Below are 72,089 nucleotides of genomic sequence, written 5' to 3' on the forward strand. Positions count from 1 at the left end.
AGTTACAGTTAAACCCAACTTTAAAAGAAATAGAGCAACTGACAAAACTAATAATTACATCATTCACATTTGAGCACTTACCTCCCATATTAGAACTTACCCTGTTCAGTTCCAGACTTCTCTCCCACCAAATTTAACAACTTATTAATATGTTCAGAAGTAATTGGTAAACCAGCAAACACATTTGACTTATTATTAGACACATTAGATTTACCACTTTGACCTAATCTTTTCTTAAAGCCAGGAGGATACCCAATTAACTCAAAACATCTGTCAACAGTATGACCAAGCATATTACAGTTTGTACATTTTAGGTTTGGATTAGGACCTCTAGTTATCTTTCTTTTAGGATCAAAAGTCTGATTAGGTTTAGAAACAAATGACACATTTTGACCCTCAGAACCACCATTAGTAATCCTATGCGACTCCTCCCTAGAAACCATAGAAAGGCAACCTTGACAGATGGAAAGGTCTCTCTTGTTTGCAAATTAGTTCTCACATGTTGATAAATGTCATCAAGACCCATGAGAAACTACATAAGTTTTATTAACATTGAAAAATTGTTGTAATCTTTTGCTGCTTTACAAGAACAAGTGGGCAGTTTGAGCATAGCATCAAACTACTTCCACATTGTCGTTAACCTATTATAATAGTCAGCAACAGAACTCCCATTTTGTGAAATTACATTTATCTTTTTATAAAGATCATACACGACAGCCCCATCCACCTTGTCATAGGTTTCCTTAAGATCATCCCAAACCTCTGAGGCATATTTAGAAAAAAAACTTAACCCAAAAACAACTCCTCAGAGACTGAGTTTAATAACCAAGTTAAAACTATTGAATTGCATCTATCCCACTGATTAGCTAGAACATGATCATCAGTGGATCTCTCACATTACCATCAATGAATCCAAACTTATTCTTGGCTTCTAGTGCATGTTTCATTGCACTAGACCAAACAGAGTAATTCTCAGTCCCTTTCAGCTTGATACCAACTACAGTCAAACTACTGGAATCACTGGGGTGCAAGTATAATGGGTCCCCAATGTCCAGTGTGCTGATCAGGGTCTGAGAAGTACTAGCATCACCCATTATCAACAGAAACAATCAAACAATATAACAACAAACAGAATATAACAACAATAGCACAAAGAATCCTAACAACGGCGAAGCTGTGTCAGGGTCAAGATTCCAGGTTCGTCACTCAAATGGTGCCTGGACAAGCCTTTACACAGACAATGAACATAACAATATATATAATACCAACACAATAAAAAAAGACGATGCAACAAATAGCAAGTAGACTCGATCAAGTGTCGGCCCGACTAGTTCGGTAACAAGAGATGCCTAGACTCAATAAGAATATGATGCAGAAACAGAACAAAAAATAAAAGAGATAAGAGATAGGAACGATCTCACCAAAGCCTCTGTAATAGATCAGATCCGTAACCTTCTAAGTTTACTAGATACTGATCAGAAAAGCCACAAACAAGATCAGGTTGGTTTGCCCTATAACTTTCAAGAGTTATAGAGACCAACACAGATCCTGAGAATAACTCCAAGTTCCAAGATCATCAAGTGAATCTCCAAACGCCGTACAAACCCTAGATTAGGGTTTCTTCTTCCAGATCTTGACACGAACACCAATATTTGTCACACCCGAACCGATGGCGGAAACATCGGGGCGCGACACTGAGCGAAACAGATTGTCCAGAAGTTTCCATAACAATTACATTTACCAAATATTTTAAGTAACACGTTCCATACCATGTCATATAAGATAATATAATTATTACAGTACAAATCTAGGCAAATTGTTCTGTTCCGACAACTCAGGTTTCATTAGTACAGACAACTATTTGTTGGTCTCTAAGACTCTTTCCTAGCCTTGATTTCCAAGCAAATAGACACCTTAAGCACCTGTCACATACGTTAAAATAAAAGTCAATACACATAGTGTAAAGGCGAGCATACAAGTTTGATAATAGCATATAGAGTTCGAAATAGTTTACGCATAACCAGCACGTACACTGAGTAAAACGAAGCATGTTAGTTATCGACATGAACCTATCGATACCAATGACTACAGGTTGACTGCCCAAGGCAGTTCGTAATACATGAACACCACTGTAATCCATGCAAATAATTGTCCTTAACAACCCCCGTGTGAACGGGTGCTGAGTCCAAACTATAGTACTATCGTTGCTAAGGCAAGTAGACAGCATTCCATGTGTAAACTAAACAAACAAGCATTCATTAAGTCATGTATAACATGCGGTAACGGTTAGTGTTTAAAAGTATTGCGTAGTGTGTTCGATGTGATTTCGCATAGGTAACGTACGTAACACCCAAAAGTGCATAAAGCAAAAAGGGATCGAGTATACTCACAGCGGTTGATGGATTGAAGGGAGCGCTTGGGAGTAAGGTTAGCCTGAATAGTTCGATAGCATAACAATAAGTGATGCGTAAAACGAAAACAAGTGTTGGTGGGTCGAACAACTGGTCGATCGGATGGTAGTCCGATCAGACAGCTGATCGTGCGAGTGACAGTTCGTTCGGACGGCGGTCCGGTCGGATGGCCGTTCGAGTGGATTGTTTCTTTCTTTAGGAAGAATGTGTTTGTGTATGATGGTTTGACTTTTGAAGTTTTTGTTGTAGCATTTGAAAACATTGAAGTTTCTCTACCTTTCAGGTTGGTCGATCAGACGGTCATTCGATCGGCCGGCAACCCGTTCGGTTAGGCACCTCAGTAAGAAAAGGTTCACAGCAGGTTGTCACTCGATCGGACGGCAGTTCGATTGGGTGACATTCCTAGTGCATTAAACATGTTGAAAATTGTTTAAGTGTTGAAGTCTAATGGTCACACGTTCGAGCGGTTAACCTGATCGGATAGTAGTTTGATCAGACAACAACTCGTTTCAACGATCAGACTTCAAATGTTGGTGAATAGTTTAAGTGTGGGACCCAAGGTGCAAGCCGTTCGGTTTGGCCAGTCGATCGGATTGGCTGTTCGATCGGACGGCAGTCCGATCGGACGGCAGTCCGATCGGACGGCACTCCGTCCTGGTCGACCTGTTCGTCTTACACTTGGTTGTTTTGATTGTTTGTCGTTTTATCGAGGCATTTTGATAATGAGTCAAGCAACAGGAACTTTGTCAATACTTGGTCCTCCTGATCGGACAGGAATCACCCAAATCCGACTAGTGAACTGTTCGAGACGGTGGTTCACGTTTAACCCGAAATTGGTAAACCTCGTGGATAGAGTCCGAATCTCGAGCCACACAACCATTAGAATGAGTAGTAGGTCGGCACAAGCTCCGTTTCTATCGGTTTTGAAGGCATTGAGTGTAAAAGAGTTGAAAGAAAGTTAGAAAACCCATCTTTCAATCCTTTTCATCGTGAATATGTTTAGATCTATGAAAGATCTTTGTTAGTTTATGTGGAAATCGGTTAGATCTAAGTTGTTCTTGGTGGATTGAGGCTAAAACATGAAGTTCTTCAAGAACACATGATGACGTCATCCTAGAACACCTTGAATCTTGGTGATTTCACGGTTAAAAGTTAAGATTTAAAAGATAGAAAGGTGTAGGAGTGCGTGTTGGTCAAGGAAGTACAAGATTTAGGACGAGATCTTACCGAAATCGAGAGAAATCTTAAGAAAAGTGAGGAGTACCCGCTGGTCGGACGTCACTTTGCCAAAAGTGGAAAGAATGAAAGTGACAGGAGGTATTTATAGAGTTCCCAAAGAGGAAGGGGCTGGTCGATCGGCCAGGCAGCTCGATCGGACAGCCTGTCCGAGCAGATGGCTGGTCGATCGGCTGGTTTCCTTATCGATCGGTCGCCTGATTCGAGTGTTCGGTGTGACGAGTTTTGCGGTTTCGATTTCGATTGCGAGCGTTTCGATGCGATAGAGTTTCCTAGTCAAATTACTTTTAATCCTAACTATTCATATCTCGCGCTATCTCTTCTCCACCAATTATCATACTATATCTACATACAAGCATCCTTATTTCGTATTCGTTTAGCGTTTGCGATTCGATTGCGATTGAGTTCGATTGCGTTTCGATTGATTACCACACAGAACATAAATAAACATGCACAAGTAACACATAAGGCACACACACACGTATAACAATCACCAAAATGCGAAGTTCGAGTTGCGAGTGCGATGTTGATTAGATTAGTTCGATTAGCGTTTAGTTGACTTTATCGCATTGTTACTTCCTATTGTTCACAGTCGTAAAGCGATTCGTAGCGATAAATATACATCGATTACTGTGATTCTTAACAATTAGTCGACATAATACAACTAACGTAAAACATAAAATAGACTAACTATAAGTCAAAGAAGTCAAAACAGGAATTGAGCAAGGAGAGACAGATTGCAATTAACAATCTTTTCTTCCTTTGACTTCAATCTTGACTTTGACTTCCGAAACCCAGGATGTTACAATATTCTTCAACAACTAAGATATCACCAGATCTGACCACAACGATAAACCACACGAAGTACACTCTTTTATACCACCTGTTCACGAACTTACACTCCAGCCCTTCTTATCTTGTAATACAGACTCCACAGACCAAAATAAACCACATAAAGTACACTTTAGTCCTTATACAATATAACCTGCACATAAAAAGAAATAAATCAGATCAATATAAAGGCCACAAGAATTAAATCTTGACATATTCAGTCCTTTTAACACTTTGGATGGCTGCTTCTAATCACTTGACCCGAATCAGCCTGTTGAATCTGAATTTGCTGCTTCGTTGTACTAGGGATGTTGGTTTTTTCCTGTTTGTATATGATGTTTAGTTTAACACCATTTAGGTATATGGTACTGCATACTTGCTGTTTTTCCTGTGTAAGTTTATCAGTGGTTTCAATGAGATAATCAACAACCAACTATGTTGATAGATATTGCGTTGTGTTCAAGAAGCATTTTGATTTATAAAAAAGAGCCTCTTTTTGGATAATTAACAGCCAGCTATGTTGTTGGAGAGGATGTTGAAGAAGAAGATGATGGTGGCTGCTCTAAAGTTGCAAGGTTATTTAAACAAAGAGCCTCTTTTTCGAGTTGCGCTTTCAGTCCCTAAGGGGCATAAAGGTCTTTTAACATAAATGGTAACGTTATAGTAACGACTGTTTGGAGCAGGGGTTTAATTGAATCAAATTGACAACGTCAGGGACCGAAGTGTTAATTTTTTTTTTAAATTAGGACTGAACCTGCGATTGAGTGTAAACCTAAAAGACTGAAAGACTGAAACTATACTTTACTCATTATTTTATGTGTTCATTTAAAAAAAAACATTTCAGTCATTTAAAGTAATACTACATTTCATTCATTGGATTACAACTTTATTATTTTATGTGTTTATTTAAAAAAAACATTTCGGTCATTTAAAGTAACTACTACATTTCATTCATTAGATTTTTGTTTATAAAAGGTAGGGATAACATATACCGATACTTGATCTGTATTTCTCCCAAAATTATGAAAAAAAGAATAAAAAGATACAAATGCCGATTATAGCAGTACGGTACCGGAAGTACCAAAATATCAAGAATACCAAACAGAAAATCATAAGAATAATATCGTTCTGTTACTGGTATGATGTATTGGTAAATAATGATCGTCCCTAATCAAAGGTGATAAGCTTTGAGAGAAATGTTAGTCAGACTCTCGGATTCAAGTTGATTGAACCTGTCTGAACCATTAAGTGCTGAACCAGTAAGATGTCTGAACCATTAAGAGTCGGTATAATGCTTAATCATTAAGAGACAAATATTTGACCAGTTAAGATAAAAGATCTTAACCATTCATAATCAGAATAATTCTTAACCATTCAGAGGCAAATGTATAAATCATTCAGACATCTTCTCGCGAGACAAACAATCTGATCCATTAAATGTTGAACCAGTAAGATGTCTGAACCATTAAAAGACTCATTAAGAGCCAAACCAACAACCCTAAGTTGTTTGATTAAAAGTTTCTAATTATACATAGGATATATTTTGCTTTCTTAAATCAAAGTGAGATGCATGGGTAGATGAGTTGTGTATTTACATTATAATGAAATTTCTTAGTTTGATCCATGCTTTAAAGAATATATGAACGATTAAAACATTTATAATATAATTGATGCAACAAGTGAGGTTGATTTAAATTTAATAGTAGAACTCAAGATATAACGTTGGTCACATAATTAACCTAAACCCTTAAAAACTATAAGTTGTTTTACATGCTAAGATTACTCCGTTAGCTTATAGAAGACTATACGTTGTGGGGTGATTCCCCATGCCACCTCACCCAAACCTAACATTATACACCTGAAGAAACACGGAACTAATTTTAAGGATTAGTTTGGTTTATGTTTCGATCATAAAGGTTAATCTTCTTAATCTTCCTGAGCTGACGCCTGGATCTCCCTGCAAAACACTAAACACCCCGTTAAGCTCGTTAAGAGGAGGGAAATAGGGGGGGTTCTCCTCTTAACCACTCTTCGGCGTGAGAATAAGTATATGCTTTGAGGGAATAAGTGTGTGATTAAAAGTGAGAGAGTAGAGAACGTTGTGGGGTGATTCCCCATGCCACCTCACCCAAACCTGACATTATACACCAAAATGTGGCTGTGAAAGAGGGGCACCACACAATGTGGGTGCCAACCCATTAAAGGTCGTGAGACGATCCAGCCATGGGGTTCACCTAAATCTACCACTCACACTTTTTAATTGTTTCTATTCTTTTATATGATTTTTTGTTAAACCACAACGTGATAAAACAGTATGTTAGGTAAAACTATCGCTTACGTGATAGTGACATCATATGATATTATGTACATTTTAGTTAAACTAGAAGAGATAGTCTAATTAATTTGGGTTAAACGTATCTGACCCAAGTATATGATCTTTAAGAGAATCAAATGTAAACAAAACATCTTTATGATCTTTATTTACCACTCATGCAATGAACACAACACTTTAGCCATGCATGCGGATTGAAGTCGTTGAATTCAACCTTTTCATTAATTTCAACCAAAGAGTTGGTCTTTTCTCGTCACATAATTCTAGATAAAAACATGCACTTGCTTTAATACATATCTAACAAAAAGTATGGTTGCATGCATTCGTGTGAAAGCAGAACATTAAAGTAAACTGCTTTTATCATGAAAATATACATGGGGCCTTATGTTTTTTACATGATCATTTACGTAGAATATTACCAGTGAGAAAAAAACATCTAACAACCATGAAGATATATTTTAATATGGAAAATGGATTCATTATTGATGTTAAAAGGAGTGTTTCACACTTTCACTAGTGGGCATACTGCCATTACCTTTTTAAAGAGTTTTAAACCATTGTGTACGGACGTAAACATTTCAAAAGTTGCATATTATACCCTTAGAAAATGGAAGCTCATTCACCATATCTCCATTATTTTTCAAGCATTTAACAATTAACCTTTTTTAAATGGTTGGGCGGAAATTCATTATAAGACGAGGGTCTAGCAATAAAAAAGCCACAACATACGTTTACATCCAAAATTAGGCCCTCACTCACGAGAGAAAAAAGTTAAGATTACACCATCTAACCCAATTTAAATTGGGGATTTTCGCCCTATTCTTTAATCAAAGGAAGCCAGTCGTTTTTATGTCATCTCCAAGCATCAAACAATTAATTATAAACATCACTTGAATTACCCTTCAGGTCTCAAGTTCGAATCTGAGTGATAGTGGTTTCTCATTGAGGGGTTTAAATTAGGGATCTATTGTGCGAGGGGGCTCTCTAGCGCGGACCTGGTTAAGACAACGTATGTTAGACCTCCCAACGTTCACGAATAATTCACACAATAAAAAAACATCTATTAGTTATAACGGCTTTAACTTGTATTATAAATAACAAACATATATAAATTATAATATCACTTGGTTTCTCTTTATAAATAGTATATATAAATAAGGAATAATGGATTTAAATAATTTCAACTATTAGCCATTGGCCGGAAACGGTCTCAACTTAAAAAATAACCTGTGGTTGTCTCACTTTTTTACATATTGTAAACCAATGAACCTTTACTAACAGAAAAGGAAAAGAGGACAAAAAGAAATTAAGGTTTTATTAGTAAAGGTCCATTGGTTCACAATATGTGAAAATGAGGGACCACGAGTTATTTTTTAAGTTGAGACTGTTGCCAGCTAATGACTAATAGTTGAGATTATAAAAATCCATTATTTCTATAAATAATATGTGGATGTTAACTAGTTATTCAGATTCATTTGCTAATATCTTGAAGCTAAATATATTCATTATTATGCTGACTCAACCTTTACGTACTTAAAAATTCTTGAATCTACCACTGTCAATTATACTAATAATCTCAGGCTTAAAACACACATAGTCATAGACCACCATATAACATATAACATAGATTTAAACACATGATGATTTCTTTGTCTAGATGTACCAAAATAAAGAAAGTGGAACCTGAGATTCTATACCTAATAATGCTGATATGAGAAAAACAAGAAAAAAACAAAACATAATCATATGAACAAAAGATTTGGTGTGTCAAGAAGATCAATATGATCAAGAGTATATGTTGATGATGACGACGTCATCAACGCCTCAACAGAAAGTGAGAGGAACAAATTAAATTGATATTTTTCGACGGGAGGATTTACAGTTTCGATTTCGAGGATCTATTGAGGGCATTAGCAAGGTTTTAAGGAAAGGGAGGGTGGGTACGCCCTACAGTGCTAGAGGAAGGAACGACAGTGGTTATAAAGCGGTTGAAAGATGTGGTAGTTAAAGAAAAAGGAATTTGAGTCGCAATTGGAAATTTTGGGGGAAGTTAAAGAACGAAAATGTAGTTCTGTTGCGATTTATTTAATTATGTCTTATTTTTTATCGCATGCATGCGGATAGCTTGCCTGCTATTCTTCATGGTGATTTCCTCATCCAAAAGCATGTGAATTAATAAGAGTAAAAAATGATTTTTTTTTATTTTTATAAAAAATGGCACTCATTCAAATTCAAGTGACCCTAAAATGGCAGATGGCGAACACACAAACACAAACACTCACTAAATTATAAATAAACAATACGAAAACAAATTTCCACACTAAAAACCTATATTCAAATCTCATTATGTAACCATAATGAAACACAAATATAACTTCTTCAACTGTAAGCAACGTGTAAACGGAGGATGTAACAAGTGTGGTTCATTGAACACGTAGAAACTTCTTACATCACTAAACACCCAAACCATAGCATCAAAACCACAGCCCCAAATTTGAAACTGTTAATCTCCACCGCACCGTTACCGTCGGCTTCCTAATCGGCAGGGCCGTCTCCGAAAATGTTAAAAGAAATTTGGGCCCTGGGCGAGACAAACGGAAGAGGGCCCTACACGCCCTAGTAAAACAAAAATTCAGTGTCGTTGTTGTGTTACTCAACAATTCGATCAAACCCTATTACGAGTACTATAATAAACCGAACAAATTCATGTCAGTTCGAATTATTTGTAAAAAAAAATATTTTAGAAGTTAAGGAAAAAAACAAAATATATTTATAATTTAATAATAATATTAAACAATAAAAGAATTTGGTTAAAAAGAAAAAGAAAATTTAAGTGAAAAAAGAAAACTTTAGTTAAAATAAAAGATAACAGGAGAAAAGAAAGGAAATATTGATATATCAATACTTCTTTTGTCATTAGATAAAGGGTTGTGGGCAACTAATTTAAGACAGTGAGTACTAAATGAGTAAAAAACGGAGACAACAAGCTTCGACCTCATGACCAACGACTTAAAAAGCATCTTGAATACCACTCAACTGCAACTGTTAGTTTGTTTTAACCATAGGGTTGTAATTATATATTTAATATTATGTATATATTATATAAAAAAAATTTACGGGCCCTATTACGTTTTTGGCCCTGAGCCGTCGCCCACCCGGCACATGCTCATGGCCGGCCCTGCTAATCGGGGCTTCCGGCGGATAAGACCTGTTACCATAGCATCATAACCACAACCCAAACACACCTCCGAAACCGAATTTACCGCCTCTCAGATCTGTAATGTTGACGAATCCGGTAAATCCGGTGGGGTTGCCAGTGGCTTGGAACATTTTGGCGTTGTCTACAGCACAAACAGTGATTGTTTGACGGTTATTGATGTCATCAGCGAGGTGTGTTAGGGTTAGGTAGTGGTTGAAGGTTAAGAAATCCGGGAACTTGTTGAGAATGCTAGTGATGTTATGAGCTTGAAGGTGGCGCTAGGGAAGAGGAAGAAGTGTGTTGAGATGAGCGCCACCGCGAACGACACAGTGGTGTGGAGCTGCATCGTGTTTTTTGGTGAGAGAGAGGAAGTGAGTTTGTGTGTGTGTTCAGTAGATGAAGGTGTAGAAGATAGTGAGTGTGTGTGTTTGGGTTATAGAAGACGAAACGACGAAATTGCCTTTCCATTTCTAAGTAAAAAGACAACAATACTCTGCTCAACTAACAATTGAAACATAATATGTAAGTTGGACTTGATTGATTCCAATGACAACCGCAGGGACTTTATTGACTAGTTTTTTTTGCAAATGAGAGTTGTATGTGCGATTGGGTGTAAACCCCAGGAACTAAAGTTGTACTTTACTCTTGTTGGGCCCTTGAAGGTTTATACATTAGTAATTAATTTGTATTGTGAGCTTGGTGGGGGGGGGGGGGGGGGGCGAACTGGGCCTAGGTTTAGGGGGAGTTGTGTACTCAACTCTCCTATAAATACATGTTTAGTTGTTCTTGTTTAGGTTATTGACTCAAAGTAATTTTGCAGAAAACTTGTATCAGACAATTACATTGTATGTAAGTTAAGCTTTTGATGTTAATCATTCTGTTTCATCTACTTTCTTGTGCTTATTATTGAATCAAGTTTGATTTTGTGATTCCGCCACCAACCAAACTAGTTGTGATATCTTTGTTTGATCTAATTTCGAGACTTACAATTGGTATCAGAGCCTGTTGAACCTGTTTCTAGGCTTAGATCGATATCACACTGATTCTGTTTTGATTTCGGAAGTGTTGGGCTGTTGTGTTTGAAGTCTGCTTTGAAGAAAAGTCAATTTCAGATACTTTGCTGCTGATTTCGAATAATCAAGAATGGATTTTGGATAAAGGTTTTGAAAATTGCTTGAAGATTGCTTGTAGCTGCCGCTGATTTCGAATAATTCTTGAAGATCTACTACTGCTTCTTCGAAGAATTCGAAAAGGATTGCTTGGAAATCTCGGAAAGTTTGTTACCTGATTTTTCGGGATTTCGGTTACCAAGTTTATCAGATTTGAGGATATCTTCAATAGTTTTCGGATATAGCAGAATCCCTGATTATTGGGAAGTTTGTTACTGTCAGTTTCGGTTTTATAGGTTTCGAATTCATCATTTCGGATACACTGTTTCGAAAGGATTTCGGATAACTGTTGTTACGAACAACATCATTATTTCGGATACACTATTTCGAAAGGGATTTCGGATAACTGTTGTTTCAAATAACATCATCATTTCGGATAGCCACTTTTTCAAACAAGATTACTTTTCTGAATAGCTGCTGAGGTTTTCGACAAGATTACTGTTTCGAGAAGACTACTGTTCCGAATTACTGATTTTCAAATTGGACTGATTTCGGATTTCAGGATTGTTAACAATTTTTAAATATATCTAAATTATTTGGTAAATTTAAAAATGATGAACACAAACGGACTGATGACTGTTATGGACCTTACAAATGCTACCCTGGCTGCCATTCAAACTCAAACCTTGGCTCTTCATCAAGAATTGGATCAAATCATCGGTACTGATACCAAGGTTCCCAGATTGTTGTACGCGGATGATTACTATGAATGGAAGTTTCAGTTTGGACAGTATTGTAAGGCAAAGGAACCGGGGGTTTGGAGGAGTGTTAGAGATGGACCTCGTATTAACCTGAAAATTTGTGGACAGATGATGATAGGAAAATACGAGACGATGATGACAAGGCTAAAGTGATTCTTTCTATGGAACTTGGTCCTAATATCTCCATCGCAGTTAAAAACTGTACAAGTTCTCAAGAAATATGGAATGAGCTCAAGAATTTGTATGAAGGAAATGCTGACATGGAGGCGAGCAGAGTGAACATGTTGAATCAACAATTTAGCTCTTTCAACCACATCTATGGTGAAACCATTACGAATAGTGGTATGAATCGTCAACTCCTAAACTCCTTGCCAAAGAATTGGGATGCTGATGTAGCTATGATTCAGCAGATGAAGAATTTGAACGATGTCACACTTACTGAACTGATTGTTACAATCAAGTTGTGTGAAATCGATAATCAGCAAAGAGAATTGAACTAAAAAAGTTCGTTGATGGCTGCCGGGTTGACCAGTTCCAATAATGCTTTAATATCGCAGAATCATCCCAACATTCTGTTTAGTCCTGTTCATGGGGTGTCCAATGCTAACCAAATATTGTTTTCAGTCCATTGGCCCAAACTCCAAAGACCAACTATGTGTATGGTATGTCACTTCTAACACCACAAGTCACTGTCAATAGTCTTGCACCTTCTTCACCAGCACAACCTCAAACTCAGTACCCCAATGTGGTTTACAGTCCTGTAACTCCTTCACCATCTCAAGGCACTACTTCCTGCAACTGCTCAAAATACAACTTTCTTGACCAAACAAAATGAAGAAAGATTGACCCTTGCTGCCTCTTTACTTAATAGTTTACATGCTTTCTTAGCTGGTGATCTCTTGCCTTCAACCCATCTGGCTACTGACATTAACCAAGTGGTAGAAGAAGATATGGAAGAACTGGATGTCGCGTGGAATCTGGCTATAGTGGCTTTTAGAGTTGAAAAATTCCAACAGATGTATGGTCGTCGCCTGATGTCAAATTTGCGTACTGGACTCAATAGAGACAAACTGAGATGTTACAGGTGTCATGAGCTGAGACACTTTGCTCGAGACTGCAAGAAGGCACCAGTAGGATACGTTTGTAGTCAGACTGCTGCAGCTCAGAATGCTGAAAGAGCAATGGTGCCTGTTACTCCTGCTCAAACTTCAACAAGCTAAGGAGACACTGGAACTGGAAAGGCATTGATGGCTCAAGAGCAACAGGGTTTCAACTAGTCAGATGTTTTGGCACATGTAGAGTTACTCAAGATCTCTGAATCTGCACCAGTGAATCACTACTTCACTCTCTAAAACGGTAAACTCTCATTTATGTTCTGATCCTTGTAGAAATAAAATTGCACAGATGAGGGCACATATTTTTAATTTAATTAATGATTACAATAGTGCTATGTCTAAGTGCATCAGCCTTCGATAGAACAATAAGTTAGTCTATGAAAAGGTTGAAGCATAAAAGAAGGACATAGCTCAGCTCTACAAGGACCTTAATCAACAAATGTTTTATCAAAGGCGCCTGGTACATATGCTGATGAATTCAAAACATCTGGTTCAGATGACTCAGACAACTTTACCACTATGTCTAACTCATCAACTGATGTCTCAGAATCCTCTGAAAATGATCGTGTTAAAAATATTGTCTTGTCTGAATGTGTGAATGATAATGAGATAGTTGACAAGCAAGGATCATCTGCTACTGGCATCATGCCTGAGAATCAGACTGAAGGTTCTAGTATGTCGGATGATGAGCAAAGTGTCACTGAGGATTCTGTCTTAGAAACAAATGAGAGTTCAAATGTTTTTAACGAAAATCCCTCATCAATTGACAAACCAGAATCAGCTATTCCAACAAATTCTTTTTCTGAAGAGGAGGTTTCTAAAGAAAAGAGTTCTAAAAATTCTACTCCTCTAAAGAAAAGGAGACCTCGCAAAAATAGTAAGCGAAATAAAAAGGTAACACAAGTTGAAACTTCTATTAATGCAGTGAATGTAAAAGGCATACAGCTGATGGAAAATATAGAGAGAAAAAGCAAGATCTACATATGATCTTCATTGACCTTGAAAAGGCATATGATAATGTATCACGTAGACTGATTTGGGATACTTTGGAGGGTAGAGGGGTTCTTGGGAAGTATATAGACATAATTAAGGATATGTATGATAGAACTGAAACTAGTGTTCGTGCGACTGTAGGGGATACCAATTCCTTCCCTGTGGAGATATGGCTCCAACAAGGGTCAACGTTGAGCCCTTTTCTCTTTATATTGTCATGGATGAGTTGTCCAAGTTGATTCAGGAGTCAGTGTTGTGGTGCATGCTTTTTGCAGATGATATTGTTTTAGTTGCAGAAACAAAACGGGGGTTGAATGAGAAGTTAGAGGAATGGCAAGTAGCTTTAGAGGACAAGGGTTTAAGGATCAGTCAGTCTAAGATGGAGTACCTCTACTGTGATTTCAGTGATGCAGGGGGTGTCGAAGACACTCAAATCACCATTGAAGGTCAAGTGGTTCCGGAAGCAACTAAGTTCAAGTATTTAGGATTGTTTAGATAAAGAGACGTGGAGTTAGATAGAGATGTCGCTCACTACATTCAGGCTAGCTGGTGTAGGTGGAGAACAGTCACAATGTGACAACCCTCACAAATCCAGGTATCCGTACAAATTGATTAATATTTAATTTGTGTTGAATTACGGTGCTTGATTACAATTATGATTAAACTGCTTTCTGTCTTCTGATACATACATACTCATGCATCACATTTTATACTGTCACTCCATTTATTATACACAAACAATAGTGACAAACTTGATGCACGAAAGCACAGTTAGCACAGTGAGCGGATAACCATAAAGACATGCGGACAATGCCAGCACTAAACAGACATTGTTATTGAGGCCAGTGTGAGCCGGGAATAGAATAGTACACTAGTAGGGAGTGTAGGGAGGTGAGGACCATAAAACTGCGTCACTAGGTGATAGTTATAGTGGCCGGAAGTGCCTAAAACATACTTAAAGTGCAGAATTCTGCACTAAATACCAAAATTCAGCATTTAACAATGCTAGTAAAGTGCAAAAACTTGGCAAAATAGTTCTAGACACTTTCCAAAGTGTTGGGAATTTATTGTATCACTAAAAACAATATAAAAGACACTTTAAAGCTTTATTTAGCACTTTAACGGATCAATAACCAACCGAACAACCGGACTTTACCCGGAACATAAAAATATTGCCAAACACATTGTTTTTTACTTCTCTGAGCTAGTTAGGGTCCCCGAACACCCTAACACACTTTATATTAGATAACACACTATAATATACTAACTATATCATTCAAACATAACTAACTTGTAACTAGATCATCACCACCCAACCCTATACTCCCCCCTAGCCGACGGTTACAAGGGGTGGGACAACCCCCCATTTCTCTTGAATATTAAATTGTTATTGTTGTTGGTTAGAGAAACATGTTGTATGATGGTTAATAGAGAATTGGTTTATAAATAAGACTAAAGGTTCATCATCTTCTCTCATACACCACACTTCAACAAACAACTCCTCCCCTCCCCTCTTCCATACTTACGACCGCCACCACCCACCACCCTACAACCACCATCAACTTCCTTTCTAGCCATTTTCCATACATACAAAGGTGCAAGAGGTTCAACAAACAAGCTTGGTGCACTCGGAACTTCAAGAACCACTCTAGTTTTCTTTTATCCACCACTTTTACGCCTTGTTTCTCCCCTAGCCTTGTGCTAGTAGTAAGTGCTCTAAAACATCATCTTGTTCTTGTATTTAATGGTTAATAGATGATAGAATGATTAAATGTTGAGAACACTAATGAACATAAACTAAAATTTGAACATAAAGTGATAAAGGGTGGATAAAGAGAAGATATATGGGTAAATCATGTAGATCTTGTGTAGTTATGACATTTGGATGTTGTTTGTTAGTAGAAGTAGGATGGATCATCATCTAGACATGCTAGATCATGTTCAAGAACATGAACTAGTAAGATGTAAATGTTAGAAATATGAAGGATGATGAAACCATCCACCCATGAACTTGGAACTTGAATAAATATAATTTTTCTTGAAAAATAAGGTTATAAACTTGTAGATCTAAAGATCTACAAGTGGTTTTTCGGAAGAACCAAGTGAAAAATACTAGTTTTGTTAAAACCCGGATCTTGTATGAACTAAAAGCATTTTTAGTAAGTAAACAAGTGTGTGAACACTTGTGTAACAAGGAAATATAACAACGAAATAGTTTTGTAAATCATGACTAGAAGTTGTTAAACTTCAAATTCTTTAAAAATAAAGTTTTTAAGAAACTAATCTTATTTTTAAAGATAACAAGACCTACTAAGCATGTTAGTAACTTATTACATATTTTTACAAACTTTCAAGTTCATGATTTTATGATTTAGTCTTATTTTGTCAAGATTAGTGATTAAAAATTGTATATTGTTGATTTTTGATTGCTTGGAATGATTTTACAAATAGAAAATGATATGCTAAAAGCATGGACACCTCCATTTACAGAGGAAACTCTGGCGAAATTTTTCTAGAAATATAACACTTAGAAATATTTTCCTATCAAGCGTTTACGTATATATTTTTAACTTGGTTTTTCAAAATAAACCCCGCCATGATTTTTATTACAAAAATACCAAGTACCGGAGGTGGATTTTCGTAAACAAAATTTGTTAAATATATGTTTAGAATATATACTTTATAATAAAACGCTTGTGTGATTGTTTGTTATTTTGTGTAGTAGATATATTATTTTTAGGGTAAAAATAATATAACTTGGAAATATGATGAAATTACGACTCCAAAATAATACCAACGCTCTCACAAAATAAATATTTAAGTTACACAAGTATTATTGTTACAACGCGAACTTTAAAACGTAACTTATGTAGTATTTCTGAAAAATACTCTTATACGTATATTTTTTGGTAGAATATTATTTTGGAAAAAAAAACTACTGAAATAAAATATAATATTTTTGGGAAGAATATATATATTTTGGAAATTAAAACATTTTAGACAAAGTGATTAAAATATATTTTTCAAGTGAGACTTAAAAATATATTTTCGGAATTATAAGTATACATGTATTATTACCCCCATCCTTGGAAAGGAAATACGAATATAAAATAATTAAGAAGTGTGAACACGAAATAGTTGTCTAACTATTTCCCTAAAACGTTAAACCTTAAGCCAAGGCACGGCCCATCCGTCTAATAGGCATTAGTACGTGTAGGTCGTCACGCAGCAGATTGAGTTGGAGTTTGGCGTTTCTGGATACGCACTTCTGTGAGTTTATGTCCCCCTTTTCTCTTTACTGTTTTCAGTTTTATACTTCGGTGGTGAAATACATGCGACAATTATTACAAACTTTTATTACATGGTATGGTTTGCGTAGGGAGGGTTTATACTACTAGATCATGTGAGGGGTGGGCAATAACACTTGAGGCCATTAATCCTCTTTGTTAGGACCGAGGGACACAAGAGTGATAGATCTATTTGGGTGTAGCGAGCCCACACCCGTGAGGCCGGGGCGACCCATAGAGGTGACTGTGTCTTCCAGCCGAAACCCGGTAACAAATTTGCTAGGTTTGAGTTTCCCTGCACTTCTCACTCATACCAGTGGCTTTGCAACCCATTGGTGATCTCTTTTTCCTTATTGCTACATCCCAGGAACTTTTATACATACTTTAAAGGTTTATACATACTCACTTTTACATGAACTCGCTCAACTTTTTGTTGATTTTTCAAATTACATGTATTTTAGGAAATTAGTGGATCTGGCACGGTAAGCATCACGTCAAGCTGCGTAGGAATAATGATGTCATTCGAGTTTAGGAAATGTAGCCTTTTCCTGGACGGGTCACAAGTCTTAAACTGTGTTTTATGTCAAGTCTTTTGTTATGTCGTTGAACATGTTTTCATTATGTCATGGTTGTATTTGGCTTGTTGTGTCCACTTTTAAAACAATGTTGTTGTGTTTCACTTTTAAAAACTTGATGAATGGATGAACATCATGATTTTATTTTCATATAGCATTGTTGTGATTATGCTATGGTATTAAGAAGTCACACCAAATAAACCCACGCTTCCGCAAAGCTAGGGTGTGACACACAGGGTATTCTGCGACTCGAGGTTCCCAACTAAACTAAAGGGGAAATTCTGTCGGGTTGTACTAAGACCTGCAATGCTATATGGGACAGACTGTTGGGCCATTAAGAAATCACAAGCACATAAGATGGAGGTAGCAGAGATGAGGATGTTGAGGTGGATGTGTGGTCACACAAGGTTAGATCGAATAAGAAATGAGGTTTTTAGAGAAAGGTTAGGGGTGTCCAGAATATCAGATAAGATTAAGGAGGGGAGATTGAGATGGTTTGGACATGTGAAGAGGAGGCAAGCAACACCCCCAGTGAGAGTAGTGGAAACCATCTCTGTAGATGGTAAGAGGGGTAGAGGTAGATCCAAATTGACTTGGGACGAGCGGATTATGCAGGATTTGATAGAAATGTACCTCTCTTAGGACATGGTCCAAGATAGGAGTTCGTGGAGACGTAGGATTAACGTTAAGGAGTTTTAGGGGTTAGGTAAGATATGGTTGGGTGTTTTTAGAGGGGGTATAGATTTTCCTACACTTTAGATGGTCTTGGAGGGTGATTGTCTTACGATATGTATATGGACATGAGTATGTTTCTCTATGATGCTATATTTACCTTCACTCAACTGTTTTTTGCTTTTACCACTGCTTTTGTCTCGGGTAGTTAGTAATCTTTTAGTGCTTGTTGTTATAGAGCTGGGGGTCTCTCTGGAAGCAGCCTCTCTATCCTCAAAGATAGGGGTAAGGTTTGCCTACATCCCACCCTCTCCTGACCCTGCTATTAGCTTTGCTAATTGCGGGATTTACTGGGTATGGTTGTTGTTGTTGTTGTTGCAGTGAATGAAAAATTAAAAGAAAAACAAACTCAAAAGCAAGCTGAAACTCTGTTAAAGGGTAAAGTTATCGAAACTCACTCTTGTGCTGATGATTGTGAGCAGGTTTCATCCAAGTCCAACCATGCACATAAGCAATCATCACCAAGTGGAAAGAAGAGATCTAATCAGTTCTTTACAATAACATAAGCTGAACTAAATGCCAAGCTAAGTCTTATCGATCCACTGGAATTCGACTCACTCAGGCTAAGTCTTTTGATAGAGACTGGAATCTAGCAAATAAATATAATCGAAAGTCCAGAAACATGCATAGTTTCCAAAATCAGTCAACGAAATCAAGAATAACATCTAAAATGTTTCTAGTGACATTGACTCTAAAATTTGGAAACCCAAAATTCTTCCTAGATCTCAACCTCAGCGTTCACAGTCGTCACAATCATCTTCATCCTCACAAACCTTTAATTCTTCTAAAATCATATGATCTTTGATTGATAGAATTTATCCAACTGTTGCAGGTTTTGAAGCATTTCAAGATAAGAAGACTGAAGAGAAGGATACTAGTAAGAAACAAAGTGCAAGTTATAACAAGTGTCCGCCTCCGATCTGGGAAGGTTATTCTCCCAGAAAACCAAATGAGGAGCAAGTCAAAAAGGCAGTCAATATAAAATTAAAGTCTGAAACAACTGATGAGTTACCGGAAAACATTGACGTCACGTTCACATCGTCTGACACTGATCATGAGTCTGAGTTAATAAAGAAAGTGGTCGATCAGGTGTTGGATAAAGATGAGGAGTCAGAGTCAAAATCCGAATCCGAGAGTTCGAGTTCATCAGTTGACAGTTCAAAGACGTCGGTCAAACGGGTTTACAATAAAGAATTTCTGTTATCAAAATCTAATTTGAATGATGAACCAATCAAAGTAGCATATACTTTGAATGATTCAGACAAATTATATTCTGATGAAGAATTTCCAATAAGAAGTGTTCAAATTGAAAAGATTAAAAAGGTTTTCAAATTAACAGAAATTAATATTTCTGAAATAAAAGATGTAAATCTTAATGAAAAACCTAAAAAGTATACTTCAAGAGTTCAACAAAGATTGAACAAGAAAAAAAGTTGTAGTTCTGGTTCTGCTTTTCAAAAGAAACCAAACCATAACAGTAATTTCAAAAAGAAAGGCTTAGGCTTTATTCCACCAGAAAATCATAAAAATGAGAAAATTTCTAAAACTAAAACAATATTTGTTTCAGGGTCAAGTTCTGAAGAAGAAGGAAAAAGCTCATTCTGGAAGCAATCGAACAAAGCGTTCTTTGCTGAAAAACAGAAATATGAGAATAATGGAGTTCATCTGAGAAAGGAGACAAGAACCTGTTACCGATGTCAAGAAGTTGGTCAGATTGCCTGGAATTGTCCAAAGGCAACCAACACAAAACAGGAAGTTGTTTCTAAACTTAAAGAAAGAGTTGTTGATAAAACTGAACCACCAACTGAAAATTCAAAGAGTTTAAAAACTCAACATATGAAGTTGGTGAATGTTCAAAAAGGTTTTACAAAAGAAGGGTAAATCTTAACAACCAAACATGGGTTGCTAAGAAAACAGGTGTTAAATATGGCGATGAATCTGACTCGTCAAAGTCAGAGGAGCCACTAGTTGATGTAAAAAGTGAAAATTCAGTACCGTCAATGGATGATGTCAACTTTCCACCATTGAGGGCTGAAAATTTAAAATCAAAAGTTGGTAAAGTGGAAATTTCGAATCAATTCTATTCTGAAAAGAAATAATTTGATGTCGAAAAAGCATTTAATGGAAAAGTGAAACATATTTTTGGGAAAATGGTCGAGGGTAAGGCCAAAGGGGTGAAAGATTTTTATGAAGAAAAAAGAATGTTCACACCCCAAGTGAAATCGAGAAGGTTACACCCAAATCTGGTCAGGCTTGGGTGTCTATATTCTTTGCTTGAAAATCCTGACTTGCCGGAGCTCCCAAGTTGGTAATCGTGGAGCAGGAATCGGCATCTTTCTCAAAACTAAAAAATTGTCATATTTTGTTTTACAAGTGGTAATGTTGATAAGTTCCTGCAAGTGAAACTTCAAGTGGTTAATCAAGGTCATTAAGTTGAACTTGATTTAACTTTCATATAAGTGATTGAAAAACAATGTGATGAAACCCCTAACCTACAAGTGGTTGGTGAATTTCAACAAAACTAATTTTCTGGAAAAACCATTTTGATTAAAACAAACTTAAGTGTTTTGAAATCATAATGGGAATATAGGTTGTTGTCAAGGGGAGTTCTGATTGTTTATGCCAAGTGAATAAGTAATTCAAATCGGTTTGTCAAACTTTCTTTAAATGGTTTTGAATTTTAGGGGGAGTAAGAAATTTCAGAAAATCCAAAAACATTAGAAAATTTGAAAAATCCAAAAACATCGAAAAATTCAAAAATGAGTTTTGTTGTGAAAAAGAGGAAATGATAGTACATCGGTGGACTATCACAGCACGCTAAAGAATTGGAAAGTCAAAAGTAATAAACGATCTCATTGCGGATATGCCAGTAGGTTTTTACTCATTCAGTAGATTGTTTTCGAGATATAAACCTAAATATCATAATTACTTATTTCGTGGGGAACATCTCTCAGATATATGGGTAACCCCCGAAATCTTGTGTGAAAGACTTTCTATTTCTGACATACTAGGTCTTTGTGCGTGATGATATATGGGTATTATACCTGGACTTCTGATTTTGCGGAAGCAATAGCCTAGTCCTCGTATAATGCTCTGCACAACTTTAATCATAAAGCCCACCCTCAGCATAAAAAATGATGAAACATTGAAAAATGCTAATCATATGTTGTTGAAGAAAAGATCCCCAAACGGGACACACCTAAAGTCGAGCCATCATCTCTTTGTCTGAACGAAAGTTCTAACCTGAGCTCTCATGGTCTCGCATTACCCGTTTACAGATATCATTAGTGTACATTCACCTGTAAGACTGAATATAGAAGTCTGGATACGGGAGTATATTCTGAGGTGGGACACGCGAATAAGATTAAGTCAATTAAAACACTAATCTCGTATCTCAAAACAGTTGAACTTTGTGCGAAAATTTAAGTGGATCAGTAAACTGACAATCTAAGTGAATTGTTTAGAACTTAAAATGTTTAAAGCTTAACGATGTTAGTGATTTGTCTCAAAAACTGATATGATCCTCTTACACAAACTCATAAAAATATTGTTTGTAACTTGCAGTGGGTGCATGCTTGCAGGTCGTTAGATGCATCATGCTTTGAAACTTGCCAACTTTATGTTGACACACTTTTCTGCATGCTTGCAGGTCGTTAGATGCATCATGCTTTGGAACTTGCGGAATGAGGATCGAATTTTCATGGGACGTGTTGCGTAGTGAATAATGAATGTTATGCTTTCTTTTAAACAATTTTGGCTTCATATGATTAAAAAATTTATAATTGCTTCTGATGAACGTATACATTGTTGAACGTTTATTATTCAAATGCACTGTTCATGTTGGACATGATGTTTGTGTTTATCTTTATTTACTATTAGTTCGACATGATTAGTGGCTAGATCCTGATACGTCACATGCCTCGCGGTGAAATCCGCATGTGGTATGTTGGGGGTGTGACATGTTATGGCATCGTCGCCTGGGTTATATCAACATGAAGAATCTTAATCGGCTGGCAAAAGGAGGTTTAGTTAAAAACCTACCAATCAAGGATTTCATGCAGATTGAAAAATGTGAATCATGTGCTCGAGGGAAACAACATCGCAAGCCTCATAAGTCTAAACTCATTCACTCGACTTCCAAAGTTCTAGAACTGCTTCATATGGATCTTTTTGGTCTTGTCAATGTGCTGAGCATTGGACGAAAGGCTTACTGCTGGTCATAACTGATGATTTCTCATGCTGCACTTGGGTGTTTTCTTGGAACACAAGAGTGAAACAACAGGGTTGATCAAGATATTTATCACTCTCAGGGAAAATCAGGTGAATGAGAGGGTGAAAATTATTCGATGCGACAATGGGACGGAGTTCAAGAATGCTGAGCTAAATGATTTATGTCCCTCATAAGGAATTGACCGTCAAATAGTGCAGCTCGAACTCCTCAACAAAATGGAGTTGCTGAAACGCGCAATAGAACTCTCATTGAAGCTGCTCGAACGATGCTGATAGATTCTGGCCTTCTATTGATATTTTGGGCAGAAGCAGTGAACACCGCTTGCTATGTACAAAATCATGCTTTGATCAATAAACGCCACATGAAGACACGTTATGAGATAGTTGAAGGACAAAAACCCTCTGTACAACATTTCAGAACCTTTGGTTGTCCATGTGTTCTTCTGCTTATGGATGCCAAGGGAAAATTTGAAGTGAGAGGGGATCTGTGCTATTTCATTGGCTATTCTAAAAATACTACATATCGTGTTTACAACAAGATCAAAAAGCAGATTGTGGAGACCTACAATGCGGATTGGCTTGAAGATAATCCCAAAGACACACGCACTGGACCTGATTGGTTATATGATTATTCCTCCCTATTTAAATCTTTTAATATTTAGCCTGATGTGGTGGCAAATGCAGGAGTCTCAAATCAAGTGATTCCTATTCCAGTCATAGAAGAAGATGAAGCAGTGACGTTACCAGACTCACTCAAGAAACTTACTGTGGATCCACCAGGATTCCACGAAGCTACTAAAGCATCGTCTCATACTTCACAAATTCAGGAGCCGGTTTCTGAATCCAACACTCAATCAGGTTCCCCCTTATGATGCAGTTCAAACCACTGAAGAAGCCTCACAACAGACAAACGTGAAAATCTCAAATCCAAATGTCTAAGGAACTTCAGTGTTTCCGGAGCCGATTCCATCAGATTGCACTCTTGATCCGCCGGTGGACAACACTGCGACTGCATCAAATGAGGGGGAGCAAACTGGAATAGCATCAGGAAGTTTTTCCAACTTGCAACCAAACTGGCAGGCACCTGTTATGGCGATACCGCAGCGTCTTCAGAGAGATCATCTAATCGAGAACATTATTGGTCCCGTGGATGCTGGTGTTCAAACCCGCATCAAATTAGGAGATATTAATACATGTTTATATTCTTCTTCATTTCTCAAATTGAACCTAAAAGTATTGATATTTCCTTGCAAGAAACTGGATGTGTCGATGCAGTGCATGAAGAACTTAATCAATTTGAGCAATTGGGAGTCTTAAAGTTGATGAAGCTGCCTCAATGAAAACGTGCTCTTGGAACGTGCTGGGTGTATCGAAACAAACAAGGTGACACTGGCGTGATCATGAGAAACAAGGTACGATTAGTGGTACAAGGTTTTAGGCAAATTGAAGGTTTGGATTATGATGAGGTGTACGCACTGGTGGCAAGACTATAGGCCATTCGCATTTTCTTGGCATATGCATCCTACATGGGATTCATTTTTTTATCAAATGGATGCCAAAATGGCGTTTCTATACAGAAGAGTTAAGGAAGAAATATATGTCGCTCAACCACCTGGGTTTGTCGATTAAGAGAAACAGGGGCTATGCCTAAAAGTTGGATAAAGCTTTATATGGGTTGCACCAAGCACCTCGTGCATGGTATGCGACCTTGATAGAGCATCGGCTTGCTCATGGATACACTCGGGGGACTATAAATCAAACTTTGTTCATCAAACGCGTTGACAAGGATCTTAATCTTGTGCAAATCTATGTGGACGACATCATATTTGGTTCAACTAGGATGAAAGTTTGTTTAAAGAATTTGAAGAAGTGATGAAGAAAAAGTTTGAGTTGAGCTCGTTGGGAGAGATGACGATGTTTTTGGGCTTGCAAGTTCGTCAAAGCACTCAAGGGATCTAAATTCATCAAGGGGAAAATGTTCATGATGTTTTGCAATATTCAAGCTTACAGATTCGAAACCAATGGAATAACCCATGGTAGAACGACCATTGTTGAATGAGGATGCTGATGGAAGCTCGGTTAACCAGACACTGTACCGGTCTATGACTGGTTCATTGATGTACTTGACTGCAAGTCAGCTAGACATTATGTTTGCCCTCTGTTAATATGCTCGTTATCAGGTTAACCCTAAACTTTCTCATCTCACTACCATTAAAAGAATTTTTTAATATCTTAAAGGAGCTCCAAAACTTGGACTCTGGTATCCTAAAAATTCAAACTTTGATTTGTTTGCTTTTTCTAATAGTAATCTTGGAGGAACAGACTAGGACATGAAGTCGTTATCTTGGAGGAACAGACTAGGACATGAAGTCTACATCAGCTAGTTGTCAGTTCTTGGGAGACAGACTTATCTCGTGGCAATGCAAGAAGAAATAAACTGTGTCACTCTTAACTACGGAAGCAGAATATGTTGCAGCATCAGCCTTCTGTTCCTAGGTTCTTTAGATGCAACACCAGCTTCAGGATTACGGTTTGACTTACTTTAACACTACTATTTATTATGATAATGATGTATCTATCCAAATTATTCATTCGAGATTGCTATGACAGAAGACTCGTTAAACTTGAACAAATCCATACTGATGCAAATACAACGGATCTTTTTACAAAACCTGTCAGCAACTCTAGATTCAAAGTGCTTGTGGATCTTTTGAAAATGATGAGTTTCACCGACTGGGCAATTAATTAAAAGGGGGCGAGAGGGGGGGGGGGGTTGATGATTTTAGTGTTTAAGGTTTAGTAAATTGGAGCATAAAGTATTCTACTTTTACACAAACTTAGGGGGAGAAATATTTGCTGGGAAATGAAATAAATGTTCGTGCAAAAGGGCTTGATTAACACATGTACAGTATTAAGGCTGAAAAGACTAGGATCTACTGCGATGTGTTGATAGGCCTAACGCTCAAAAGGATAAAAGATACTATGTGATATAAACATAACGAACTATGTACCATGTGGGTAACATACCATTGGCGTATGATTTTATGGTCTTAAAACTTGCGTTGATAGATAACCAACGTCTGAGGTTTCGGGTCTTTATACTATTGAGTTATCCAGGGATATCTTCGCTATCCTTTTGTTGCATCCAGATTATATGCAGACCTAGGCATAGTCAGGATATCTTAAAAGAGCCAAAAAGAGACCAAAAACCTTTAACGAAGAAAATCTCAAATGAGAGAATTCCGTGTGCTGTTAAAGAAAAATTCATACCAAAAAGGTATTTGTCTAACTCTAGTTGGACACAAATATTGGTCACTTTACTATCAAAAGTACTGACCTGTTCACCAATAGTCTGACGTTGTAAAATCAAAAGGATGAACTTAGTATACTCACCTGCTACGATGAAGTGTCGTGCCTACCTTGATCGCGGGGGTATGTCATGGTATAGGACACATGGGTATTATAGTATAATATTACCATAAGCATATCACGAAGTTGAAAATTGAAAGTTGAGTGTTAGTATTAAGAGGACAAACATATTGGCAATCGCTTGGACCGGCCTGATTAAGCATATATTGAAAAATGTTCCATAGTCAGCTTGAGAACGATTTAAACCCGCAACAATTTCAAGTAATTCTTAGTATTTGTGTAAATTTACATGTGTTTGTGTGTTTTCAAAGGGTTGCTTGGTTGGTTGGATTGTGGAATTTGGGAAATATGGTTTTCTGTCAGTTAAAATTGACTTGGGTCTGATTTGGGCTGATCCATGAAAAGTCCAGACTTAAACTGTTGTCAGAAAGGCCTAAACAGATTTCGGATGAAGCCCAACTTGTTTTAAAAAAAGGCCCAATTGTTTTAGAACAACACTGCTCCGAATTTGACTTTGCTTTGGACTAGGCCCATTAGTCCAAGGCCCATATCGAAACAATATTTAAGGCTTATTTACTGTTTTGGAAAAATCATTTCAACAGTAAATTTTTCTAACCTTTTTGAATTCTCTCTCAAGATTCAAGGACTTATTCGAATCTTCAAGGTATTTGTAGGTTTTGGATGCATTTTGGATAAATTTTCATGCATTTCGGATAATGGATCTTCATGTTTCGGACACATTTAGGATAAATCAAGCATTTCGGATAATCAGTCTTCAAAACATGATTTATCCGAAAACTAACATGATTTATCCGAAAACTGACATGATTTATTTGAAATGTCAGAAAGTTTTCGAAAAACCTGAAAAGGGTCATTAATTTGAACCTTTTGATTTTTCGAAACAATGTTTTGGACCTTTGACCTTTTCTGAATTGAACTCTTAATGTTTTTCGAAAAGATGAAGCAGTCCGGTTAACCTGTTGACTCTGTTGACTGGTTGACATGTTGACTATTCAACTGGGTTTTGACATTTATCTAACTTGGTTAGTTTGGTGCATATAATGGCTGATCAATGAAAGTTAGATGTTGAAGCGTCACACAACCAAGCAGGATATTTTGTCGAATCCTCTAACAAAACATTATGACGAATTCAATTCTATGATTGTCGAATTAAATTAATGTCAGATTACACACGCCCTGATTAGAGATTAGAGATTTCTGGCTGTCTGCCAAGGTTAATAGGAGTGGAGCTAAAGGTGCTGGTTCAATTGAAGTTAAAAGATTCAAGGAAAAGAAACTTTTATTAGCTTTTGTACGAGAAGTGTTGAAATTTGACGATAAAACTCATCATGCAACAACTTTCGGAAGGGATAAAGTGATGAAAGCTTTGAGAAAAACGAGTTATGAAGGCGAGTATCATACCGTATTAAAGAAGTTATTTCCACCGTATTGGAGGCTACTTGTGCATGTGTTCTTGCTTTGCATATCAGAGAACAAGGGTGGATTAGATCAATTAACTCAGATCCAGACTTCTGCTATGGTTGCTCTTGTAAATAACTGGGATTATAACTTCTCCGCTTTTGTATTTGATAACATGAAGAGAATGTTGGAAAACCAGAAGAAGAAGATCTTTATGCTTTATCCGCGGTTTGTTCAGACGATCATTGATGAAAAGTATCCAAATCTGGTTAAGAGCGTAAACGTATTGAATCGGAAGCTGATGGGTTCTAATTGTTTTGATAAAGTGAAGAGAAATCGAGAAATTGCGAAGAGGCATTAGTTTCTTAGAAAGTATGCATTAGAGAAGCATGGAAAGTTTGTGCCGGTTGCTAGACAAGTGCCAGTTCCAATACCTTTGAATGCCATAGTTGCTGAAGAAAAAGATGTACAGTTTGTGGGAGTTTGATAAAACCTGATATTAAGACAAAAGATCTGGTGACAAATGATGAAGGAACTGAAAGTGAGGTGGAACTGATGGAATCTTTACAAGCTGAATTACTTGTTAGAGAACTACCGGTGATGAATTCTAAAAATCTTGCAGCTTTGATCGAATCATTGAAGGAAAGTCTTGGGAGCCCTCCTCCTGTGATTACTCCTACACCAGAAGAACTAGCTGAAGATGATACCATTGAATATACTGATTTAGTAGTAAACAAGAGACAAAGAGTTGACCCGGAACCAAATATTACATAGCATATGAGCCCTACTGCTAAAACCGAGCATATTACTCAAACCGAGCCTGAAGTTGCAACTACAACAGCCCAAGAAAATGTTATACCGAATTTCTTTGAGATGTCATTTCCAGAGACTGCTACCAGAGCGGAACCTAAAAGTCAAGTGGTGTAAAGTTTAATGTTGGTGGAAGCTCAAGTGGTGGTATGTCAAAGTTTGAAGAACACAGGCCTATTGCTGCTGAGAAGATGAAATTTATGGAAGAATATGATAGTGATGATGTGGATGTGGATGTGGTGAAGCTACAAAAGAGACTGGTTGTGTTAGAACAAGATTCTCTTCTCAAAGTTGCTCAAATCTCATCTTTACAAGATCAGGTATCCAGCAAGGATCAAACCATCAATCAGCTACAAAGTGACGTGAATCTATTAATGTCTGTGGTGTTTGATCTGAAGGCGAAGTTGGAAAAGAAATTTGGCCGTGAGTTTACTAATGAAAATGATGATCCGATGAATGTTGAACAAAGAGATTGAACTGCTGAAGAGAAAGCTGCAACTGATGCTAAATGTGAAGCAACTTTAAATGAGTATCTGGAAGCTGCACAGAAGAAAAAGAGGAAGTTGCCACAGAAAAAGCAAAGCAACAACAGATGCTGATAATGAAAAATCAAGATGTGAATCCTCTGGATGAAAACTTTCAACCAAAGGATCCAACGAAAACATCTGATTGATATGTGATGGAGCTAGGAAAGAGTAAATATGACAAGTTTTGGAACAAGTCAGGAATTACAAGCTGGAGATATGATCAAAACAAACAGATGTGTTTAGTGATAAGAGAGAGTGGGCACATAGAATATTATTCCAAGGAATCTCAGTTTGAATCTTGGACGAAGATTGATCTGAAGAATTTGCTGAGAGCTCCTTATCCTGATTCTGATCCTAACCAGCGTAAAGAGGTTGTGCGTTCTTATTAAAGATTGAAAGGGAAGTTAAGAAATATTATCCTAACATGAAGTGTGTTGAGTCTTCAGTGAAAAAGAATCATGGTGTTCGCGATCCTTACACTGGAAGAACGTTGAAGAAGCTTATCTGGCCCCCAACTGAGAAAAGAAGATTATTCTAGTTGCCCCGAAATTTCCAAAGGGTGTGTTGAAAAAATTTAAATTATGGGCATATGATCCAAAGATGAGCGAAGCTGTGATTATTACTGAAGAATCTGCATATCGTTTAGCTGATACGTTGAATTTAATAAGTTTTTATGAAGACGATATAACAATCTTGAGCAAGAATTAGTTAAGCACGAACAAAAAGTATGAAGTATGTGCAAAATTGTGGACAAGTGATGTGGCAAATGTGATCGGTTAGAGGTTGTATGTGGATGCTGCTCCTTTAACGAGCGGAAATGAAGTTGGTGGAGCATCGATGTGACGACCCGGACCTTTAAGGTTAGTATCGCGTAATCTTGTAATTATAATCCTCACTGTTCTCCGTCCATAAACTTGTTTTACATAAACGTGCTTGTGTATACTTGGGTGTGTAGTCTAGTCTATGTCGGGTCATTGTTGGGCCGCTCTTATACACACTTCATTCTGCCATAATTTCAATCCCAAAACCAATTCTGTCACAACCCCCGATTCCTTATACAAACACAGGAACGGGCGGCCGCGAGCCAGTTTCAGTGGTATCGCGTGTTGTCTAATTTGGCAGCGGAATTTTCATCAGGACCGTAGTTAGGAAATATTTTTTCAAAGTGTACCACCATATTTTATAAATACAATTACATGGGGAAAACCCAAGTTTTGTAGTACACATGTTTTCATAGGAATAAATCCTGTTTTATTTAATAAAAATATCTATTTTATTTTAGGTAACTTTATTGCCACTTTTCCAAGCCTTCAGTGCTCTCCAGCTGGCTTCTATTGGCTTCACACTAAGTTACCTGAAACACGTGTTTAAAATATTTTATCAGCAAGAAATACTGGTGAGTGAATCCCAGTTTAATCAAGCTTAAATAAAAAGTCACAGTGAACAGTATTGAGGGCGATCCCGCAATTACATTTGTTTCCAAGTTATATCAATTATCACCCGTTGGTACTGTCGGACCCGACTTGTGGAAATATTACTCCTTGACCAGGTGGTAACAAATTTTGTATACAAAACCCCAACATACCCACGATAATTGTATTCTTACAAATACTTAATAACTGCTATTCGCATGGAAAAGTATGTAAGGTTTTAAAAAAACATTTAACAAAAAGAGGATTACTCACATTGCTATTATAGGGCTTTCCTTTGTGATTTCCTGGTTATAATCGAATTAAATAAATAATGCACACGCGTTAGTATAATAACCCATTTTAACATTAGTAATACCCTCCCTGAGACAGTATTCCAACGACTACGTCGGGCAGAACCACGACAGCCGTTACGGAACCCTAGATCAATCGGGCAGAGTATCTAATACGTATCCAGGGGTTATGATACTTACAACGAGGCAGAGCTTCGCTAATTAGGGGGGTATAATGCCCGAGTATAGTGACTACCCTATAGAAATTTGAGAGAGAAAGTCACTTGTGAACGAATTTAAATGAACGGCCGAAGCTTTCTATTTATAGTGCTGATCTTGGACCTTGTTGCGCCCCGCGTAACACAGGGGCAGGGCTTACGCGGCCCGCGTTGACCCCAGGTCAACGTGTAGTCGGGCTGAGTCATCGAGTAGGTTTGCCGGGTGTTGGGCCACGTGGCCGCACCGGGCTGCGCCACCTTTTGAACCTCTCGCGGCCCGCGTTAACTGAGCGAGGATTTTACGCGGTCCGTTTGAACTTAAGAATCAACGAAATCATGTTCTAGCCCTTATACCGCCCGCGTAAAGGTTTGGGGTGGGTCTACGCGGCCCGCCTCAACTTAATTTTTCTTGTTTTTCATTTATTTTTAATGCTATATTGTATTTTGGGCTCAGTTTTCACATACGAGGTGTATTTTAGGAAGTGTAGGGGTGTCAGGGGTGTTTTAGGAGGGTTGATATATCTTGGTACAACTCCTGGATTATTTAATAAAATATATATTGTACGTATAGTAACCCAATTCCACTTTATCCCTACGTCACGAGACAGAACCCCAATGGATTTAGGCAGAGCCTTGACATACGTTACGAGGCCCTACGTCACTTGGACAGGGTATTAGTGATCATGGGCTACAATACTTAAAACGGGACAGGGCTTTATTATTATCATGGGTGAACTAAAAGTAGAATTCTAGACAAAGGGGGAAACGACAGTGTAAAATATGAACAACTTGAGAGTTCAGTACGTCTTGTATTTATACTAATTTTCTCAGCTTGAACTTCAAGCTAGTACACGTGTATCATGAATATGCATTCAACAATTACATCATATTCATATGTGTAGTTTGTATATTAATTATTGTTTTCTTTTGATTTTATTTATTCTTTTATTTGTACACACACCTACACACGTGCACTTTTTAATTTTCAATGTAAAGTTTTATTATTTTATTATTATTTATTTATATGTTATAATTAATTTAACTGGTTCACTCTTTTGGCACTTATAACTTCTAAAACATGAAGTTTTATATAATAATAAATATGCCATTAGAACGAGAATAATTTTATCTACATTTTGAACCAACTTTCATTAAAAACAGAGTAGGTTCAAATATAATGTATTTTTATAATTTAATTATTAAATGGTTCCTACGCTTGCCCAAAATACCTCATATTTCCATTGGTCAACTTACCCATGATGCATCCTTTTTATATATTTTATATAAATAAAAATTTTGGGAATGTTAAATCCTCCCCACCTTATTTTAAATCTCGTACTCGAGATTTCCTGAAATATGGATGAATATTTAGTTAGTTTAGTTTCTAGGTATATTCTGATCTTTATTTTTGAATTTCACCAAACATTGACCAGAACTATTCTCTATGATATTCTTACCTTTAATTTGTATGATCTTTTAATGGATTTAAATTCTTCATTTACCTCTATAACTTTGAAGAGGTACAACTAAAGATTTATCAGTTAGGTATATATTCCTGTCATTTCAAATAAATTTAAGGGTTCCGAATGGTAAATCTTAGTAGAATTATAGGGAAAAAGAGTTCTTGTAAGTATATCTAGTCGTGGTTACTCTTATCTTCTCAAGAGCTCTTAATAAAGGTAAAACGACTCTCTATAAGTTTTTAGATGTTTTGTGCCTTAGCACAACTTTTGGCTACAGGCTTCCTAATGCGTTAATAATCGCAAAGGGAAATCTTATACTTTCCATGGCGTCCCAACTTATAGGGTTCCCGTCGTTCATCTTGTCACACGAGTTTCGAGACTGATGATCAAACGAAAAAATGTTTGATGTTGGAATTAGAGACGTATACGAGAGATTCCTAATAAATAAGTCTAAAATTATCATTGACACACTTGTTCGTGATTTATCCCTAATTGTCAATCAATATGGTCTTTGGATTTCCTCATAGATACTCATATATTTCACATACTGTAATATACATACCATTCATCAGGTCAATGTATTTAACAGGTTCAGATTTTCAAAACTAGGTCAGACATCAAGTCGTGGTACTATTAAGGGAATTTCATTATCATAACATATACCTCATCTCACCCGGTCTCGCCGGAGAGGTACCCTCATCTCACCCGGACAAGCTGGAGAGTCTACTAGTCTTTCCGGAGAGGTAATTATCATTGTATTTCCCTTAAATAGATTTTTTCTCAAATCATGATTTTAAAAGTGCATCATTTATTTTGACTTATATCAAGAAACAAGGAAATTAGTATTCTCATGGTGGATCATATTCTAGAACCGAGTAGTATCAATAAACAAGAAATAACAGTGGCCAGTTGTTATCGCTTATTTATCATACTAGCACTGTTCTAGTCATCATCCTCACGGGATACCAATAACCATCACACTTTATCTACGCAAGTAATTGGCTTATCTCAAAGCTTTATACTAAGGCATTTTTTTTAGATTCAAGTCTAAATACTGTCCTGGTTGTTACCAGTGAATATCAATATCCTATCTCTTTCATTTAAGCATAGGTATTATTATGGTTGTGGCTTTCTTTTGTTTAAAAATGGAGTTTCAAATATATCATTGTCTCCATTGATACTATGGCTAGGTTCAATGTAATAATATGCTTACAGCTAACTTTATTTATGCTTATATCTTGTTAGATTCCGTTGCAAGGAATATTTTATAATAGGTTTCATGATTTATTCTTATAATGGCTTCATGTCTTTATAAGAATTACGAGTGCTATTTTCTGTTATGGTTATCTTCAAAAGATATTTGATTATTATATTGTGTGTATCATCAAGAGATTCTATTATGTATATACATGTGTATATTTTAGAAACAAAACGAAATTTCCAAATCTCTTAGTTTAATACTTAAACTTATGTAACACACACACACACACACACATATATATATATAATACTAAATTATTTTGTAATATCTTTAACAATACAACTATATAACCGATGGTACCAATCATCGAGTTTATTCCCACTACTTTATTTATCCTTTTACAAAAGTAGTATATTGAAATAAATTTCTGTCAAATATAATATTATGGAATTAAAAGTTTAGGGAAATACATTTAAGATTGAGAGGCATTTTGTGCATATGTGACCCATGGCATTGTATTTATGGGTTACCAAGAGTTATTTATACTATACATAAATTACTTTATGTAATTGAAACAAACCCTACACTTCACACTTGTTCCATGCATTTGTTATATATCAATGTTAGTTGTAACAAACCCTACACTTCACAATTGTTCCATGCATTTGTTATATATCAATGTTAGTATATTGAGTTTTTATAATTAATCTACTTGTTGTTCTTGATGATGACATGAACTATGCTCATAAGTGATGTTATATGTGTTAGTATGTTGCATGAATTCTGGTTGAATATGATGTGTGTGAGCCGATTGAATGTTTGTTGTTAACGGTAAATTTCATTAATATTAATAATATGGGTTAATGATATATAGAGAACATTATGACATGCACCTGATGAGTTGATATTCGATGATTAACATGTTATTGGTTTGCATGATTATTGGTGTGAGGTTAGGCTCTACCAACATGGCTATACTAAATGATGCTTTATTGTTTTATTCATTGAGATCATTAATCCGGATGTTAACAGGATGTATGTTGATTATGGATCTTGATTAGATAAGGCTAGGGTTATAACGAAAAGTGTTTATTATGGCTAGTATTGTTATTGATAATTTTAAAAGGTAACATGTTAGTAAAACGTGCGGTCACATACGTTAATGCATGATTAGGAATGGTATTGTTTATTTAATGGGGGTGACTTTAAGCTAATTACTAAAATTGATTGTGTAATTTTATTAAGAAAAATGTGGGTCATTAAATGGAGAATTGGGGTAGATCATATTGAAACTAGATTGGGCTGTGTGTTTGGGCTACGAGTGGTTTGGGTATTGATAAGCAAATGGCACAAACACTTCTGTTGGGCCGTAGATATCTGGGCCGCGTAAACGAGAACCCAACAAGGGGTTGTGGGCTGCCACGAGGTTGGACAGGGTTAGCGCAGCCACATAAGTTAATGGGCTGGGTCTGACATGAAGTGGCCCAGTAGCCAGTAAACTGGCTGGAATGTTTTGGGCGGGCTGTGAGGGTAACGGACTGTGCAACAACTTATCACAGTCTGTTGAGCCCAAACTCAACTGGGCCAGGTTGTCTTTTATATTTGTAATACTAATATGTGATAATTCGAATGTATTTCAATGTGTGTTAAGTATGAATAATCTCTTGGAAAACGTTTTGTTGGAATGTTAATGGGTACACCCATATGCATAAGGGAATAATGGGTGTTGGGCCGCACCGGGTTGGTCGCGGACCACAATCAGTCGCACTACTGCACTCGCACTTTAGTTAAGAGCCGTACACTTATAACGGGTCATTTTGGTTTGGACCGCATATATAAACTGCATGTGACTGAACTCGTGTTGTGAACTTGCGTGAACTGAGATGTCAAACGTGCTACAAGATGATCAATATGTGTTTTCAACTTGATAGAATAAGTGAAAATTCATGCATGAGTCTGATTTATAGTGATAACCATGTAAGGATTGATCTGAGCAACTTGAACACGTAACTAGTCTTACCGAGCAAATCAAAGGTGAGTTCATCTCTCTTGAGCATGCGTCCCGGTGGTTGGGATAGTCTTTGGGTATCCCTAAGAGGGATCGCTTTGGGTAAATCATGGGTATTCCTAAGAGGAATAGGTCTTTTCGGTAAATCTAGAATGTTGGATAATATACTCATCCTATCACCATTAAAGTCCCTCCGTGTTGTTTGGTTACCTGAGAGGTAACAAGGTATTAGTTAGTAGCGCTACTTAGGTTTGGCACCCTCACCCAGTACCGGAGAGGATGGGTGTGAACTAATGACCTAGTCATGACCAATGCTTTGATAGGAGCATTGGAGAAAGGACAATGTAAATCAGGAGCCGTCTTGTATTTGGGATATTATCAACATTAACTTCAATGGATTAACTAAACACTTGGTAACCAACGTTTTTGTAAAACTATGAACTCACCAGCGTTGGCTTATACACTTGTTGCATGCTCGCAGGTCGTTAGATGTCTTGGATTTGGAACTTGCTGTCTGGAGTAGCTGGAGTGGTCATGGGTCGACTGGAGGGATTCACGTGATTGACTTATTGATTTTATACATTGATTTTGAAACAGTTTAACTTTGGTTTACTATTTGCTTCCGCTGAACATATTGGTTTTCATTTAAACGTGAATGGTATTTTCATTAGTAATTGAGGATTTTATTTTGAAACTTGTATGGGTTCAATGTAATTAGTGGCTCGTTGTTGGTACGTCACACGCCTAACAGTGACATTCCCTAGGTGGTATTTTGGGGGTGTGACAGCTTGGTATCAGAGCCACTGGTTATAGTGAACTTGGTTTTAAAACATTTTTATAAAACCAGACTATAACCGAACAGATCCCAAATCGACCATGACACTCAGCTCCAGATTGCAAGGTTCGTCTTCTGTTTACTTTATACATTACTTGTTTAGTAGTCCAACACTCACAACTTGCATGAAACGATATACTGTCACACCCTGACTTTTGCGGAAGCGTGATTATGGGGTGACTTACTTGTTATCATTGCATTCAACCATATCAAACAATCTATATGATAATACCAAAGATTTGTCATCCATAAAATGAGTTTAAAACATAACAGCATTGTCTAAAACGTAGACTTCAAAATTTAAGTTTTACAAACCCGATGAATTGTGTAAAATTTTGCTAAGGACTCGTCAAAGATAATAGTTGTAATCCAAGTTTGGAAGACGTGTCTCGTCCAGGATTAAGACACACTGGCCAAACCCAAAAACCATGGATGACATCTTTATACTTAACATGACTTGAAATTCCAACGCCCGCCAGATTCATACTTAATTTCCTGAAATACATGTAGTTTGGAAAACATCAACAAAAGTTGAGCGAGTTCATGTGTATGTGAGTTTGTACAAATCGTTAATATATGTCTGCATAAATTGTTAAAATGTGTCTGTATGTCCTTGGTATGTAGCAATAAGGAAAAACAGATCAATTAATGTGTAGCTAATACATTAATAAGTGATATGGCCTAGGAAGCACTCAAACCTGTAACGCGTACTTCATACCGGTCCTTCCGGCGGAACGACATAGTCACCGCATGCAGCCACACGCTGGCCCATGTGTGGGGCTCGCAACACCCAATAGATCTATCACTCATGCCTCTCGGTCCTTATACAAAGATTAATGGTCTTACGATAATAGCCTATCCATTCACGTGATCTAACAGTAAATTCCTTAGCTAATCATACCATGTATAAAAGTGTCTGTAAAAGTCTGTAATGTCTGTAAAAGTCTGTAAATGTCTGTAATAATTGTAACATGTATTTCACCCCCGAAGTATAAAACTGAAAACAGTTAAGAGAAAAAGGGGGACATGAACTCACCGTATTGCGTCTTCGGTACTCGTAACCCAAATCTCCTCAGCAAACACGACTACCTACAATGGTCTAACGTCTATTAGACGGACGGGCCGTGCCTTGGCTTAGAGTTTAGTGTTTTGAGTTACGTTACTTTGGTATTATGTTGTTAAAATAATAATAATTATTTTAACTTTATTACAACAAATAGTTAGACAACTATTTCATATTTATTTTCTCGAATATTTTACTAAGTGTTCGGGTTCTCGGAAAATTTCGGCAGAGTCTCCTCTGTAAATAGAGGTGTCCATGCTTAAATAGCATATCATTTTCTTTTATATATATCCAATAGTTCATTTTCAATAATCAAACCGACATATCGACAAACAAAACGTTACTTACTTTATTTCAGCTTTATTACTCAAAACCAGACTGTTTTCGAGGATTTTTATAAATTAGTTAACCTTTTATAAAAATTACCAAATTTTTACAGAATGTCACATATCTCCCAAAGTTTATTGTGTAAAAATATAAAGGTCCAATTCGTTACCCATATTTTATAGAAAATCATTTTCTCGACTGCAATCAGATTTGTTACCTTCTGATCGCAGTTTACGGAAATATTCACTAAAAATCAACCGTAAGTCCGTTTGATGAAATTCCAGTTGGAGGGTTGTCCTGACAACGGTGTCCATCTACTGTAAAAATTCCATGAGTCGATTTCACTCAGGTTTCAGGTTATGACTTCGAAAACAACACACTTTTTCTGAAATAAAAATGCAGCTTGAGCTGCTGTCCAAAAATAGTCTTTTAAAAATAGTAAACGGTCTCGGAAAATTACGATTCCAGTGCCATTTGTTTAGTTATTCCAAAATACTCATTTTAGGCTTCAGAAAATCCACTTTTCGATTTAGAATGATCCCGTTACAGCCTGTTAAAGTTGGCTGAAAATCCAACTCAGCAAGCTGTTTATATTGTAGAAGCGACTAAAAATGCATAAACGATGATCCTAACCATGGTTTATTGATGAACTAATGTTAAAACTTCAAACATGCTTTAACCAACCCTAAACCATTCAGATTTCAACCTCACACAACCTTTTTATATGTGGTTTTTAGGCAGAAACTTAGGTTCATATTTTAGTGTTTAAACTTTTAGGTGACATGAACATTCAAACAAACATAACAAGAATCAAGGTGAAACAAGAGTGTGAAGAGACTTACTACTAGCACAAGGCTAGGGTAGTAATATTAGGATGATATGATGGTGAAATGTTGGTGACAAAAGCTTAAATCAAGCTTCCCTGGAAACCCTTCAATCTTGCACTTCTATGGAAGAACTTCACACTTGAAAGAGAGCTTTTAGTGAAAGAAATGGAGATGGTGAAGGAAGGTGATGGTGAATTCGGTTATGGAGAGGGGGGAGGGGTGTGAGCCGAAATTAAGGAGGGAGGAGAGAGAGGTTGAGTGTTAGCTTGTTAATAATGATGGTAAGTCTTGGAAACATGCACTACTAGTTCATAGGGTAATCATACCCCATAATTTTGGCCAATAGAACCAAGATCCTCTTTTCACACAATCTCAACAAATATATTTAAATGATTATGGCAGAAAATCGGTTGGGGGGGTAAAGTGTAAGTTTTTGGTAACTATTAGGTAATAAGTTAGAAGGTTAAGGGTATTTCCAAGTATAGTGGGTGTATGCCATGTTTTCATGGTGTATAGGGATTTTTGTGATCATAATTAATTAGAAATGATAAAATAATATTTCTAACAATATTTCCGTGTCTCGGGTAATGTCTGGTTGTTCGGTTTCGTATCGTTCCGTTACAGCGTTTAATTGTACCGTATAGTGTCTTTTATGCATCTTTTTGTAACGAAATTTATTTCCAACACTTAGGAAAGCGTTCAGGACCATTTAGTCAATACTCTGTATAATATGAGCGTGTTAAAAGCTGAATTGTTACTAAAAATGCGGAAATTCTGTAATTAAATTGCGTTTTAGGCACTTTCCGGCACTCAAACTATCACCTAGTGACATAGTCTTATGGTCCTCACTTCCCTACACTCTATACTGGTGTAGTGTTTTATCGCTGGCCCATACTGGCCTAAAAATAGTGTCTGTCTATGTGCTGGCATTGTCAGCATGTGTCTGAGTTACCCGCTCACTGTGCTAACTGTGCTTTGTGCATCAGGTTTGTCACTATGAGTCTGTATGAAATGAATGGAGTGACTGTATGTAAAGGATGCACATGTATGTATGTAACATAAATTAGTAAGCAGTTTAAAATGTCAGTTGTAATCAAGCACAGTCATTAAGCTCATAATTAAAATTAATTAATTGTACGGATGCATGCAAAATTGACGGTTGTCACATATACTAGATACTATGGTGATTTGATAGGGTAACACTACTTTTCGACTTTTGTGATTCGTAATCCTGTGATACCTTTCGTTTGCTATTTGAATATGGGGGAAACCTTTAGCGCAAGTTAAGAGGCACTGAGATGAGCATGCAAATTGCCTTATTATTATGGGTGCACACATAATAATAACGTAAGGTGCATGTGAGTCCCAGTGAGGCTTAACGAGTGCGAGAAGGGTTCTGCCCTATTGTTTGGGGTAAACTATGTAGTTGGTAGATGTCAACGTGATATTTGACTGCTGCCTTAGCTCGATCCTTAAACTTGTTCCCTCTCCTTATATAGAATCATGAGTGGACGAGGCCATGGACATGGACGCATTGCTATGACTCAGGCTGAGTTGACAAATCTGATCAACACCCGTGTGGCTGAGGCATTAGCAGCCTACCAAGCTAGTACGATATGTGCCAAATTATCTTTATTCTTGTGTCGCGTACACAACTCTTACCCTTGTGTTGTATTTCCTTTCGTCCATTAGGTCAGCCAGCGAATCAGAATCAAAACAATCCACCTGCTTGCAAGTTTAAGACATTTATGGATTGTAAGCCACAGACCTTCAGTAGGACTGAAGGGGCTGTGGGGCTACTTCGATGGTTCGAGAAAGCTGAGTTAGTGTTCGCTATGTGTAATTTTCCCGTGGGGGACCGTGTGAAGTATGCTACGATGGTGCCTTAACTTGGTGGAATGCCCAGGTGCAGATGTTGGGCATCGAGATGGTTAATGCAACGACTTGGGATGATTTTAAGGAGTTGATGCGAGAAGAGTACTGTCCTCGTGATGAGATTCAGAAGCTTGAGAATGAGTACTACGATTTGCAGATGGAAGGATCGGAGATCGAGGCTTACACGAAACGATCTCATGAACTAGCAATTTTGTGCCCTAACCTGTCTCGACCTCCACATCAACGAATTGATAGCATCAGCTGTAAAGGGTTATGCCACTGCTGCAAACCTTAACAATCTGCCCCAGATCATTCGTTTGGTACATAAGATTACTGACCAAGAGGTCGAGCCTAGCTCATTTCCGCCTCGTAAATCTGCTACTACCACTACTGCTACAGCTATCACACCTGCTAGTGATAACAAGCTAAAATGGAACAATGCTGACAAAGCAACTAGTACCAGTCAATCTCAGAAAAGGCAGACAACAGTAACAACCGCAGTTTTAGCCAGTCGTCTTCGGTGAATCAGAATCAGAGCGACAATTCAAATCAGGGCTTCTACGCGGGAAAGCTACCAAAGTGTAATAAGTGTATGTTCCACCATCGCGGGTCGTGCACTCGGGTATGTCACAGGTGCAACAAGGTGGGTCATATGGCTAAAGATTGTAGGGTCTGGCTTCCTAAGCAGTCGCAGCAGCAGTAGCCACAACAACAGGAAAGGTAGCAGCCTCAACAGAATCAGGGAAATCGAAAGGGGTGCTTTTAGTGTGGTGATGAAGGTCATTATAAGCGGGATTGCCCTCAGCTTAATCAGAATACTGGCAACAATAACAACAATGGGAACAATGGTGGGGACGGGGCACGTGGAAGAGTATTTACTATTGGTGCTGGGAAGGTCGCAATGATGGCAACGTCGTGACCGATACGTTTTGTGTGAACGATCTTTTTGCTTCTGTTTTATTCGACTTTGGTGCCGATTGGAGTTATGTGTCTTTGGGATTTAGTCGTCGGTTAGGGTTGAGTCCCACACCTCTTGTAGATAAGCATGTGGTAGAATTAGCCGATCGTAAATCGATAGAAGCTTCTCATGTCCTTTTTGGTTGTAAACTTGATCTCATGGGTCAAATGTTCGACATTGACCTACTTCCCGATACTCTTGTAAGTTTTGACGTGGTCGTTGACATGGATTTGGTTATCTATGCATCAAGCGGAAATTCTTTGTAAAGAGAAAATCGTGAGTATCCCTCTCCCTAGTGAGGAATCCTTATCAGTTCAAGATCATCGTAGTGGTGCCATGGTTAGCATCATCTCACCCATGAAAGCCCAGAAGTGTCTACGGAAGGGTTACCCTACTATACTAGCTCTCGTCACCGATTCGCAACCTGAAGAAAGGAAAATCGAGTATCTTCCAGTTGTTCGTGAATTTTCTGACGTGTTTTCTGAAGAGTTGTGAATTCATGGGAAATAAAACAGGGGAACTTCTTTTCAGCTTTTGAAACCCAACCCTGCAAACGCATTGAGCATCACTTCTATCCGAGGGTACCGATGATCTGGCGGTATACCATGATGGTTCGAATCAGAGTCCCAGCTACACATCGATGCAACATGAGAAGGAGATGGCCCACGTGGTGGACTTACAGGAAGAACTGCACGAGTCACGACCTGCGGTGGAAGCCGTAGTCTTTGGATTTAAATTGGAGGCATTACTTAGACGGTACCGAATGCACCACTTAGACCTATCACAAGGGCCTCCCGTGTACCCTTGTTTCAAGAGAGCTAAACATGTGATGGCAACGTTGGGTGGAACTTTTGAATGAATACGACCGTGAAACCTGGACGTGCACGAGCTTTGCAGCTCGCTATCGACTTTAACATACTTGATCAGACTCGCCTTGTTCAAATTGAAGAACTGAAGGAAGAGAGTTCTCAAGATTGACCCATGCGGGGCATGGGGAAGCAACCTTTGGCAAGTCGGATGATATTTGCTACTTCATGGAACGAATATGGACCTTACTATACAGCAACCTTAGGGAGCTGGTGTTGGCGAAGCACACGGGCCTCGATATCCTATTCATCTAAGTTTTGATAGTATGTATTAAAACCTGAAGACCATGTACGGGTGACCGGGCCTGAAGGCCCACATAGCCACGCATGGGAACGAAGTTGGACATGTGGGAAAGTCAAGGTAGGATATTAACAACCGAAGACACATGTATGGAAATGAGAACAGACTGCCATGGATTTTGTCACTAGTCTACTTACAACTCGAAATGGAAACATTATCACCTGGGTGATCATTGATGGACTCAAGTTACCAGCACACTTTCTTGCAATCAAGAAAACTGATGAGTCTTCACAGTTGTGAATGTTCCTCCGAGAGAGGCGGCTTTTAGGTACGATGTGCCAACTCCTGTTACCTCTTAATTTGATCTATGCATGATTTATGTCAGGCAATACACAACACCCTTGGCTCACGTCAGGACCAGAGCATTGCTTATCACCGTTAGGCAAACGATCAGGGAAAATGAACTCTCCTGGCACTTGAAGACATACTGCGAGCATGTGTGTGACTGGCTTTGGTGCAAATTGGAAGGACTCTTACATGTGGTTGAGTACTACTGCGACAGTTATCATCTTGGTAACCATACAGCTCTGTTGAGGCATTACATAGACAATAATGCCAACCTTCTTGTTAGACTGAGATGGTTGACAACTTAATTACTGGTCCAGGACTGGAACTCGAAACTCTTGGGAAGGTTGTTTGGAAGGGAAGTCAAGAAAGATTGAAAGGGAAGTCAAGAAAGATTTTCCTAACATGAAGTGTGTTGAGTCTTCAGTGAAAAAGAATCATGGTGTTCGCGATCCTTACACTGGAAGAACGTTGAAGAAGCTTATCTAGCCCCCAACTGAGAAAAGAAGATTATTCTAGTTGCCCCGAAATTTCCAAAGGGTGTGTTGAAAAATTTTAAATTATGGGCATATGATCCAAAGATGAGCGAAGCTGTGATTATTACTGAAGAATCTGCATATCGTTTAGCTGATACGTTGAATTTAATAAGTTTTTATGAAGAAGATATAACAATCTTAAGCAAGAAGCAGTTACGCACGAACAAAAAGTATGAAGTATGTGCAAAATCGTGGACAAGTGATGTGGCAAATGTGATCGGTTCGAGGTTGTATGTGGACGCTGCTCCTTTAACAAGCGGAAATGAAGCTGGTGGAGCGTCGATCGATGTGACGACCCGGACTTTTAAGGTTAGTATCACATAATCTTGTAATTATAATCCTCACTGTTCTCCGTCTATAAACTTGTTTTACATAAACGTGCTCGTGTATACTTGGGTGTGTAGTCTAGTCTATGTCGGGTCATTGTTGGGCCGTAGGAAGATTGGGCCATTCTTATACACACTTCATTCTGCTATAAGTCCAATCCCAAAACCAATTCGGCCCACTACTGTCACGGCCCCCGACCCGATTTGACCCGTTTCAGGAGCCGCGGAACAGAAATCCCGCGGTATTTTAGTTTAGGCGACAGCGGAAGTCTTTTTAAAACAGGATCTTTAGTATTAAAACTGCTCATTACATAATTTAGGGGTAAAACCCAGTAATTTACAATAATGTGATTTCAATGGAAATCTTTATTTTCCAAAACATGTTTCTTTATTTATTTACACTGAGCCACTTTTCTAGGCTGATAGTGCTTCCTGGCACTTTTCTTTGCTCACAACAGATTACCTGAAACATGTTTGAAAAAGGTTTTGTCAGCGGGGAAATACTGAGTGAGTTCATTCAGTTTTTTTTAGGAAATGACCCATAGTTATAAATTACAGCATAAGAGCGATTACAATGGTTCATATCTTATTTTTATCTGGCTTTCTGTCACAATGGTGACAAGTCACAATGGTGACGATGGTCATACCACTATTAGGTCAATGAACTCTAATAGTGACATTTCTCCCTAGTAGGTCAATGAACTCTAACTGGGAGAAATAGTAATGTGCACAATACCCCACTAACCAATAAATCAAGATATCCACGACTTAGTCCCTGTAATTATAACACTTTGAAAATAATTTGGAGTATTGTAAAACAGTTGATAAAAAGAAGAATGACTCACATTGCAGATTTAACGAGCAGTGTATAAGCCTACTGATTAGCCTTGATTATTTCTAATTTAACAATAATGCACACAAAACAGGATTAGTGATCAATACAGCAGTTACGATAATTTCCCGAGATCAAATACTCGCAATGAATGATCAAGTGCAATACTTCAACTCATTTATCAAAATGACAAACGACAAAGTATAGTACTTCAACTCGTATATCGAATCGTCGACAACGACAAAGTACAATGCTTCGGCTCATTTATCGGATTACCGACAAACGATAAAGCATAGCCCAATGTGGGCGGCACTTAGACATTCTTTGAATGTATTGATTCCGGAAACTGAACCGTAATAGCGATCGAGTAATTACCCTGTTATTGCAGCAGAATTTCGATAATTGTGTGTGTGTTGGACTGTTTTGCTTATAACTCGACCTACGTAACTCCGCTTTTCGTCGTTCAAGTGCCAAATTTCAAGTCCCAACCCCTGCTATTTATACTGAAAATTTGTCACCGTAGCGTAGCGCGAGGGGGTACCCCCTTAGGCGTCGCGCTACGCGAGTGACCACCCTATTTTCATAGAGTAGCCCTTCGTGCGTGTAGGCTTGCTATGTTGTCAGTTTCTTCAAATTCGATTTTTACAATTAGTTATGAAGATAATCGTTGGCTAGGGTTTATCCCCCCCTGAGTTTTAGGGGCCCTGATCCTGATTCTGAAAATTCTGAAAATTTTAGGGTTTGTGTAGAATCACTTGGGTTTCTCAATTAGGGTTTCCTTAATAGCTAATTAATATTCTAATTATTAATTTTAATGAGAGTTGTTACATCCTCCCCACCTTAAGAAAAATCTCGTCCTCGAGATTTACTAAAATAGATGAGAGTATTTTTACTTCATCTCTGATTCCAGTTCCCAAGTGTATTCTGGTCCTCTTTTGGATTCCCATTTGACTTTCACTAGCACTAGTCGTTTGTGTTTTGAAAAACTTAATTTTCCGATCTTCTATTTGTAGGGGTTTCTCTATCATTTATCTCTATATCTTGAAGAGGTATTACCAAGGATTCGCCTGATAGACGTTTCTTGAGATTAGATACATGAAACACATCATGTACTTCAGCTAATTCTTCTGGTAGTTGTAAATGATAAGCTACTGGTCCTATGTGTTGGATTACTGGTAATGGTCCTACGTATAAGAGACTTAGCTTCTTCTCTTACCGAATTTATAAATTCCTTTCCAAGGAAATACTTTCAATAGCATTTTGTCTCCAACTCGGACTTCGACGGCTTTTGTTTATTATTTGTATAGTTCTTCTAACCGTCTTCAACCTTTCCTTCGTGATACTGAATATCACAGTCGTAATCATCGAGGATTTCCCTTTTTCCTCATGTTTAATTCTTGTTGCTCAAATATGTATCTTAAATTCTTATGACCCATATGGATAGTAAGCTTACTTAGATAATGTTTCCTAATCTTAAGGATAACTTGTGGTTTCTAATTTTTAGGCTTACAAGTGGTAAGGTTTTCTTCGTGCTTTTGTAATTGCCTTGATGCATACACAATTACCTTTTTGTGTCGCATTACCATATATCCAAATTTTAACTTTGAAGCATTACTGTATACTTTAAAATCTTCTGTTCCTTCTGGTAAGGCTAGCTAGAGGCTTCTTTTTATTCGGGTTCTTATTTATAATTAACTGTGTTAACTTAGTTAAGGATGTGTCTATCTAAAAGAATCCTTAATAAACTGCCTATAGTATCCGGCTAAATTTACAAAATACTTACTTTCCATTTAAAGATTGCGAACTCTTCCATTGCTATCTTAGCAGGATTTAAATGAATATCTTCATGATTTATCATGTGACCTTACGTGGTTTATTTCCTAAAATCATAAATACTTCTCCGGCGGTTACCTGGATTTTCTATAAAGTTCTTATCACAGAGAATTCGAGTAGGGTTGGTTACTAACCAATCTATTTCTAACACAACATTAAACTTGGCTAATTTCATAGGAATTAGGTTAGCGAAGAATTATATGACCTGAGAGTTATATTTTCCTTTTTGCATGTTTTGACTGTAAAGATTTGTCTTAAGTTAAGAGTTTGACAGAATGAAGTATTTATAAAACTTTGGTGTGCATCAGAGTCAGTTAATACTTTTTGTGTAAACGTTGTAACCTAGGACGTACCGGCTATTACATCTGGAATGAGCTCTGTTTCCTGAGCAGTCAATTGAAAGGCTCTTGCATTCCTTTTTGCTTCTTCTGCAGGTTTGGCTTTAGTGTCAGATGGTTTGTTCAGTTTTGGACAATTTGGCCTAAGATGTCCAGTTTCTCCACAGTTGTAACAAACTGAAAATTTCTTCCTCCTGCAGTCTTCTTCCTGATGCCCCGGAATTTTGCAAAAATTGCAGTATCCTTTGCATCTTCCAAAATGCTTTCTTTTGCAAAAATTGCAAAATGAACTAGTAGAAGATTGCCCATTCCCTCCTTTCTTAAAATCGTTATGGTTATCCGAACGGATTACCTGGGTAATCTTTTGGGCTACTTCCTTCCTTCTATTTTCTTCTCTTGTCCGTACTAGTTCGTCAGTCAGAGTATTGGCTAAATCTACCGCATCATCAATCGTGCGAGGTTTCGCAGCCTTGACAATGTTACGGATTTCAGAAATCAATCCCCAAATATATCGAGAAATAAGTACTGGCTCTGGCGAAGCCAGGGTTGGTACTACTCGAGCATATTCGAAGAATGTCGTAGTATACTTTCGACAATCTACATCAACCATTCGGTGGGTTAAAAATTTGTTTGTCATTTGTTCCTTTTCATATTCGGGACAGAATTTTCTTTCTACAAAGCTTTTAAATTCTTCCCAGTTCATAGCATACGCCATTCTTCTTCCTTTTGATTGTAACACCATATTCCACCATTCTAGCGCTCCTTCTTTAAAAAGATTTGACGCGTACATGACCTGATCATCCTGAGCACATTTACTTATGGCAATTACTGCCTCAGTTTTCTCTAACCAACGTAGTGCCGCAGTTGCTCCTTCATTGCCTGCAAACTCAGATGGTTTACAAGCAAGAAATTCCTTGTAAGTGCAACCAGGTGTTGCAGCTTTCATTTTCTTAGGGAGCGGCGCTGGTTGTGGTTCATTGTCATGATTAACATGATCATTGCCTCCGTTTATGCTATTACTGAAGTTATCTTCAGAAATACGTTTGCTAGGAACGGGTTGTTGTGGTTCTATTGGATTTTTAACAGCAGCAACGATGGCTGGAATAGCGTTCGCTATCCCTTGAGCTATCATTGTTGGAATAGTGTTGGCTATCCCTTGAGCAACGATATTTTCTATATCCTGCCTAGTCATATATTGATCCCCCGGTTGTTGCTCAGAATCATTAGCCTCATTAACTGGTTCATTATTAGCGTTTTCCATTTGACAACTAAGTTATAGATAAATAATTAGTATACAAGAAATAATCCAATATCATACTTAATTGCACATAATCACGTATACGAACAAAATTTGTAAATTTTCTAAAATTTCATGCTTCTATATACAACTGTTTTATTATTTATCTTACACATACTGGTTTTACTATTATTATTACATAATAACAGTTTCATAAATCCTCTATTCTTTTTTTTTTTTTCAACGACATTCTAGTAACTGTATTCCTTCTTATCGTAGTTCCAGGAGATCTGTCCCCCAATCTCTTGGATCCTCTTCCCAGTATCCATTAGTTCTTTACCAAAGCGAAGTTCAGCCTTATTCTTGTTACTCATTGGTGGATTTGGTAAAGGTTCTAGATGGAACTTGAGGAAAAAGCTTATAAGGATAGTTTTGTAACTGTATTTCATTAATTAACCATTCGTCTATTTGCGAGTGGATTGAAAGGTTTGGAATAGCTGGTTCTAAGTTCATTGGTAGTTGTGTTTCAAGAGAGCGATTTTCATTAACAGGCTTAATAGTATTATGGCTTGCCATTATAGAATCTAACTCTTCCTGAGATGGTAACTTTTCAATTTGCCTAGAACTTTCCCCAATTTCTATTTCCTTGGGCTTGGGTTTCTTGGGAGGTAAAGCATCGAATTCTATAGGTTCTTCTATATCTGGTATATACCTATTGAAATCTCTGGAAACTTCTACTCTTACTGGATAGAGATTTAAATTCTGAAGGGCCTCAGACAAGTTACTCATGCTGTTTAGCAAAAATAGACATAGTCAGAATTCATAAAATTTATAGAAAACTTTTTAAATATTAGTTCCTACAGGGTACTATTGAAATTTACATCACACAAGGTTTTATTTGTAAATTTTATGATTTTCTTGATAAGACTTCTAGACTGTAGATAATAAAGGTACTAATACTTGAGTCAAATTATTTAAGAATTTGCATGACTTACTACATTGACTAGCATATAAAGATCTGCTCATACTGTACAAAATTATTCAGATAAATAATCACACGATAGCAATTAATGGAAATTAAGTATTTTCTAAATACTTAATTGGCTTAAATCAGTGGCTTGAGAAGTGGCTCTGATACCACCTTATTTCTGTCACGGCCCCCGACCCGATTTGACCCGTTTCAGGAGCCGCGGAACAGAAATCCCGCGGTATTTTAGTTTAGGCGACAGCGGAAGTCTTTTTAAAACAGGATCTTTAGTATTAAAACTGCTCATTACATAATTTAGGGGTAAAACCCAGTAATTTACAATAATGTGATTTCAATGGAAATCTTTATTTTCCAAAACATGTTTCTTTATTTATTTACACTGAGCCACTTTTCTAGGCTGATAGTGCTTCCTGGCACTTTTCTTTGCTCACAACAGATTACCTGAAACATGTTTGAAAAAGGTTTTGTCAGCGGGGAAATACTGAGTGAGTTCATTCAGTTTTTTTTAGGAAATGACCCATAGTTATAAATTACAGCATAAGAGCGATTACAATGGTTCATATCTTATTTTTATCTGGCTTTCTGTCACAATGGTGACAAGTCACAATGGTGACGATGGTCATACCACTATTAGGTCAATGAACTCTAATAGTGACGTTTCTCCCTAGTAGGTCAATGAACTCTAACTGGGAGAAATAGTAATGTGCACAATACCCCACTAACCAATAAATCAAGATATCCACGACTTAGTCCCTGTAATTATAACACTTTGAAAATAATTTGGAGTATTGTAAAACAGTTGATAAAAAGAAGAATGACTCACATTGCAGATTTAACGAGCAGTGTATAAGCCTACTGATTAGCCTTGATTATTTCTAATTTAACAATAATGCACACAAAACAGGATTAGTGATCAATACAGCAGTTACGATAATTTCCCGAGATCAAATACTCGCAATGAATGATCAAGTGCAATACTTCAACTCATTTATCAAAATGACAAACGACAAAGTATAGTACTTCAACTCGTATATCGAATCGTCGACAACGACAAAGTACAATGCTTCGGCTCATTTATCGGATTACCGACAAACGATAAAGCATAGCCCAATGTGGGCGGCACTTAGACATTCTTTGAATGTATTGATTCCGGAAACTGAACCGTAATAGCGATCGAGTAATTACCCTGTTATTGCAGCAGAATTTCGATAATTGTGTGTGTGTTGGACTGTTTTGCTTATAACTCGACCTACGTAACTCCGCTTTTCGTCGTTCAAGTGCCAAATTTCAAGTCCCAACCCCTGCTATTTATACTGAAAATTTGTCACCGTAGCGTAGCGCGAGGGGGTACCCCCTTAGGCGTCGCGCTACGCGAGTGACCACCCTATTTTCATAGAGTAGCCCTTCGTGCGTGTAGGCTTGCTATGTTGTCAGTTTCTTCAAATTCGATTTTTACAATTAGTTATGAAGATAATCGTTGGCTAGGGTTTATCCCCCCCTGAGTTTTAGGGGCCCTGATCCTGATTCTGAAAATTCTGAAAATTTTAGGGTTTGTGTAGAATCACTTGGGTTTCTCAATTAGGGTTTCCTTAATAGCTAATTAATATTCTAATTATTAATTTTAATGAGAGTTGTTACAACTACCATGTTTATATTTTGATTTGTTATACTTGGCCCAATAACTTAAAAGCCCAATCGGCTAATGAAACAAAACGCGGTTCAAGTGGGCTCGGCCTACTTGATTCCGATTATGTTTAGGATCTTGTTCCATGCATTCGTTATATATCAATGTTAGTTGAAACAAACCCTACCCTCTCTCTATCTCAATTCTTGCGAACGACAGGCGCCCCCCTTACACTCTAGCCTTTCAATCTTGTGTTCTGGACTTAGGTTAGTATATTGAGTTTTTATCATTAATCTGCTTGTTGTTCTTGATGATGACATGAACTATGCTCATATGTGATGTTATATGTGTTAGTATGTTGCATGAATTCTGGTTGAATATGATGTGTGTGAGCTGATTGAATGTTTGTTGTTAATGATAAATTTCATTAATATTAATAATATGGGTTAATGATATATAGAGAACATTCTGACATGCACCTGATGAGTTGATATTCGATGATTAACATGTTATTGGTTTGCATGATTATTGGTGTGAGGTTAGGCTCTACCAACATGGCTATACTAAATGATGCTTTAATGTTTTATTCATTGAGATCATTAATTCGGATGTTAACAGGATGTATGTTGATTATGGACCTTGATTAGATAAGGCTAGGGTTATAACGAAAAGTGTTTATTATGGCTAGTATTGTTGTTGATAATTTTAAAAGGTAACATGTTAGTAAAAGGTGTGGTCACATACGTTAATGCATGATTAGGAATGGTATTGTTGATGTAATGGGGGTGACTTTAAGCTAATTACTGAAATTGAGTGTGTAATTTTATTAAGAAAACTATGGGTCATTAAATGGAGAATTGGGGTAGATCATATTGAAACTAGAATTGGCCGTGTGTTTAGGCTACGAGTGGCTTGGGTATTGATAAGCAAATGGCACGAATACTTCTGTTGGGCCATAGATATCTGGGCCGCGTAAACGGGAACCCAACAAGGGGCTGTGGGCTGCCACGGGGTTGGACAGGGTTAGCGCAGCCACATAAGTTAATGGGCTGAGTCTGACATGAAGTGGCCCAATAGCCAGTAAACTGGTTGGACTGCTTTGAGCGGGCTGTGAGGGTAACGGACTGCGCAACAACTTATCACAGTCTGTTGAGTCCAAACTCAACTGGGCCAGGTTGTCTTTTATACTAGTAATACTAATATGTGATAATTCGAATGTATTTCCATGTGTGTTAAGTATGAATAATCTCTTGGAAAACGTTTTGTTGGAATGTTAATGGGTACACCCATATGCACAAGGGAATAATGGGTGTTGGGCCGCACCGGGTTGGTCGCGGACCACAATCAGTCGCACTACTGCACTCGCACTTTAGTTAAGAGCCGTACACTTATAAAGGGTCATTTTGGTTTGGACCGCATATATAAACTGCATGTGACTGAACTCGTGTTGTGAACTTGCGTGAACTGAGATGTCATACGTGCTACGAGATGATCAATATGTGTTTTCAACTTGATAAAATAAGTGAAAATTCGTGCATGAGTCTGATTTATACTGAAAACCGTGTTAGGATTGATCTGAGCAACTTGAACACGTAACTAGTCTTACCGAGCAAATCAAAGGTGAGTTCATCTCTTTTGAGCATGCGTCCCGGTGGTTGGGACAGTCTTTGGGTATCCCTGAGAGGGATCGGTTTGGGTAAATCATGGGTATTCCTGAGAGGAATAGGTCTTTTCGGTAAATCTGGAATGTTGGATAATATATTCATCCTATCACCATTAAAGTCCCTCCGTGTTGTTTGGTTACCTGAGAGGTAACAAGGTATTAGTTAGTAGTGCTACTTAGGTTTGGCACCCTCACCCCGTACCGGAGAGGACGGGTGTGAACTAATGACCTAGTCATGACCAATGCTTTGATAGGAGCATTGGAGAAAGGGCAATATAAATCAGGAGCCGTCTTGTAATCGGGATATTATCAACATTAACTTCAATGGATTAACTAAACACTTGGTAACCAACGTGTTTGTAAAACTACGAACTCACCAGCGTTGTCTGATACACTTGTTGCATGCTCGCAGGTCGTTAGATGTCTTGGATTTGGAACTTGCTGTCTGGAGTAGCTGGAGTGGTCATGGGTCGACTGGAGGGATTCATGTGATTGACTTATTGATTTTATACATTGGTGTTGAAACAGTTTAACTTTGGTTTACTATTTGCTTCCGCTGAACATATTGGTTTTCATTTAAACGTGAATGGTATTTTCATTAATAATTGAGGATTTTATTTTGAAACTTGTATGGGTTCAATGTAATTAGTGGCTCGTTGTTGGTACGTCACACGCCTAAAAGGGAGATTCACTAGGTGGTATTTTGGGGGTGTGACAGTCGAGCCGAATAGCACTAATGTTATAAACCTAGGGGGACATTGTTGGGCCCTTGAAGGTTTATACATTAATAATTAATTTGTATTGTGGGCTTAGTGGGGGGCAAACTAGGCTTAGCTTTAGGGGGAGTTCTGGGCTCAACTCTCCTATAAGTACATGTTTAGTTGTTCTTGTTTAGGTTATTGACTCAAAGTAATTATGTAAAAAACTGGTATCAGACAACTTCATTGTATGCAAGTTAAGCTTTTGGTGTTAATCATTCTGTTTCATCTAGTTTCTTGTGCATATTATTGAATCAAGTTTGATTGCATGATTCCGTCACCAATCAAACTAGTTGTGATATATTTGTTTGATCCAATTTCAGGACTTACAACTCTAATTATTATTATTATTAATATTAGGCAAATTGGAAAATAATAATCCGACCATTGTGAAATTGGCCAATAATAATCCCAAGTCAGGATTAGCCAATAATAATCCCACCTCGTCCATTTTTGGAAAATAATACTCCAAATGCTGACGTGGCACTTTTGTCGTTTAGTGACTGTGGATTATTATTTTCCCAAAATGGACGAGGTGGGATTATTATTGGCTAATTCCTGACTTGGGATTATTATTGGCCAATTTCACAATTGTGGGATTATTATTTTCCAATTTGCCTTGTTGTTGTTGTTGTTGTTGTTGTTGTTGTTGTTGTTGTTGTTGTTGTTGCTGTTGCTGTTGCTGTTGCTGTTGCTGCTGCTGCTGCTGCTGCTGTTGCTGCTGTTGCTGCTGCTGCTGCTGCTGCTGCTGTTGCTGTTGCTGTTGCTGGTGTTGCTGTTGCTGTTGTTGTTGTTGTTATTATTATTATTATTATTGTTATTGTTATTGTTATTATTATTATTATTATTATTATTATTATTATTATTATTATTAGAGTGAATTTCAAGTTTTGTCCTTTATCTTTAGACCACTTTGCAAGTTTTGTCCTTTATGTTTAAATTTGACGAGTCTTGTCCTTTATGTTTAAAAATCAAGCACGTTTTACCCTTTTATGTTTAAAAATCAAACACGTTTTGTCCTTTATGTTTAAAAAATCAAGCACGTTTTGTCCTTAAAAATCAAGCATAAAGGACAAAACGTGTTTGATTTTTAAACATAAAGAACAAAACTCGTCAAATTTAAACATAAAGGACAAAACTTGCAAAGTGGCCTAAAGATAAAGGACAAAACTTGAAATTCACTCTTATTATTATTATTATTATTATTATTATTATTATTATTATTATTATTATTATTATTATTATTATTATTATTATTATAAACACCTTACATTCCATAGTACGAAATAAATATAGTAGATTTCGAATTCAAACAATTCTAGTGAAAGTGAAAGATAAAAATATCCACTAGTTTTTAGCGAATACCTAAAAAATAGAAGATAAAAGGAAAGAGAACAAAACTAAAGTTCCTATTTTGGCATTACTTTTTACATTTTAAAATATATGGTCGGGATTTAGAGAAAACGGTAGAAAGTGTGAGAACGGTGAGAACGCTTATGGATCTTCCGATCAAAACAATCTATGTACTAGATTGGCGCGGTGACGTTTTCGTAAATAACATCAATTTTATTACGTGGACGCGCTTCATTAAGAGTAAAATGGACTTTTGACTTCTTCACACAAAACGCCATCTCATGAAATAAAACGCCAAACAAATAGCACACACCATTCTAACTAAAAACATCGTTAGATATAAAACGCCAAACTTAATTATAATAAAATTCCGCCTAAAAAAACCACCAAAAAATCCTATATATACAACATCTCAGTCCTTCAATTAAAAACACACACACAAAACCCCAAACTTCATATCTAATATATACCATTCGTCTTAGAAATGCCAAAAAACCCAAACATCAAATATCTTCTAAACCAAAACGTTTATTTGAAATTCAGTTTGGTTGTCTGTAAGCTTCCGCTCAATGTAATGGACAAAATCCTTAAGTAAGGATATTGTCCATTTCATTGAGTAAAATCTTGTTGACTTATCCTCAACTTCCATCCAATTTATAACGCCAAAAGATACAAAAACATTATTGAGGTTTGTTGTCAATAAAGTTTAGATGTATGTGGTGGACAACATCGTCAGTTATCTTTCTTAACTGAGGATTAACAATGTTGTCCATCACCATACAACAAAACGTTATTTATTATAGCATCATCAAATTTAGAGTTTTAAGATGGTTTATTTAGTGGCGTTCTTTTTCTCGGTAAAACGCCAAAAAAGTTAAAAAAATCAAACATCGTTCAATGGAAATTCAAGGATTGTTGGCCGAAAGGGTGTAAACTCAATAACATTTTGCTGCATGAGATGGACAAATATTATAGAAAAAGACGCTGATTTCAGACTTTGTGCTTCCACACGGCGACAAAAAACTACTTCGAAAAACAAAAATAAAAAAAAATCATACGAAAGTCGAAACAGCCAGTGAAGATGCTTCAAAAGAAGAAAGAGACTGGTGACAGTGAAGATTTGGAAGATCAATATATATACTTTTTAATTTTCTATTTCAGTTTATTGTTATATAATAACAACGCTATATTTAATAAAAACGCCACAAAGCCAAATGCTTGTCAAAACGCCAACATGCCATAAAACGCCCCAAAAACTACCAAACCATAATAAAATTACTTTGGACAAGTATTATAAAAAACCCCCCCAAAAAAAAATAAATAAAAATCAAACTTGAAAATGTAATTAGAAACAGTAACTACAAATCAATAAAACTGAAAAGAGAGAAAATTTATTATATTAGAATCTAAAACACCAAACTTGAAAGATGGGACATGTTATAGACTTCAGAGATAAAGCTTATCAAAAACAATAATTACAAACAGTAACTGAAACGACGAATACTTTATTATAATAATGCATAGCCTAACTTACGCGCCAAAAAGACATCCTATAAAATGATACGTCTCGGCAACTTCCATTTGATCAAACCAAAAAAACAAACGCCAATACTACTAAATACCACTCACTGTAAAATGCCAAAAAATTAAAAAATCATAGATGGCTAATATGCTTTCTTGGATATTCAGTATTGTTCTTCATGAAGTTTCACTGAATGAATTGTTAGCAGAGGAGAGTAACTCAGTAAGATTTTGCTGCATGAAATGGACAAAAAATTCAAGAAAAAGATACTGATGACAGTCATATGTCATTTTGTATTCTTTGTTCTTGAAGAAGGCTTGGATGAGGAGAATAGATCAATGAAACTGAAGATTGGGATGACTATAAAGATGAAGATCAAGATGAAGAAAAGCGAAAAACTCACTCACACGTCATAGATCTATGTCCCCAAACATCCACAAAAAGCCCGACGAGCAGGCAAAATAATCAAACCGATGGGTTTGTTAAGTTTTACATAAAACGCCATATAAAGAAGAGAGAGACTGATGACAGTGAATATTGTTGGTGACTGTTCTTGTACTATTAAAGAATAGAGAGACTAATGACAGTGAAGATTGTGAAGAGAGATCCGATTAGGATTTTTAATTTATTTTCTTCGCTTCTATTTTTTTCCCTGTGGTTGTAATATAATCTTACAATTGTAAAACGCCAAGATATCACAAACGCCAAAATGTATATAAAAATAATTGAACAATGGTCCATCTTGTTTAAAACGCCTTAAAAAACGTCATTCAGATAGATTTCCTGACCCCCTGGGTTCCAATGGCATACGTTTTGAATAAACGCCAAAATGTTTATACAATGAAACCATTAAACCCCATTAATTATTGCATTTGGTTAACGCCAAAAATCTTAAACCACAAAAATAAAACAATATTGTGAAAAGCGGAACTTAAAAAGCAGAAGATAAAAGGACAAAAAAGCCCCTCCGCCCTTCTCTATGCCGCATAACACGTGTTGGGCCAGAATGCGTTCTCACCGTTCTCACACTTTTGAGCGTTTTCTCCATATCCCGTTTCTTAAAATATAACTTACTTTTTAAGGGTTCAATCATCTTAGAAAGTTAGATTAGATCTTCAACTTTAACCTGACTCGTATTTTTTAAGTTGACGCACTTGATATTCCTTTACGAAGATAAGTAATACCTGAAGACTTAATAACAATATAAACAATCAATTACATGTTTCACGTCGACAAGTTTATTATTGATACTTGACCAATAGTAATACCCAATAACATTTGTGTTTGCAAACCCATAAGAGCATTCACATCCTAACCATCAAATTATGTGAGGAGGGGTTTTTATATTATAAAGGGTATAAAAAGTGGTTGTGAGTAGAGGAGAGAGAAAATGTTACTGTTCATCTGTATATTTGGGGGGACCCTGTTCACCTGTTATAATTTTTTAATATATTTTGAAAGTGGTTGTGAGTGAAAGTTAGAGAAAAATGTAATGATAATATTATTTAATTGAAAGGAGAGAGAAAAAGTATTTGTTTTTAGTGAAAATATATTGATATAGGAGTTGTTTTTTAGTGAAATGTATGTATAATTTGATGGATTGGATGTGAATGCTCTAACTTGACTTTTTTGGATTATGTCAATAGTTAACCCCACAGTTCTTAAGAGCAAAAAGGGATGACAATGGGTGGGGTATTGGTAATCCCATACCCATATCTGGTTGTAAAATCGTATCCCATACCTGACCGAATACCCGTCCGGTATATGTCGGGTAATTACCCGTCGGGTACCGGTTATACCCACGGATATCTGGTATACCCATTATTTTGTTAAAAGATATACATCTGGATTTTCAAATACATTTTTTACTATTATAATTATTATATAATTTTATTTATGCAACAACTATTATAAATTAAAATATACATTACATAAATATAAGTTTTATCACAAATTAATAATAACTTTATAATATTTATACACTTATATGTATATACTTCACAACATACAAAATATAAATACTATCTTCAAATACATATGCTAAAAGAAAATTTATTTTTCACATTATGAACATACTAAAATAAATCACTAATAGATAAGAGTTAATGGAAAATAAAAATATAAATTAAAAACTTCGGGTGTATGATTGGGTATATAGTTTGGGTAAACGGGTATGTGGTTTCGGGTAATCGGGTCGCCCATACCCGTGAAAATTTTTAAAACTAATCCCATACCCGGCTCAATACCCGTCGGGTATCGGGTATACCCGTCTCATTTGTGTCGGGTTTCGGGTATACCCGTCGGGCTCGAGTATTTATGCCATCCCTACTTAGGTTGGCGGGTGTCGTTTAAATCATTTAGGGGCTTTATCACGCCACATAAGTACCACGTAGGTGACACATAAGCATGAGGTTTTACTGCTAGCTTGCACCGTGTGGAATAACGCCTCCCTATAAATCCTCTTTTAACTATATATATTAAGTAAAAAAGCAAATAAAAGATAAATAAAAAAAATCTGATTGGTTTAAGAAGGTGAACCTCATTGCTTTTTTTCTCTTACGCCCGCTATTCCTTTGGCGGAGGCCAGGAATTGCGCCCCTATTGGCGAAGGCAGGGTGACGTAGGGATGCCATGGGGCACTAAAATTAATGAGGTGACAGGGGACGCGAAACTAGACTCACCAGCTTAACGACTTTTATATTAGAATTCTGATCATATTATAGTTATAGTATTTTTCAATCAATATTCCCAACAATTTCTTTTACCGGCCAGAACCAAATTATTGTATTTTACAATCAATATTCACTACAAATGTATACTATAAATTTTTTTTCCCAACACACAGGTACTGTCAATACGCACCAACCTCGATTATAATAATAAACAGAGGCAATCAATTATGAAACTTTGACTAACGAAAAGTATTTATGTCTTCTTGTATCAACATTGGTTTGTCTTTACCAATACAGCCACTAAATAAAAAAAAAATATGTGTTAAAGGGTGAAACAATTTTTTTAACTATTAACAACAGTATAATGTAACACTGAATAAAAAAAGAGAAAATAATATAAAAAGAAATTAAATAAAAAACCGGCCTGCAAATATTGTCATTTAATGCACAAACAAATGTGCTAACACCGGAAACCTCACTCTTTCATGTGCCACTAGCTGCGAAAAAGGCTGGACTACAAAGTGACAAAGAATTGAAAGGATTTATACATATATAATAAATTTTAATAGAAATATATATGCTTACTACATAACATATTGAAAGAATTAATTTACACTTATATAATAAATTATTATTAATAGAAATATATATGTCAACTATACATAGCTGAATGTCTTGTTGGTGAAGTTCTCTAGTACTGAAACCCTAGTTCTTTTTCTTAAAGAAACTTTATCTTTCATACCTTGTCATAGCAGTTCTTTTTCTTAAATAAACTTTATCTTTCATACCTTGTCATAGCATATCAAGTAAACATATGATATTTATAATTTATTTTATACGTATTTGGTTTCACCACGTATCACAATTTTAAAATCCTAAGAATTTTTTCCTGCTTATCTTATTTTACTTAAAGTTAATTAAAAAATAGTAAACATAATATATTAAATTATTAGTTAGTAACTTAAGTGAGATATTAATCACTTGTGGCTTAGTGGTTGGAAAGACTTTGATTTTCCTTTGAGACCTAAGTTCAATTCTAATAGTGTCATATTTGGTGGATAAATACAATGAAGGCTAGTTCTCCCAGACCTTAGGTCAAGAGTTCGAGCCCGAGCCACCCAAATTTAGTCCACCGTGGGTTGCGCCAAAGAGATTCTCTCTTGTAGTGGCGCAAGCCTCTGCCACTAGCAGTGGGTGGTATGGTTTCCCGGGGAACGTCGTTAGCCAAACTCTAACGCTAGTTTGGACCCGGTTAAGACAACATAGTCTAACCAGAGTAGGGTTAGGACCCTCTATTTAGAAGGGTAGGGAACAAAATGAAAGTTAACTCTAATTTTATTGTTTATTAGAAATGTATTTTTATGCATGTTTCTTTTTGTTTTTAGGAACGTATTATTTAATTGTTTATAGGAATTTATTTTTTTAAGAAATGTATTTTTTTTTAGCTTCTAGCAATGTATTAATTATTTATGTGCTTGATTAATTAAATTTGTAATAAATAAAAGTAAAAAAGGAAGAGAGTATGACGATCTAAGTGGCACCAATAATGTCACATCCTAATCGATGACGTAAACATTGGGATGGGGCGAAATAGATTGCTCAAGATATTATAACTTGCTAAATGTGGCAATATTTAATTAAACTTGACTTCATTGATAACTAAATGATATATTGTGACGAAATAGAAATGCAACAAGGAAAGTTCAGATACGACAAATTAAAAGTACATAAATTTAAATGCGTTTCTAAAATCCATCATACTATATTCTTGAACGTGATTGCATAAATTCCTGTGATATATATTAAAATAAGAGTTAAATGCCATTTTAGTCCCTATGGTTTAGGCCATTTGTCAGTTTAGTTCAAAGGTTTCATTTTTAACCTGTGGGTCCAAAAATGTTTCACAGTTGCCATTTTAGTCCACTGGGTTAACTTCATCCATTTTTTCTGTTAACGAGAAGGCCAATTCGGTCATTTTATATGGTTGGATTGCCCTTTTAGTTAACAGAATTACATACAAAATGACCAAATTGGCCTTCTCGTTAACAGAAAAAATGGATAAAGTTAACCAAGTGGACTAAAATGGCAACTGTGAAACCTTTTTGGACCTGCATGTTAAAAATGAAACCTTTGAACTAAACTGGCAAAATGGCCCAAACCACAGGGACTAAAATGGCATTTAACTCTTAAAATAAATATCAACACATAAAGCATTGGTGAGCATACAATTTGAATACTAACATAGATAGAAAAGTTGTTATCAATCCTACAAGGCATAACAATATACTAAGGCATAAAACATAACAATACTAGCATGCATCAAATATAGGCCAAACCAGTTGTATCCACAAAGTGCGTATTTTGTCACCAAGATGAACAAAACCGTGATTAAATGACTTTACATAGACCATCAAATGGGGCGGTGTGCTACTCCTATAGCGCTATACATGTTAAGGTTGGCTCATGACGTTTATGACAAATATTTATGCAAGAAAGGCTTCTAGAATGTATGTATTCTAAGCATATCATTTAAGCATATATAAACGGATTGACTGATGTAAATAATGTGATTGATATCGTGTTTGTGATTTTGATAGTATTGTCTATATTGCACCCAAAAGTGTAAAAAGGTAAAAGGGGTCATGTAAACTCACAGTTTGCAAAGCTTACAAAGAAATCGTGAGTTGTTGAGTCTTGAGATTGGAACATCGAAGTTACCATGCGATAGAGAAATGAAGGTGTATGAGTTTATGGATTAATTGATGGATTGGGTTCGGAATTTAAAATGACGGAAAAATATATATTAAAGTCCCATGTTTTATAAGGTACCATGGAATGGTCATGCAAGGAGGTAGGATGAATTCCATACATGTAACCTCATTATATGGATTCACCATAGCACAAAATCACGAACTTAGTTGATGATTTAGGTTGGTCATAAAATAAGATAAAATGTACAAATAACTAATTTGTTAAGTAGCCAAATAAGGACAACCCGTACGTGTACATACCTAACATGGCCAATGTTGGAGACGAGTTGGGTTGGCTTACTTTGATTTCTTGGAAGCTACTTAGAATGTGCATCATTTAAATCACCAAGTAACCAAGTGTGCTCAAACTAGACTAGTGCATTCTAATCATGACAAATGTTTGGATACTTGGTGTAGTTTGGACACTTTGTTACCGGAAGTTTACTTGATTACTTGGGATAAAGAAAATGGATTAACTAACTAGGTGAGGAAATGTAATCATAGTTGGAAAGCCAAGGCTCCATTGTTCACATTTTACCAAAACACAAGCCTTACAACATTGGAGGTTGTGGTGTTTGGATGGTTTCAACACTTTGTTAGTTGTTTGGAACCTTTTAGGGTAGTAGCTACGTGAGATTTTTGAGCCTCTAATCTTCTGAAAATCAACCATACGCAATCCACACAACCTTGAGTTTGATTAGGGACAAGGTTGGTACAAGATTCCATAAGATGAACAATGAAATGAAACATGTTTGTAAAAGTTTATAAAACAGAATTCAAATCTTACTTTGGAGCCTCATGCATGTGATGTACCACCTTGTTGCACCTTGGTGAACCTTGGGTAACATCCTTGGAGGTCATCCAAGTAGTTTGATGTAAGAAAACAAGAAGGAAAAGGTGCTCTAAACTCACTGTTTTGAGACTTGGTACAATCTACCCAACTTGGAGATTTTGAGGAGGTTGAGTGGATTTGAGAGTTAATTTGAGGTGTGTAAAGGGTGGAGGAGTTGTGGAAGACATATATTATAGTTGGGAATTAGGATTTAGGTTAAAAGAAGGATGGAAGGAGATTGAACAAGAAAGAAGGTCCAATCCCGTGTTAGAAACAATTATGCCCACCCAAAGGGGGCTTACGGACCATAAGCTCCTGGTTGCGGTCCGTAAGGTCCCGTGAATTTTTTTTTTTTTTTTTGTTTTTCACCCTTGTTGTTTGGTCTCTTGTCAAATTCTGCGATTTCCTTGATATGTTAAGCATAAATTAGTGTTTCTACGGGATGTTTAGGCATGTTATGAATATGGTGTATGATTGACTGAATTCCAAATATCTAATAACCGTAAATACGTGCCGCTTGTGTATAAATTATATGTATTCAGTGATTGATTACATGTTGCGTAAACATGATTAAACAAGATTGAAAGAAAACATGATTTCCATTATGATCAAAGTCTGATATTACAAGGGCTGATACGAAGTACGAATACAACTTGCTAAAAATAGAAAGTGTAAAAATATGAATGGTTACAATAAATATGGTAGGAGAGGGTAGCTGATGGTCTAAGTGATGTGACGCAAGGAGATTGGAGGAAGTTAGGGTAAGGGGTTTATGTACCCCCCCCCCTAAGGTATCCAAAGTAGCATATCCATCTTAATCTCTATAATTACACTAAAATCACTATTTTTTCAACAATAATATTTTTATACTTTTATTATTTACCTTTTCTCTCCCTTTCTCCTCCACTTACAACCATTTCAAAAAAAAATTATAGAGGGTGAACAATGTTTTACCAAATTTACTGATAACACAATATCGTTTTCTCTCTCCTCACTCACAACCACTCCATATAATACAAGTAACTCACTTACATAAATAAAGTGATGCTACTACGAATGCTCTTAAAAGAAGTTTTCTAAAAAGATTCCACATCCCCATTACATTACAATCTACTCCCATCCCTCGTCACCATCACTCAAGGTATACTATACTCACCCCTCATCTTTTTTTTTTTTTTAATTTTAATACAATTTTTGAACATTTTTTAGTGGCTAACGAATCCTTCAAAATAGCTACTGGAGAAATTCACCATATCGAGATGCACTTAGTAATTAAAATGAAATTTTGATTACTGATAAAAAACTACATACAATTAGAAAAACAGATAATTAAAAAAACAACATAGTATTAAAAAATTACAAAATTAAAAAAAAAACGAGAACCATATCTTTTTGCAACTTTATCCTTTAACAATGTCGCCACTTCACATTCTCTAGATGAAAGATTGTCGGAGTTGGCAGTTATGATTTTGAAATCCTCCTTCTTGGTTGCTTCTTTCTCTAGCCGAACTTTATCCATTGCCCTCTTAACTGCTTTTTGGCTAGTTTTATGTTTCAACCGAAGTCTTTCAACTTGTAACTTGTGAAATTTGTTGGACTTACTCATTAAGCAATCAACTTTGTACTCTTCGGAAGCTTTCGATGATGATGATGGGGCATTACGGTTCCACCCTACCCTTAAAGTTGTGTCCATTAGTAATATTAATGTTGCAACGCATATCAAAACCACTAGTAATAAATTCATGTGACTCAAATACAACCCGAGATTTCAAGTTCTTTCATTTATGTACCACTCGTGTCGCAATTCTGTTTTGATAATTTGTTTTATGTTATGTAACGTGTAACTGTTTGAAAGATTATAGTCTTGATGGTTATTGGATTTAATTGTGCATGTTTTATAACTAAGACTCTTGTCATGAACCCTCGGCGAAGATGGTTCTTCGTCGACATCAAACTCGACGAAATATAGGTCCTTCGTCATTGCTATACTCGACGAAACTCAGGACTTTCGTCGTCACCCGACACGACGAAGAAGGTCTTTCGTCAAGATCTTCGGCGGCCCAGGTCCACTTGAGGCCCATACCTTTCGGACTTTATAATCTCTTATAATCATAAACCGTAAACACAACACAAACCCTACTGTTCTCTCTCTGTTAGACGGTAGCCATTCTCCTTGCTTGGGAGCCCTCAATCGATCTATCCTTGCGTACAATCATCGTGTGGTTAGTAACCCTTTCATGATTTGAATAAACCTCTATGTGATTCTTCTATGTGATTCCTCTATGTGATTCATGTTCATGTGTGCTTGATCCGTTTATTATGGAACCAATGCATGATCTAATGCTTAGTTAGTAATTCGATATGATCGATGTTAGTTTTAGGGTTGCATGATAACAAGGTTTTGATGAATGACTTGTAACAACAAATTGATTAGATTTGGAACAGTGGGACTATGAGTAGGGTTAATCATTAAAAAGGGGTTTTGATATTATGATAATCAATCTGAAGAATTAGAACATGTATGATAAACGTTAGATGATCTGTGTACGTTCACATTCATTACGTGGTTTGCTAAATCTATTCGATAAACTAGTGTTAATAGGAAGTCGTTTGACAATTGTATGATGATACGTGAATGATACGTGAAACTGTCTTGATTAGGGTTTGTGGGGAACCCACACAGTCTGTGCAGGTGCAGCGACGAAAAACGTAACTCTTCGTTGGCTGGCTTCGACGAAACACTAGGGTTTTTCGCCGAAGTCCCTTCCTGGCGAAAAACAGTTATTCGCCATTGTGGTTTTTCGTCACATCCTTGGTTGACGAAGAATGGTATTTCGCCGAAAGGGGGGTCCTTCGCCGTGGATTAAAGAAACAGAACAGTGTTCACAAGACATAGAGTTAAATAATTCATGGTGCATATAATGATGAATGTGTTTGTCATACGATTAAATCTATTGCATGTTAACAACCTTAGTGAGAAACGAGGAACGTGAACTAACTAATGTGAATAAAAGACCCATCTGTTAAATGCTATTAAGTGTGAAGTACATGAGTGTGGACTTGTATGAGTGACTGCTGGGTGATATATGATGACTCTTACTATGAATGCAAACTGTGTTAATTACGTGACTTGGATGATTATGAAACAGATTTCGAACTTATAACCACAGTAGGGTTGATTGATTAACTTGGAACGGGTAACTTAACAAATCGAGCAAATCAAGGTGAGTTCACTGCCTTTTTCAAGCATGCATCCCGGGGAGGGATATCGGGTAACGTTCCGGGGAGGAATGTCGAGTAATTGGGTTTGACTGGAATGTTAAACCTGGGATGTTGGTTATTACACTTATATCTATCATTTAAGTCCCTTCTACCGATTTGTTGTCGGGGAGGCAACGGGGTATTAGTTAATAGCGCTATTTAGGTTTGGCACCCTCACACCGTACCGGGGAGGACGGGCGTGAACTAATGAACCCAGTCTTGACCATTGCTTTGATAGAGGCATTGGTGAATAGGGCAAATAATCTGGAGCCATCAGCGGTAATCGAGTTATTAACAACATCTAATCTCTGAAATGTTTTATACTCATATCTGGTAACTAAAGCGTGTTAACAAACTTTGAACTCATCAGCGTCGTCTGACACACTTGTCTGCATGCTTGCAGGTCGTTAGATTTATGGATGGAACTTGCTATCTGGGAGTGCTGGAGTGGTCATGGGTCGTAGCTCTTGGATACATGTTTCGTTGGCTTTGAACTCTTGTTTACAAACAGTTGAATAACGTTTTACATTATGCTTCCACTGAACGTTTACTTTGATTTTAACTTATGACTTGGAATTATATCATGAAATGAATGGAATGTTTTATTTAAATATTTTTTATAGTTCAATGTGATTACTGGCTGGATCCTGGTACGTCACACGCCTCGCGGGGGTTTCCGCGTGTGGTATTTTGAGGGTGTGACACAAATTTTGTCGATTCAACCTCATTTGGCACAATCACCTACTTCAGACACTTTCCCACGATATCCCAATGTTGGTTCAGTTCCGTTTATACATGAAGGAAAACTTTAAAACATGCCTGTTATAGCAGACAGTGCGTTGGAGAATCCAGTAATGGAGTTCGACATGCTTGTCATCGTGATCTGGTTCCTCCTTAAGGTGCTGACTAATGATGGTGACTGATGAGAACCGAAAAGGGTATCGGCTATGGAGAGGAGGTCGAACGTAATGATGTTATGCTTATGGGGTGTGTCTAATTGTGTAATTGTCTAACCCCTTAACCTCCACATAAGTCTCCTTATATAAGCACCCAGGAGGAAACCTAATTAGTTATAAGGGTAATATGGTCCATCAACAATTACCAACTAATTATTTAATAGGTTGTTATATATTTTGATCTATATAATGTAAATGATTATAATGGCTATAGATTAAATATTAATACATAATATATTTAATCTTACATTCTCCCACTTAACCGAGTAATCATTTACTATGAGTATTAGATAAGCCTGATCAGGAGTTAACACTCATTTTAGCCTTAAACAAGTACTATAGCAGAAAAATACAGCCGTTGAATCATTATGCGACTCAGGACCCCCATTAATCATACTATAGCCTTAATTTAAAACCTAATCGTCATGATCAAAATACGCATAAGCCCTTTGTTTGATTTGTAACTTTATTTGTCTATATGCCATTATACCGGTTGAACATATTCTAAGAGACATACAGAATCAAACTGGTGAGGAAAATTAACTAATACTTAGTCATTCATAGTACGATATGCAGTTGCGCATGGCCATTAATTAATACCCGTCTATGAGCTCTCCTAATAAGACTTATGGGTAATAGCCCTTCAGTTATAGGATCCTTAAGCATATCATGAATGTATTCGATACAAAACTTAGTTTCCTCAATTCGTTCATAAACGAATAATTAATTGCGTATCGAAATTTAATGCAGTACCTCTTGAACTGTTACTGTTCAAGGAGTCATGGTAGCTGACTTTATCACACTAATTCTTCAAAACATTAATTATATGGAGTTAATAAACTTATGAGTCCACTGATAAATTTCCAACAACATTTAGTGACTATATTATGTCGTTATAACTTAGGTTGTTAATATCAGCGCGTTATGACTCCTCCATGAGATAAGTTTTGTCTGCTGACATAAAGATATACCCGAAATTATATTTTGTCATCTTTGAATATTTCAAAGTTAGAGTAATAAACCGGTTTTAATTCTCACTTCTTCTTTAAATCATAGCCTCTCGTTTCTTTTAAAGATATTGTAATACTCCATTAGATGCTTCACGTTAATCTAGACATATCTAGTGTGTTGCAATGTGAGTAATATCTAAACGAGTATAGACTTAAACTTACATAAGGCTTCTAATTAATGAAGCAAAATAAATAATCTCATTTACCACATTATCCTCTGAAGGAGAACAGTATTTTGTTACATATGTAAGGACCCATTTAATGTTAAACTTATGGAACGAAACTAATGTCCCATTAGGTCTATCTCGGCTTGTTATGATATCAATCACGTAAGAGATATCTCTGAGATCTATTATATCAAAGTTTGTGTTAACAATGCTTTGACTTATGTAACATATACTTGTCAAAAGAATATCATCTATATAGACAAGTTTATCTTAGTTGCTCCCACTCATTTTGAGGAAGGTTCATTAATCCACTTGATTCTTGATGAAAATAATTACGTTAGCTTTTCATCACATTATGATGTTTGCATTAACCCATACATGGATATTATTGGCTTACAAATAAAGTGTTCTTTAACCTTCAGTTTGAAACTTTAAGTTGTTATCTAATGAACATGTAAATGTGTCAGCCATTTGTTAGGGAAAATTGTTTTTAATGTTCGTCTAATGTAGCCTTAAACTATTATAAGCTACTAGAACAGTGATGATCCTCAAATAAAAGTTTGATAATTTATCTCTTCCAAAGTATAACCTTTGATAATCAATCATGCTTCTTAGTGTCTTAACGTTTATATATCAGGATTTGGTTTAGTTATAAATACTCTTAGGTAACTCAATCAAATCCCAAACGTTATACGAACACATAAAATCAGCTTTACTAGAAAACTGTTTTATTTCATTTAGAAGATTGATTGACACTAATGGCTTAATTTGAAGAGATTGGATCAGTAAACTTTTCCATAATCCATTTCAACTTCAGTTAGGGAGGTTATGTAATCATCAAAGTTAGTAGGCTTTTAAACCTAGATGACCTCCTGAGTTGATTATTGGGTGTAATCATCAAAGTTAGTAGGCTTTTAAACCTAGATGACCCTGAGTTGATTATTGGGTTCATTAGAAGTTCCATTTTTATGGATTAGCTCTTGTTTAGGTTGCTATCATATTCATTCTAAGTTTGTAAGAGTTGGTGCAGTATGGTGTGCAAGAGGTGTAATCGGAGTTAAATTCGGAGTGAAATTTAATGACACTCTTCCCCCCGCCTCTTGTATTCCTTGCAAAACATGATAAGGACTTTAACTGCTCCTACTGATCTTAGAAAACTTTTAGGAACTCAGCATGCTTAGGGTCAATATTTAACGACCAACAAATTCTAATAGAGAAACAAGTTAATGACGTTAGACGTTGTGATTTCTCTTGTTGAGGATTACGTTAGTTTAGGTAAGAAAACTAAGTGTGCCCACAGTTAAGCAACAATGAAACTTTTGTAAGAGTAGCATTAGATTTTAAGGAGACAAGTTATGATAGAACAGTGTCAAGATGGAGCAGTGTCTTGTACAAGAGGTGTAAATTTAGGTAATGTAAAATTTTCACTCCACCACCTCTTGCAACCATTGCAAGTTATTAGTAAGACACTTAATGCTCCCACTGATTTTTAATATCTCTAGAATGCTACAAGAGAAGTTTCAATGAGCTACGTGACGTGGGAATCCATCATATATACGTTAGACTTTATTTGATTTCTTTAATGTCCAGATATCATAAGAAACTTCAGGGACATATTTAATAGAAATCTTATTAAGTACATATATGAATAGAGTTCTTCTAAGACAGTGGGCCATATGTGACAAAATTTAGATACAAGTTGATAGTCTGTTAAATGATAAATGAATTATGTCTGAATATTCCATTTGGAATAAGTTCCACGAATGTCAATGAATGACTAATGATGGACCCATACTTATTCCCTAAGCCAAGTAATATTTAGGGCTTTAACGTCATGATTTAAAATCACTTAAAATGAGATTAGATGAATAATCATCCTCATTAACCATGTCATGATTTCTCATGAATTTTGGTTATAATGGATGAAATTTATAAGTCTCATTTTCCTTTTGTCAAATTCTTATTAACATGATGACAAAAGTTGTGAAAGCGTAAGGTATCATCTAGTTTCATCTTAGTAATGTTTCTATCCAGATATTTAGAACAAATAAGAGGAGAGTTTAAGATAAGTGTGACTTTATGTTGACTATCCAAACCTCACAACCTTCATAACATTGCTTAGTCATGATACTATATTCTGATTAATCTTCAGAATATATAAGGTGTCGAAAGGCGTTGTTAGAAGACTGCTTATTATGGTTCTTATAGCCTTAACAATTAATTTTGTCACTAACTCTCATGTTAGTTATTTGTTGACTTCTGGTAAGGAAACGTTTAAAACTAGAGTCAACTAATCATGTGTTAATAGGAATATTAAAGAATTATCAGACTTCAATATCATTAGTAAGTTACTATCTAATTAATTTATCCAGCTGCTCCTTTAGAATAATGGATAGTCTCGTTGCTTATGCCTAGTCTAATGACATAATTATGCGGTGAGATTTTCCCTTGAAGAACCTTAACGTTGGGATTAGCACTTGTAATTTGTCTATGGACCTTAGAACAATCCTCTCTTAAGGTTTTAGTGGTTGTAAGGTGAATAACATCTTATTTTCCAGTCTCAAACATTTATTTCTATGTACATATGTTGCTTATCAACACACTCATTATACTTTGGTACTTTTAAGTGTTATAAAGGCATCAAATTGTACAAGTAAAAATCTTAGTATGTAATGTACTGGAAAAATGTACTTATTTCCATGCGTAAGCCCTTAACTTTATGGGTCATGGTATTGTACATTATATGTGTTCACATGTACCACTTAACTTTATAGTGTAGAATTTTAAATGAAGGCATGCATCTTAGGAGTTCTAGTGATTATTCCATAATTATAGATTAGTTTTAGGAAAGACTTAATCTAAAATAACCTTTTAGTGATAGCAATTATGTTAGAGAGTTCTTGATTATCATAAGAGACATCATGTTCGATTTATCCTAATTATCATGCTCTACTTTTCTTCTGTAGTACTTATATCAGAAAAGAGCAATAGGATTATCGTGTCTTAAGAGATAATCAAGGATTTAATTTAAGAGCTAATTCTTATAGAAACTTTAAGCAAAACATTTTAGATTTAGTAATTAGAGTGGATGAGATATAGACTTATAGAAGAAAATTATAGTGAGTAAAATTATGGGTACTAAGAATAAGGCAGACGAAATGATCATGAAAATTAATTGAGGATCATTAATATAAGGATCATTATGTGAAGAGGTTGTGATATGTCTATTACTAACATCAAAATAATAGACTACTTAAAGTTCTACTTAAACGAAGACAAAACAGCTTTGGCCAGAAGTGTAATCATTTAAGCATGTGTGCAAAGTGGTCGTAACAAATCAGCTTTGGCCAGAAATTGAGACAATCACTTTAATTATGCACTTGTTAAGTATGCCATCTATGAAGGAATTAAATCAGCTTTGGCCAGATATTAAGATATTCATGTTTATGATGCACACTTAACATAGCTTTCGTAATACTTGAACGATAAGTAGATGCATCAAATCAGCTTTGGCCAGAAGTGACACATCAGAAGCTCATTCAAGTTAAGCCATTTTTGGTTTTGTAAAACATTATTTGATCCTCATTAATTAACTAAGTAATTACAAAAACCAATTATTTTAATAGCAAACCACCCGTTAGCGCGGGGTTCGGGGCGGAGCCCCGAGCTAAATCTTAGTTCACATTAAATAGCCTAAAATAATGAGGTTTCGAGTCAGGTCTCGACTGAGTTATGAGATCTCGAGTCAGTTATGAGGTCTCGAGTCGCAACCTTGTTGTCACGAGTCGGAACCATGGTCTCGACTACTATATCTTATGAGATCTCGAGTCATGATCAGGTCTCAAGTCGCAACCACGGTCTCGAGTCGCAACCTTATGGTCTCGAGTTATGACGTTATGGTCTCGAGTCGCAACCTTTGTCTCGAGTTATGACGTTACGGTCTCGAGTCGCAACCTTTGTCTCGAGTTTTGACGTTACGGTCTCGAGTCGAGACCTTTGAGCCCTTATGATTTCGAGTCGAGACCTTATGGTCTTGAGTCGAGATCTGTTGGTCTCGAGTTGTGATGGTTTAAGGACCTGATGATTTCGAATCGAGACCTTATGGTCTCGAGTCGAGACTGATGGTCTCGAGTCGTAATCTGATGATCTCGAAGCTTCCTGTTAACAGCTGTTTATTATGATAACATAACTAAAAATTCGAAATCTAAGGGATTATGAGATATTATTTCCTGTTTTAAGATGATCTAATTTTATCAACATATTTCGAAAAATAGTAACTGTTTATCTAATAACAGTTTTCGAATAAAGTAAAAAGATAAAATTGGATCAAACATGGTAAAAACACTCATTAATCCTAAAATATTCCAAAACATAATAGAATTTTCGAATTTTCCTAAGAACATGATGAACCCTAAAAACATAAAACATAAATTCTGGAACCCGAAACCTGAATATTAATAGTTTTTCTAAACAGATTTCAGCTAAAACATAACCCAGTTGAATTTGAGTGAACATATAATTAATCTTTTTCCCGAAAACAGAGATCTCGAGTCGATCTTCATGACT

The sequence above is a fragment of the Helianthus annuus genome, chromosome 10 (assembly GCF_002127325.2).
Source record: "Helianthus annuus cultivar XRQ/B chromosome 10, HanXRQr2.0-SUNRISE, whole genome shotgun sequence".
Taxonomy (NCBI): domain Eukaryota; kingdom Viridiplantae; phylum Streptophyta; class Magnoliopsida; order Asterales; family Asteraceae; genus Helianthus; species Helianthus annuus.